Below are 72,089 nucleotides of genomic sequence, written 5' to 3' on the forward strand. Positions count from 1 at the left end.
TAATATTCCCTGTTTGTAAATCTCTGCATTCATTGCAGGAATCTCCTTGTGTTCTGACTGAGAGTGCTTCTCAAACAATCTGAAATATAAAGCTGATAAGTATATATTTTTGGCACTTTTAACTGTTAAAAGTTGTGCAATGTCCTATTTTCTTCTCGATTGATTTAGATACATATTTGAGGGCTTCTGATCTATGCTAAAATTGCAGTTTTTTCCTCCCTTATACCTGCTGTGTTAATTACTGGTCTAACAGCATTTGTGTTTTATCTGATTATTTCAAGGATTGCTAGTTTGAATAATATTCCCTGTTTGTAAATCTCTGCATTCATTGCTGGAATCTCCTTGTGTTCGGACTGAGAATGCTTCTCAAACAATCTGAAATATAAGCTGATAAGTATATTTTTTGGCACTTTTAACTGTTCAAAGTTTTGCACTGCCCTACTTTTTTCTTGACTGATTTAGATATATATTTGATGGCTTCTGATTTGTGCTGAAAATGCTTTTTTTCTCCCACCCTCATTCCTGCCACGTTAAATACTGGTCTAACAGCTTTTGTGTTTTATTTCATTGCTTCAGGGCTTGCTGGTATAAATAATATCCCGATTGCAAATCTCTACATACATTACTGGAATATTCTTGTGTACTGACAGAGTGCTTCTCAAACAATCTGAAATATAAAGCTGATAAGTACATTTCTGGCAGTTTTAACTGTTCAAAGTTCTGCACTGTCCTACTTTTTTCTTGATTGATTTAGATATATATTTGCTGGCTTCTGACTGTGCTGAAATTTGCTTTTTTTCTCCCACCCTTATTCCTGCTGTTTTAAATACAGGTCTAACAGCTTTTAAGTTTTATCTGACTGCTTCAAGGCTTGCTGGTATAAATAATATTCCCTGTTTGTAACTGTCTACATTCATTGCTGGAATCTCCTTGAGTCCTGACTGAGAGTGCCTCTCAAACAATCTGAAAGATAAAGCTGATAAGTATATTTTTGGCACTTTTAACTGTTCAAACGTATGGACTGTCCTAATTTTTTCTTGATTGATTTAAATATATATTTGCTGGCTTCTGATCTGTGCTGAAATTGTTGTTTTTCACCCACCCTTATTCCTGCTGTGTTAAATAATGGTCTAAAAGCCTTTGTGTTTTATCTGATTCCTTCAAGGCTTGCTGGTATAAATAATATTCCCTGTTTGTAAATCTCTGCATTTATTGCTGGAATCTCCTTGTGTTCTGACTGAGTGTGCTTCTCAAACAATCTAAAATATAAAGATGTTAAGTACATTTTTGGGCACTTTTAACTGTTCAAAGTTCTGCACTATCCAACTTTTTCTTGAATGACTTAGATATATATTTGCTGGCTTCTGATCTCTGCTGAAATTGCAGTTTTCTCCCACCCTAATTCCTCCTGTATTAAATACTGGTCTAACAGCTTTTGTGTTTTATCTGATTGCTTCAAGGCTTGCTGGTATAAATAATATTCCCTGGTTGTAAATCTCTACATTCATTGCTGGAATATCCTTGTGTTCTGAGTGTGCCTTTCAAACAATCTGAAATATAAAGCTGATAAGTATATTTTTTGGCATGTTTAACTGTTCAAAGTTCTTCACTGTCCTACTTTTTTCTTGAACGATTTAGATATATATTTGCTGGCTTCTGACTATGCTGAAATTGCTGTTTTTCTCCCACCCTTATTCCTGCTGTGTTAAATACTGGTCTAACAGCTTTTAAGTTTTATGTGATTGCTTCAAGGCTTGCTGGTATAAATAATATTCTCTGTTTGTAAATCTCTACATTCATTGTCGGAATCTCCTTGTGTTCTGACTGAGAGTGCTTCTCAAACAATCTAAAATATAAAGCTGATAAGTATTTTTTTTTGCACTTTTAACTGTTGAAAGTCCTGCATTGTCCTAATTTTTCTTGATTTAGATATATATTTGCTGGCTTCTGATCTGTGCTGAAATTGTTGTTGTTCTCCCTCCCTTATTCCTGCTGTTAAATACTGGTCTAACAGATTTGTGTTTTATCTGATTGCTTCAAACTTGTGGTATAAACAATATTCCTTGTTTGTAAATCTCTGCATTCATTGCTGGAATCTCCCTGTGTTTTGCTGAGAGTGCTTCTCAAAAAATCTGAAATATAAAGCTGATAAGTATATTATTTGGGATTTTAACTGTTCAAAGTTCTGCACTGTCCTAATTTTTTCTTGACTGATATAGATATATATTTGTTGGCTTCTGATCTGTGATGAAATTGCTGATTTCTCCCACCCTTATTCCTGCAGTGTTAAATACTGGTCTAACAGCTTATGTGTTTTATCTGATTGCTTCAAGGCTTGCTGGTATGAATAATATCCCCTGTTTGTAAATCCAAGCATTCATTGCTTGGATCTCCTTGTGTTCTGACTGAGAATGTTTCTCAAACAATCTGAAATATAAAGCTAAGTATATTTTTTGGCACTTTTAACTGTTCAAAGTTCTTCACTATCCTAATTTTTTTGGTTAATTAAGATATATATTTGCTGGCTTATGGTCTGTGCTGAAATTGCTTTTTTTCTCCCATCCTTATTCCTGCTGTGTTAAATACTGGTCTAACAGCTTTTGTGTTTTATTTGATCACTTCAGCGCTTGCTGGTATAAATAATAGTCCCTGTTTGTAAATCTCTGCATTCATTGCTGAAATCTCCTTGTGTTCTGACCGAGAATGCTTCGCAAACAACCTGAAAGATAAAGCTGATAAGTATATTTTTTGGCACTTTTAACTGTTCAAAGTTATGCACTGTCCTAATTTTTGCTTGATTGATTTAGATATATATTTGCTGGCCTCTGATATGTGCTGAAATTGCTGTTTTTCTCCCACCCTTATTCCTGTAGTGTTAAATGATCTAACAGCATTTGTGTTTTATCTGATTGTTTCAAGGCGTGCTGGTATGGTTAATATTTCCTGTTTGTAAATATCTGCATTCATTGCAGGAATCTCCTTGTGTTCTGAACGAAAGTGCTTCTCAAACAATATCAAATATAAAGCTGATAAGTATATTTTTTGACACTTTTAACTATTCAAAGTTCTGCAATTTCCTATTTTTTTTTCTTAATTGATTTAGATATATATTTGCTAGCTTCTGATCTATGCTTAAATTGCAGTTTTTTTTCCACCCTTATTCCTGCTGTGTTAAATACTGGTCTAACAGCCTTCGTGTTTTATCTGATTGCTTCAAGAATTGCTGGTATAAATAATATTTCCTGTTTGTAAATCTCTGCATTCATTGCTGGAATATCCTTGTGTTCTGACTGAGAATGCTTATCAAACAATCTAAAATATAAAGCTGATAAGTACATTTTTTGGCACTTTTAACTATTCAATGTACTGTCCTAATTTTGTCTTGATTGATTTAGATATATATTTGCTGGCTTCTGATCTGTGCTGAAATTGCTGTTTTTCTCCCACCTGTATTCCTGCTGTGTTAAATACTGGTCTAACAGCTTTTATGTTTCATTTGATTGCTTCAGGCTTGCTGGTATAAATAATATTCCCAGTTTGTAAATTTCTGCATTCATTGCTGGAATCTCCTTGTGTTCTGACTGAGAGTGTGTCTGAAACAATCTGAAAGATAAAGCTGATAAGTATATTGTTTGGCCTTTTAACTGTTAAAAGTTATGCTTGGCCCTAATTTTTGCTTAACTGATTTAGATACATATTTGCTAGCTTCTGATCTGTGCTGAAATTGCTGTTATTTTTCCCACCCTTATTCCTGCTGTGTTAAATAATGGTCTAACAGCTTTTGTGTTTTATCTGATTGCTTCAAGGCTTGCTGGTATAAGTCACATTATTTGTTTGTAAATATCTGCATTCATTGCTAGATTCTCCTTGTTTTCTAACTGAGAATGCTTCTCAAACAATCTGAAATATAAAGCTGATAAGTATATTTTTTGGAAATTTCAACTATTCAGAGTTCTGCACTGACCTAATTTTTTCTTGATTGATTTAGATATATATTTGCTGGCTTCTGATCTGTGCTGAAATTGCTGTTTTTCTCCCACAATTATTCCTGCTGTGTTAAATCCTAGTCTAACAGCTTTTGTGTTGCATCTGATTGCTTCAAGGCTTGGTGGCATAAATAATATTCCCTGTTTGTAAATCTCTACATTCATTCCTGGAATCTCCTTGTGTTCTGACTGAGAGTGCTTCTCAATCCATCTGAAATATAAAGCTAACTAATTTTTTTGGTACTTTTAACTGTTCAAAGTTCGGCATTATTCTATTTTTTCTTGATTGATTTAGAGATATATTTGCTGGCTTCTGATCTGTGCTGAAATTGCTGTTTTTTCCTCACCCTTATTCCTCCTGTGTTAAATACTGGCCTAACAGCTTTTGTGTTTTATCTGATTGCTTCAAGGCTTGCCGATATAAATAAAATCCCCTGTTTGTAAATGTCTGCATTCATGGCCGGAATTTCCTTGTGTTCTTACTGAGGTTGCTTTTTAATCAATCTGAAATATAAAGCTGATAAGTACATTTTTTGGCACTTTTAACTGTTCAAAGTTCTGCACTGTACAAATTTTTCTTGATTGATTTAGATTTATATTTGATGGTGTCTGATCTGTGCTGAAATTGCAGTTTTTTCCCACTCTTATTCCTCCTGTGTTAAATGCTGGTCTAACAGCTTTTGTGTTTTATCTGGTTGTTTCAAGGCTTGCTGGTATAAATATTCCCGGTTTGTAAATGTATGCATTCATTGCAGGACTCTCCTTGTGTTCTGACTGATAATGCTTCTCAAACATTCTGAAATATAAAGCTGATAAGTATATTTTTGGCACTATCAACTGTTCAAAGTTCTGCACTGCCCTAATTTTTGATTGACTGATTTAGATATATATTTGCTGGCTTCAGATCTGTGCTGAAATTGCTGTTTTACTCCCACCCTTATTCCTGCTGTGTTAAATACTGGGCTAACAGCTTTTGTGTTTTATCGGATTGCTTCAAGGCTTGCTGGTATAAATAATATCTCCTGTTTGTAAATCTCTGCATTAATTGCTGGAATCTCCTTGTGTTCTGACTGAGAGTGCTTCTCAAACAATCTGAAATGTAAAGCTGATAAGTATATTTTTGGCACTTTTAACTGTTCAAAGTTCTGCACCGTCTTGATTTTTTATTGACTGATTTAGATATATATTTGCTGGCTTCTGATCTGTGCTGAAATTGCTGTTGTTCTCCCACCCTTATTCCTGCTGTGTTAAATACTGGTCTAACAGCTTTTGTGTTTTATCTAATTGCTTCAAAGCTTGCTGGTTATTATTCCCTGTTTGTAAATTTCTGCATTCATTGCAGGAATCTCCTTGTGTTCTGACTGAGAGTGATTCTTAATCAGAAATATAAAGCTGATAAGTATATTTTTTGGCAGTTTTAACTTTTCAAAATTCTGTACTGTCCTAATTTTTTCTTGATTGATTTAGATGTATATTTGCTGATTTCTAATCTGTGCTGAAATTGATGTTTTTCTTCCACCCTTTTTCCTGCTGTGTTAAATACTGGTCAAACAGCTTTTAAGTTTTATCTGATTGCTTTAAGGCTTGCTGGTATAAATAATACTCCCTGTTTGTAAACATCTGCATTCTTTTCTGGAATCTCCTTGTGTTCTGATCGAGAGTGCTTCTCAAACAATCTGAAATATAAAGCTCATAAGTATATTTTTTGGCACTTTTAACTGTTCAAGGTTCTGCAATATCCTAATTTTTTCTTGATTGATTTATATATATATTTGCTGGCTACTCGTCTGCTGAAATTGCTGTTTTACTCCCACCCTTATACCTGTTGTTAAATACTGGTCTAACAGCTTTTAAGTTTTATCTGACTGCTTCAAAGCATGCTAGCATAAATAATATTCCCTGTTTCTAAATCTCTGCATTCATTGCTGGAATCGCCATGTGTTCTGAGCGTGCTTCTCAAACAATCTAAATTATAGCTGATAAGTATTATTATTGGCACTTTTAACTGTTCAAAGTTCTGCACTGTCCTAAATTTTTCTTGATTGATTTAAATATATATCTGCTGGCTTCTAATCTGTGCTGAAATTGCTGTTTTTCTCCCACCCTTATTCCTGCTGTGTTAAATACTGGTCTAACAGCTTTTGTGTTTTATCTGATTGCTTCAAGGCTTGCTGGTATAAATAATATCCCCTGTTTGTAAACCACTGCATTCTTTGATGGAATCTCCTTGTGTTCTGAATGAGAGTGCTTCTCAAACAATCTGAAGAAACTGATAAGTATATTTTGTGGCACTTTTAACTTTTCATTCTGCAATGTCCTAATTTTTGCTTGATTGATTTAGATGTATATTTTCTGGCTTCTGATCTGTGCACAAATTACTTGTTTTCTCCCACCCTTATTCCTGCTGCATTAAATACTGGTCTATCAGTGTTTCCCACCCTCGCTCTTTATTGGTGTCTTGTTTTTACACTCAGTGGCTTTGCAGTTGCTCATCCCTACTGTAAATTTGATCTCGGACACTCCTCCCAGTCTAGTGTCATTAGGTCATTCCACCTAATACAGAGAGAACATCTTCTGCTCCTCCTTTCTCCCTTTCCACTTTACTTTAAAAAATTTGGCTAAAATCTCCTTGTATTCTGACTGACTGTGCTTCTCAGCTGATAGTGTCCTAGCTTGCACTGCACTTGAATTGTTTTTAGTGCTGTTTTAGCTGCTTTTCTGAATAAAAAAAAATCTAAGCTTGTTTCCCATCTTTCCTGTAACTAGTCTAGTCCCGATACAGATTCACCGTATCCAGAACTATTTGTAAGCTTCCAAGCCTTTCTGTGTTGAGGGAAGCCTTCAAGCTTATCTAAGCACCAGGTAGCTTCTCTACCACAAGAGGAGTGGTTTCTGGCCCAGAGATTTTAGTTTATTGGCCGTTTCAGCAGTTTTGTTCCATATCTTTCAAACTTTTTGGTTTAAAAGCTATGTTTGTGCTTATTTCCTGCCTTTCCTGTAACTAGTCTAGTCCTGATACAGATTTGCTGTATCTAGGACTGCTTGTAAGCTTCTGAGTGGTGCCAAAGTCTGCTGTTCAATTTTTCCCTTCAATCTTCTAGTTCTCTCCTCTCCTGCACTTTTACTAGCTTATTAGTCTAGCACTTTACCAGATTTCTTGTAGCAGTTATTGTAGCACACAAAAGTGCTACCAGCACTAAATGTTCTACAAGAAAACAGCTCCCATACTTACTAATGCCCACCCCTCCAGGCATGTCTAAAGGTCAGTTCCCTCTGCTTTCTCCTATCAACCTGATGAACTTGGGTATCCTGAGGCAATGTAGCAACTGCCTCATGTACACTGACAACCCTCTCCTCTTACCTCACAACACTCAGACCTGTGAGAGATGCACTTATATATCCAAATTGGAAGCCACGCACTCCCCAGCCAAGACCAGAATAGCTGGTCAAGAGGAGAATGTCAACACTTGCACCACACCACATGGACAACATAACCCTCCAGAACACACACCAGCACTACTTTCACATAAAAACACAAACCAAACACCCACCTTTGTGGAGGTTCTCAATAAAAACCTACCCAAACAGCAGAGACCTCCAAGGCAGAAATGCACTTCACCACCACAACACAACACTAATCACAAGACATAATTCTCCTAAACAGTGTGCCACTCAACCAAAGCCCCTAAGGCAAAACAGCATGCCCAACACACTAATCATAGGTGACTTGATAGTGAGGCACACTGATGTCCCACTCACTAGGTTAAATAAGGAGAAAGTAACAGTCAGCTGCCTGTCAGGTGCCAAGATCCACCGCATAATGCACGCACTCAGGTCACTCACCAAGTACAAATATGACACCGTCATTGTACATGTGGGCGTGAATGACCTGAGATGTACCTCCTTGGTTTATATGAAGAGAGACATGGAGGAGCTCTCGGATTATGTGTCCCAGGCGGGTATGATCCTAGCCCTGAGCAGCATCCTACCATCACCCAGAATGATACCCCAAAATACAAGCAGAAAATGACTGATTTCAATAATTGGCTACGTTTCTGGTGTCATTCTAAGGGGATCCATTATCTGTCTGCCTGGGATGACATGACTGACAGACCTTGATGCTTTGCCAGACATGGTCTGCATCTGTCAGCCCTGGTCTTCCAGACACTGGCCAAGGCTCTTGCCACCCCTACAGTGCCTTTCTTAGGCAGTGTTCCAAAGACCAAATTCCCACCATAGCAGCTACAAACAAATGCAATCTTAGGGTCATGCTGCTCAATGCTAGAAGTATAAATCTCAAAATGCACTCACTCAAAGCACTCCTTAAAATGGAGAACATCAACATTTGTGCTGTAACAGAGACCTGGTTCAAGGCAGCAGAAAGTACCCCTGCACTACCAGGCTATAACTCATTCCAAACCTTTCAGCCCCAGAACTTGGACCGAAGCTTCAAAGGTGGTGGTGTTTCCATATTCATAAAGGATGCATACGCCTCCAGACTGGTAGCTCAACATAATGCATCTGAGATACTTCAGGTCCAGCTAACAGTGCAAAAGACAGCGGCTCAGGTTGTAGCCTGCTATAGGTCCCCAGCCATGTCCCAAGACTCACACTCCATGTTCGTAAGCACCCTGGAGAATATTAGGGTCCAACCTAACACCCTCATACTGGGCGACTTCAACTACTCCTCCATTAACTGGGAAAGCTACTCATGTACCAATACACTTGCCCGTTTCCTGGAATTCATGAACTCCAATGCCCTGAACCAGCTCATTCTTACCCCGACTAGAGGTAGCAATATCCTTGAGCTGGTCATTACCAACATGGGCGATCGCTGTTCTACACCAATAGTCAACTCCTCCCTGGTTAAATCTGACCACAAACTAATCACCTTGGATATGCACATCCATCCCACCCCCCACAAAGGAAACCACCATGAAAAACTTCTCCAAAACTAACTTTGGGCTCCTAAAAGCAGAGGTGGCTAACTTCATGGCACCCATGCAAATGGAGAATAGTTGCATGACCATCGAATCATACACCAATGTACCATACAAACACATATAAAAATGCATGGATCTCGCCTTACCCAAAAGAACCAAGACGCTCTCCTCCAAAAAAGGAAGTCAATCTGGTGGTTCCCTGCCATAAACAAGCTCGACAACAGAAGGAAGAAACTGATGCAGAATAAGGTGAAGTCCCAAGACTGGAAAAACACCCTTATCAGCCTCAACAAAAATTTGAGATCTCTCATAAAATCCTCCAAAGCTAGCTATGAAAACAGAATTGCAGCAGATAGTAAAGACAACCACAAGGCCTTCTACAGTTATGTTAGGAATCTCCATGGGCAATACCCAGATTTGCTCTGAGCTACTGCACAATGGTACCTCCTATACCGAGCCAACAGATATTGCTAATATACTGGCCGACAGATTCAGTGCCAACTTTACCCCTACCTCCCCCCACAGAGGACCAATCACAATACCAGTAGATTGCCAGGCACCCAGTATTACTGCTGCACAGGTTAAAACAACACTTTCCAAGGCCAAGAAAACAGCTTCTATGGGACCTGACAATATCCCTGGCTGTGCTCTACATGAACTACAGAGTGAACTGGAACCTCACCTGTGTGCCTTGTTTAATCACAACCTCACCTCAGGCTTTGTCCTTACCGAATGGCGCACTGCTACAGTCATCCCTCTCCACAAAGGAGGACCGACTACAGACCCTGGGCACAATCACCCCATTAGCCTGATGAGTCTGATATGCAAAGTTATGGAACACATCATCATGGACCTAATAAACAAGGATATGGAATCTCCAAACTGTGGATCCCACACAGTTTGATTTTGTGAAGGGTAGATTATGCCTGCTGAACTTGGTCTACTTCTTTGAGTCAGTCACCAGAGCTGTGGATGAAGGCAAGGTGGTTCATACAGCCTACCTTTATCTGGCCAAGGCCTTTGATACCATTCCCCACTCAGGAATCACAGAAAAACTCACCAAGCTAGGGATCAACCCCTATATCACTAGGTGGGTTGCAAACTGGCTCACAGATAGAACCCACAGTGTGAAAGTAGCGGACTCCAAGTCAGACTGCTGACCAGACATGACTGGAGTTCCACCCTTTTTCCTGCTGTGTTAAATACTGGTCTATCAGCTTTTGTATTTTATCCGATTGCTTCATGGCTTGTTGGTATGGTTAATATCCCCTGTTTGTAAATCTCTGCATTCATTGCTGAAATCTCTCTGTGTTTTGACTGAGAATGTTTCTCAAACAATGTTTAATATAAAGCTGACAAGGACATTTTTTTGGTAGTTTTAACTGTTCAAAGTTCTGTATTGTCCTACTTTTTTCTTGACTGATTTAGATATATATTTGCTGGCTTTTGATTGTGCTGAACTTGCTGTTTTTCTCCCACCCTTATTCCTGCTGTTTTAAATACTGGCCTAAAAGCTTTCACGTTTTATCTGACTGCTTCAAGGCTTGCTGGTATAAATAATATTCCCTGTTTGTAACTGTCTACATTCATTGCTGGAATCTCCTTGTGTTCTGACTGAGAGTGCTTCTCAAACAATCTGAAAGATAAAGCTGATAAGTATATTTTTTGGCACTTTTAACTGTTCAAACTTATGCACTGTCCTAATTTTTGCTTGATTGATTTATATATATATATTTGCTGGCTTCTGATCTGTGCTGAAATTGCTGTTTTTTACCCACCCTTATTCCTGCTGTGTTAAATAATGGTCTAAAAGCTTTTGTGTTTTATCTGATTGCTTCAAGGCTTGCTAGTATAAATAATATTCTCTGTTTGTAAATTTCTGCATTCATTGCTGGAATCTCCTTGTCTTCTGACAGAAAGTGCTTCTCAAACAATCTGAAATACAAAGCTGATAAATATATTTTTGGCACTTTTAACTGTTCAAACTTCTTCACTATCCTAGTTTTTTCTTGATTGATTTATATATATATTTGCTGGATTCTGATCTGTGCTGAAACTGCTGTTTTTCTCCCACCCGTATTCCTGCTGTGTTAAATTCTGGTCTAACAGCTTTTGTGTTTTATCTGATTGTTTCAAGGCGTGTTGGTATGGTTAATATTTCCTGTTTGTAAATATCTGCATTCATTGCAGGAATCTCCTTGTGTTCTGATCGAAAGTGCTTCTCAAACAATATCAAATAAATAGCTGATAAGTATATTTTTTGGCACTTTTAACTATTCAAAGTTCTGCAATTTCCTATTTTTTTTCTTAATTGATTTAGATATATATTTGCTGGCTTCTGATCTATGCTAAAATTGCAGTTTTTTTTCCACCCTTATTCCTGCTGTGTTAAATACTGGTCTAACGGCCTTCGTGTTTTATCTGACTGCTTCAAGGATTGCTGGTATAAATAATATTCCCTGTTTGTAAATCTCTGCATTAATTGCTGGAATATCCTTGTGTTCTGACTGAGAATGCTTATCAAACAATCTAAAATATAAAGCTGATAAGTACATTTTTTGGCACTTTTAACTATTTAGAGTATTGTCCTAATTTTGTCTTGATTGATTTAGATATATATTTGCTGGCTTCTGATCTGTGCTGAAATTGCTGTCTTTCTCCCACCTGTATTCCTGCTGTGTTAAATACTGGTCTAACAGCTTTTATGTTTCATTTGATTGCTTCAGGCTTGCTGGTATAAATAATATTCCCAGTTTGTAAATTTCTGCATTCATTGCTGGAATCTCCTTGTGTTCTGACTGAGAGTGTGTCTGAAACAATCTGAAAGATAAAGCTGATAAGTATATTGTTTGGCCTTTTAACTGTTAAAAGTTATGCTCGGCCCTAATTTTTGCTTGACTGATTTAGATACATATTTGCTGGCTTCTGATCTGTGCTGAAATTGCTGTTGTTTTTCCCACCCTTATTCCTGTTGTGTTAAATAATGGTCTAACAGCTTTTGTGTTTTATCTGATTGCTTCAAGGCTTACTGGTATAAGTCATATTATTTGTTTGTAAATATCTGCATTCATTGCTAGATTCTCCTTGTTTTCTAACTGAGAATGCTTCTCAAACAATCAGAAATATAAAGCTGATAAGTATATTTTTTGGAAATTTCAACTATTCAGAGTTCTGCACTGACCTATTTTTTTCTTGATTGATTTAGATATATATTTGCTGGCTTCTGATCTGTGCTGAAATTGCTGTTTTTCTCCCACCATTATTCCTGCTGTGTTAAATCCTAGTCTAACAGCTTTTGTGTTTCATCTGATTGCTTCAAGGCTTGGTGGCATAAATAATATTCCCTGTTTGTAAATCTCTACATTCATTGCTGGAATCTCCTTGTGTTCTGACTGAGAGTGCTTCTCAATCCATCTGAAATATAAAGCTAAATAATTTTTTTGGTACTTTTAACTGTTCAAAGTTCGGCATTATCCTATTTTTTCTTGATTGATTTAGAGATATATTTGCTGGCTTCTGATCTGTGCTGAAATTGCTGTTTTTTCCTCACCCTTATTCCTCCTGTGTTAAATACTGGCCTAACAGCTTTTGTGTTTTATCTGATTGCTTCAAGGCTTGCCGATATAAATAAAATCCCCTGTTTGTAAATGTCTGCATTCATTGCCGGAATTTCCTTGTGTTCTTACTGAGGGTGCTTTTCAATCAATCTGAAATATAAAGCTGATAAGTACATTTTTTGGCACTTTTAACTGTTCAAAGTTCTGCACTGTACACATTTTTCTTGATTGATTTAGATTTATGTTTGCTGGCGTCTGATCTGTGCTGAAATTGCAGTTTTTTCCCACTCTTATTCCTCCTGTGTTAAATGCTGGTCTAACAGCTTTTGTGTTTTATCTGGTTGTTTCAAGGCTTGCTGGTATAAATATTCCCGGTTTGTATATGTATGCATTCATTGCAGAACTCCCCTTGTGTTCTGACTGATAATGCTTCTCAAACATTCTGAAATATAAAGCTGATAAGTATATTTTTGGCACTATCAACTGTTCAAAGTTCTGCACTGCCCTAATTTTTGATTGACTGATTTAGATATATATTTGCTGGCTTCAGATCTGTGCTGAAATTGCTGTTTTACTCCCACCCTTATTCCTGCTGTGTTAAATACTGGTCTAACAGCTTTTGTGTTTTATCTGATTGCTTCAAGGCTTGCTGGTATAAATAATATTCCCTGTTTGTAAACCACTGCATTCTTTGATGGAATCTCCTTGTGTTCTGAATGAGAGTGCTTCTCAAACAATCTGAAGAAACTGATAAGTATATTTTGTGGCACTTTTAACTTGTCAAAGTTCTGCAATGTCCTAATTGTTGCTTGATTGATTTAGATGTATATTTTCTGGCTTCTGATCTGTGCTCACATTACTTGTTTTCTCCCACCCTTATTCCTGCTGCATTAAATACTGGTCTATCAGTGTTTCCCACCCTCCCTCTTTATTGGTGTCTTGTTTTTACACTCAGTGGCTTTGCAGTTGCTCATCCCTACTGTAAATTTGATCTCGGACACTCCTCCCAGTCTAGTGTCATTAGGTCATTCCACCTAATACAGAGAGAACATCTTCTGCTCCTCCTTTCTCCCTTTCCACTTTACTTTAAAAAATTTGGCTAAAATCTCCTTGTGTTCTGACTGACTGTGCTTCTCAGCTGATAGTGTCCTAGCTTGCACTGCACTTGAATTGTTTTTAGTGCTGTTTTAGCTGCTTTTCTGAATAAAAAAAAAATCTAAGCTTGTTTCCCATCTTTCCTGTAAGTAGTCTAGTCCCGATACAGATTCACCGTATCCAGAACTATTTGTAAGCTTCCAAGCCTTTCTGTGTTGAGGGAAGCCTTCTAGCTTATCTAAGTACCAGGTAGCTTCTCTACCACAAGAGGAGTGGTTTCTGGCCCAGAGATTTTAGTTTATTGGCAGTCTCAGCAGTTTTGTTCCATATCTTTCAAACTTTTTGGTTTAAAAGCTATGTTTGCGCTTATTTCCTGCCTTTCCTGTAACTAGTCTAGTCCTGATACAGATTTTTATATTATTTATTTATTTTACATTTGTTGACCGGGCTAGTCTGGCTGGATACATGTCCATTTTCAGCAGAGGCCCGAGGAGAAAAGCTCCACTAAATACTAAGTACATTACAAAAAATCACAATTGTTTATAAGTAACAAATTAGAAAATCAAAGCAGTACAAAAGCTCCACTAAATACTAAGTACATTACAAAAAATCTGCTTTATCTAGGACTGCTTGTAAGCTTCTGAGCGGTGCCAAAGTCTGCTGTTCAATTTTTCCCTTCAATCTTCTAGTTCTCTCCTCTCCTGCACTTTTACTAGCTTATTAGTCTAGCACTTTACCAGATTTCTTGTAGCAGTTATTGTAGCACACAAAAGTGCTACCAGCACTAAACGTTCTACAAGAAAACAGCTCCCATACTTATTAATGCCCACCCCTCCAGGCATGTCTAAAGGTCAGTTCCCTCTGCTTTCTCCTATCAACCTGATGAACTTGGGTATCCTGAGGCAATGTAGCAACTGCCTCATGTACACTGACAACCCTCTCCTCTTACCTCACAACACTCAGACCTGTGAGAGATGCACTTATATATCCAAATTGGAAGCCACGCACTCTCCAGCCAAGACCAGAATAGCTGGTCAAGAGGAGAATGTCAACACTTGCACCACACCACATGGACCACATAACCCTCCAGAACACACACCAGCACTACCTTCACATAAAAACACAAACCAAACACCCACCTTTGTGGAGGTTCTTAATAAAAACCTACCCAAACAGCAGAGACCTCCAAGGCAGAAATGCACTTCACCACCACAACACAACACTAATCACAAGACACAATTCTACTAAACAGTGTGCCACTCAACCAAAGCCCCTAAGGCAAAACAGCATGCCGAACACACTAATCATAGGTGACTTGATAGTGAGGCACACTGATGTCCCACTCACTAGGTTAAATAAGGAGAAAGTAACAGTCAGCTGCCTGTCAGGTGCCAAGATCCACCGCATAATGCACGCACTCAGGTCACTAACCAAGTACAAATATGACACCGTCATTGTACATGTGGGTGTGAATGACCTGAGATGTACCTCCTTGGTTTACATGAAGAGAGACACGGAGGAGCTCTCGGATTATGTGCCCCAGGCGGGTATGATCCTAGCCCTGAGCAGCATCCTACCATCACCCAGAATGATACCCCAAAATACAAGCAGAAAATGACTGATTTCAATAATTGGCTACGTTTCTGGTGTCATTCTAAGGGGATCCATTATCTGTCTGCCTGGGATGACATGACTGACAGACCTTGATGCTTTGCCAGACATGGTCTGCATCTCTGTCAGCCCTGGTCTTCCAGACACTGGCCAAGGCTCTTGCCACCCCTACAGTGCCTTTCTTAGGCAGTGTTCCAAAGACCAAATTCCCACCATAACAGCTACAAACAAATGCAATCTTAGGGTCATGCTGCTCAATGCTAGAAGTATAAATCTCAAAATGCACTCACTCAAAGCACTCCTTAAAATGGAGAACATCAACATTTGTGCTGTAACAGAGACCTGGTTCAAGGCAGCAGAAAGCACCCCTGCACTACCAGGCTATAACTCATTCCAAACCTTTCAGCCCCAGAACTTGGACCGAAGCTTCAAAGGTGGTGGTGTTTCTATATTCATAAAGGATGCATACACCTCCAGACTGGTAGCTCAACATAATGCATCTGAGATACTTCAGGTCCAGCTAACAGTGCAAAAGACAGCGGCTCAGGTTGTAGCCTGCTATAGGTCCCCAATTATGTCCCAAGACTCACACTCCATGTTCGTAAGCACCCTGGAGAATATTAGGGTCCAACCTAACACCCTCATACTGGGCGACTTCAACTACTCCTCCATTAACTGGGAAAGCTACTCATGTACCAATACACTTGCCCATTTCCTGGAATTCATGAATTCCAATGCCCTGAACCAGCTCATTCTTACCCCGACTAGAGGTAGCAATATCCTTGAGCTGGTCATTACCAACATGGGCGACCACTGTTCTACACCAATAGTCAACTCCTCCCTGGTTAAATCTGACCACAAACTAATCACCTTGGATATGCACATCCATCCCACCCCCCACAAAGGAAACCACCATGAAAAACTTCTCCAAAACTAACTTTGGGCTCCTAAAAGCAGAGGTGGCTAACTTCATGGCACCCATACAAATGGAGAATAGTTGCATGACCATCGAATCATACACCAATGTACCGTACAAACACATATAAAAATGCATGGATCTCGCCTTACCCAAAAGAACCAAGACGCTCTCCTCCAAAAAAAGGAAGTCAATCTGGTGGTTCCCTGCCATAAACAAGCTCGACAACAGAAGGAAGAAACTGATGCAGAATAAGGTGAAGTCCCAAGACTGGAAAAACTCCCTTATCAGCCTCAACAAAAATTTGAGATCTCTCATAAAATCCTCCAAAGCTAGCTATGAAAACAGAATTGCAGCAGATAGTAAAGACAATCACAAGGCCTTCTATAGTTATGTTAGGAATCTCCATGGGCAATACCCAGATTTGCTCTGAGCTACTGCACAATGGTACCTCCTATACCGAGCCAACAGATATTGCCAATATACTGGCCGACAGATTCAGTGCCAACTTTACCCCTACCTCTCCCCACAGAGGACCAATCACAATACCAGTAGATTGCCAGGCACCCAGTATTACTGCTGCACAGGTTAAAACACTGTCCAAGACCAAGAAAACAGCTTCTATGGGACCTGACAATATCCCTGGCTGTGCTCTACATGAACTACAGAGTGAACTGGAACCTCACCTGTGTGTCTTGTTTAATCACAACCTCACCTCAGGCTTTGCCCTTACCGAATGGCACACTGCTACAGTCATCCCTCTCCACAAAGGAGGAACGACTACAGACCCTGGGCACAATCACCCCATTAGCCTGATGAGTCTGATATGCAAAGTTATGGAACACATCATCATGGACCTAATAAACAAGGATATGGGGAATCTCCAAACTGTGGATCCCACACAGTTTGATTTTGTGAAGGGTAGATTATGCCTGCTGAACTTGGTCTACTTCTTTGAGTCAGTCACCAGAGCTGTGGATGAAGGCAAGGTGGTTCATACAGCCTACCTTTATCTGGCCAAGGCCTTTGATACCATTCCCCACTCAGGAATCATAGAAAAACTCACCAAGCTAGGGATCAATCCCTATATCACTAGGTGGGTTGCAAACTGGCTCACACATAGAACCCACAGTGTGAAAGTAGCGGACTCCAAGTCAGACTGCTGACCACACATGACTGGAGTTCCACCCTTTTTCCTGCTGTGTTAAATACTGGTCTATCAGCTTTTGTGTTTTATCTGATTGCTTCATGGCTTGCTGGTATGGTTAATATCCCCTGTTTGTAAAACTCTGCATTCATTGCTGAAATCTCTCTGTGTTCTGACTGAGAATGTTTCTCAAACAATGTTTAATATAAAGCTGACAAGTACATTTTTTTGGTAGTTTTAACTGTTCAAAGTTCTGTATTGTCCTACTTTTTTCTTGACTGATTTAGATATATATTTGCTGGCTTTTGATTGTGCTGAACTTGCTGTTTTTCTCCCACCTTTATTCCTGCTGTTTTAAATACTGGCCTAAAAGCTTTTAAGTTTTATCTGACTGCTTCAAGGCTTGCTGGTATAAATAATATTCCCTGTTTGTAACTGTCTACATTCATTGCTGGAATCTCCTTGTGTTCTGACTGAGAGTGCTTCTCAAACAATCTGAAAGATAAAGCTGATAAGTATATTTTTTGGCACTTTTAACTGTTCAAACTTATGCACTGTCCTAATTTTTGCTTGATTGATTTATATATATATTTGCTGGCTTCTGATCTTTGCTGAAATTGCTGTTTTTTACCCACCTTTATTCCTGCTGTGTTAAATAATGGTCTAAAAGCTTTTGTGTTTTATCTGATTGCTTCAAGGCTTGCTGGTATAAATAATATTCTCTGTTTCTAAATTTCTGCATTCATTGCTGGAATCTCCTTGTCTTCTGACGGAAAGTGCTTCTCAAACAATCTGAAATACAAAGCTGATAAGTATATTTTTGGCACTTTTAACTGTTCAAAGTTCTTCTCTATCCTAGTTTTTTCTTGATTGATTTATATATATATTTGCTGGATTCTGATCTGTGCTGAAACTGCTGTTTTTCTCCCACCCGTATTCCTGCTGTGTTAAATTCTGGTCTAACAGCTTTTGTGTTTTATCTGATTGTTTCAAGGCATGCTGGTATGGTTAATATTTCCTGTTTGTAAATATCTGCATTCATTGCAGGAATCTCCTTGTGTTCTGATCGAAAGTGCTTCTCAAACAATATCAAATATAAAGCTGATAAGTATATTTTTTGGCACTTTTAACTATTCAAAGTTCTGCAATTTCCTATTTTTTTTCTTAATTGATTTAGATATATATTTGCTGGCTTTTGATCTATGCTAAAATTGCAGATTTTTTTCCACCCTTATTCCTGCTCTGTTAAATACTGGTCTAACAGCCTTCGTGTTTTATCTGATTGCTTCAAGGATTGCTGGTATAAATAATATTCCCTGTTTGTAAATCTCTGCATTCATTGCTGGAATATCCTTGTGTTCTGACTGAGAATGCTTATCAAACAATCTAAAATATAAAGCTGATAAGTACATTTTTTGGCACTTTTAACTATTCAAAGTACTGTCCTAATTTTGTCTTGATTGATTTAGATATATATTTGCTGGCTTCTGATCTGTGCTGAAATTGCTGTTTTTCTCCCACCTGTATTCCTGCTGTGTTAAATACTGGTCTAACAGCTTTTATGTTTCATTTGATTGCTTCAGGCTTGCTGGTATAAATAATATTCCCAGTTTGTAAATTTCTGCATTCATTGCTGGAATCTCCTTGTGTTCTGACTGAGAGTGTGTCTGAAACAATCTGAAAGATAAAGCTGATAAGTATATTGTTTGGCCTTTAACTGTTAAAAGTTATGCTCGGCCCTAATATTTGCTTGACTGATTTAGATACATATTTGCTAGCTTCTGATCTGTGCTGAAATTGCTGTTGTTTTTCCCACCCTTATTCCTGCTGTGTTAAATAATGGTCTAACAGCTTTTGTGTTTTATCTGATTGCTTCAAGGCTTACTGGTATAAGTCATGTTATTTGTTTGTAAATATCTGCATTCATTGCTAGATTCTCCTTGTTTTCTAACTGAGAATGCTTCTCAAACAATCTGAAATATAAAGCTGATAAGTATATTTTTTGGAAATTTCAACTATTCAGAGTTCTGCACTGACCTAATTTTTTCTTGATTGATTTAGATATATATTTGCTGGCTTCTGATCTGTGCTGAAATTGCTGTTTTTCTCCCACCATTATTCCTGCTGTGTTAAATCCTAGTCTAACAGCTTTTGTGTTTCATCTGATTGCTTCAAGGCTTGGTGGCATAAATAATATTCCCTGTTTGTAAATCTTTACATTCATTGCTGGAATCTCCTTGTGTTCTGACTGAGAGTGCTTCTCAATCCATCTGAAATATAAAGCTAAATAATTTTTTTGGTACTTTTAACTGTTCAAAGTTCGGCATTATCCTATTTTTTCTTGATTGATTTAGAGATATATTTGCTGGCTTCTGATCTGTGCTGAAATTGCTGTTTTTTCCTCAACCTTATTCCTCCTGTGTTAAATACTGGCCTAACAGCTTTTGTGTTTTATCTGATTGCTTCAAGGCTTGCCGATATAAATAAAATCCCCTGTTTGTAAATGTCTGCATTCATTGCCAGAATTTCCTTGTGTTCTTACTGAGGGTGCTTTTCAATCAATCTGAAATATAAAGCTGATAAGTACATTTTTTGGCACTTTTAACTGTTCAAAGTTCTGCACTGTACAAATTTTTCTTGATTGATTTAGATTTATATTTGCTGGCGTCTGATCTGTGCTGAAATTGCAGTTTTTTCCCACTCTTATTCCTCCTGTGTTAAATGCTGGTCTAACAGCTTTTGTGTTTTATCTGGTTGTTTCAAGGCTTGCTGGTATAAATATTCCCGGTTTGTAAATGTATGCATTCATTGCAGTACTCCCTTTGTGTTCTGACTGATAATGCTTCTCAAACATTCTGAAATATAAAGCTGATAAGTATATTTTTGGCACTATCAACTGTTCAAAGTTCTGCACTGCCCTAATTTTTGATTGACTGATTTAGATATATATTTGCTGGCTTCAGATCTGTGCTGAAATTGCTGTTTTACTCCCACCCTTATTCCTGCTGTGTTAAATACTGGTCTAACAGCTTTTGTGTTTTATCTGATTGCTTCAAGGCTTGCTGGTATAAATAATATTCCCTGTTTGTAAACTACTGCATTCTTTGATGGAATCTCCTTGTGTTCTGAATGAGAGTGCTTCTCAAACAATCTGAAGAAACTGATAAGTATATTTTGTGGCACTTTTAACTTATCAAAGTTCTGCAATGTCCTAATTTTTGTTTGATTGATTTAGATGTATATTTTCTGGCTTCTGATCTGTGCTCAAATTACTTGTTTTCTCCCACCCTTATTCCTGCTGCATTAAATACTGGTCTATCAGTGTTTCCCACCCTCCCTCTTTATTGGTGTCTTGTTTTTACACTCAGTGGCTTTGCAGTTGCTCATCCCTACTGTAAATTTGATCTCGGACACTCCTCCCAGTCTAGTGTCATTAGGTCATTCCACCTAATACAGAGAGAACATCTTCTGCTCCTCCTTTCTCCCTTTCCACTTCACTTTAAAAAAATTTGGCTAAAATCTCCTTGTGTTCTGACTGACTGTGCTTCTCAGCTGATAGTGTGCTAGCTTGCACTGCACTTGAATTGTTTTTAGTGCTGTTTTAGCTGCTTTTCTGAATAAAAAAAAATCTAAGCTTGTTTCCCATCTTTCCTGTAACTAGTCTAGTCCCGATACAGATTCACCGTATCCAGAACTATTTGTAAGCTTCCAAGCCTTTCTGTGTTGAGGGAAGCCTTCTAGCTTATCAGTGGGACTGGTAAGCACCAGGTAGCTTCTCTACCACAAGAGGAGTGGTTTCTGGCCCAGAGATTTTAGTTTATTGGCCGTTTCAGCAGTTTTGTTCCATATCTTTCAAACTTTTTGGTTTAAAAGCTATGTTTGTGCTTATTTCCTGCCTTTCCTGTAACTAGTCTAGTCCTGATACAGATTTGCTGCATCTAGGACTGCTTGTAAGCTTCTGAGCAGTGCCAAAGTCTGCTGTTCAATTTTTCCCTTCAATCTTCTAGTTCTCTCCTCTCCTGCACTTTTACTAGCTTATTAGTCTAGCACTTTACCAGATTTCTTGTAGCAGTTATTGTAGCACACAAAAGTGCTACCAGCACTAAACGTTCTACAAGAAAGCAGCTCCCATACTTATTAATGCCCACCCCTCCAGGCATGTCTAAAGGTCAGTTCCCTCTGCTTTCTCCTATCAACCTGATGAACTTGGGTATCCTGAGGCAATGTAGCAACTGCCTCATGTACACTGACAACCCTCTCCTCTTACCTCACAACACTCAGGCCTGTGAGCGATGCACTTATATATCCAAATTGGAAGCCACGCACTCTCCAGCCAAGACCAGAATAGCTGGTCAAGAGGAGAATGTCAACACTTGCACCACACCACATGGACCACATAACCCTCCAGAACACACACCAGCACTACCTTCACATAAAAACACAAACCAAACACCCACCTTTGTGGAGGTTCTCAATAAAAACCTACCCAAACAGCAAAGACCTCCAAGGCAGAAATGCACTTCACCACCACAACACAACACTAATCACAAGACACAATTCTCCTAATCAGTGTGCCACTCAACCAAAGCCCCTAAGGCAAAACAGCATGCCCAACACACTAATCATAGGTGACTTGATAGTGAGGCACACTGATGTCCCACTCACTAGGTTGAATAAGGAGAAAGTAACAGTCAGCTGCATGCACTCAGGTCACTCACCAAGTACAAATATGACACCGTCATTGTACATGTGGGCATGAATGACCTGAGATGTACCTCCTTGGTTTACATGAAGAGAGACATGGAGGAGCTCTTGGATTATGTGTCCCAGGCGGGTATGATCCTAGCTCTGAGCAGCATCCTACCATCACCCAGAATGATACCCCAAAATACAAGCAGAAAATGACTGATTTCAATAATTGGCTACGTTTCTGGTGTCATTCTAAGGGGATCCATTATCTGTCTGCCTGGTATGACATGACTGACAGACCTTGATGCTTTGCCAGAGATGGTCTGCATCTGTCAGCCCTGGGCTTCCAGACACTGGCCAAGGCTCTTGCCACCCCTACAGTGCCTTTCTTAGGCAGTGTTCCAAAGACCAAATTCCCACCATAACAGCTACAAACAAATGCAATCTTAGGGTCATGCTGCTCAATGCAAGAAGTATAAATCTCAAAATGCACTCACTCAAAGCACTCCTTAAAATGGAGAACATCAACATTTGTGCTGTAACAGAGACCTGGTTCAAGGCAGCAGAAAGCACCCCTGTACTACCAGGCTATAACTCATTCCAAACCTTTCAGCCCCAGAACTTGGACCGAAGCTTCAAAGGTGGTGGTGTTTCCATATTTATAAAGGATGCATACACCTCCAAACTGGTAGCTCAACATAATGCATCTGAGATACTTCAGGTCCAGCTAACAGTGCAAAAGACAGCAGCTCAGGTTGTAGCCTGCTATAGGTCCCCAACCATGTCCCAAGACTCACACTCCATGTTCCTAAGCACCCTGGAAATATTAGGGTCCAACCTAACACCCTCATACTGGGCGACTTCAACTACTCCTCCATTAACTGGGAAAGCTACTCATGTACCAATACACCTGCCCGTTTCCTGGAATTCATGAATTCCAATGCCCTGAACCAGCTCATTCTTACCCCGACTAGAGGTAGCAATATCCTTGAGCTGGTCATTACCAACATGGGCGACCGCTGTTCTACACAAATAGTCAACTCCTCCCTGGTTAAATCTGACCACAAACTAATCACCTTGGACATGCACATCCATCCCACCCCCCACAAAGGAAACCACCATGAAAAACTTCTCCAAAACTAACTTTGGGCTCCTAAAAGCAGAGGTGGCTAACTTCATGGCACCCATGCAAATGGAGAATAGTTGCATGACCATCGAATCATACACCAATGTACCGTACAAACACATATAAAAATGCATGGATCTCGCCTTACCCAAAAGAACCAAGACGCTCTCCTCCAAAAAAGGAAGTCAATCTGGTGGTTCCCTGCCATAAACAAGCTCGACAACAGAAGGAAGAAACTGATGCAGAATAAGGTGAAGTCCCAAGACTGGAAAAGCTCCCTTATCAGCCTCAACAAAAATTTGAGATCTCTCATAAAATCCTCCAAAGCTAGCTATGAAAACAGAATTGCAGCAGATAGTAAAGACAACCACAAGGCCTTCTATAGTTATGTTAGGAATCTCCATGGGCAATACCCAGATTTGCTCTGAGCTACTGCACAATGGTACCTCCTATACCGAGCCAACAGATATTGCCAATATACTGGCCGACAGATTCAGTGCCAACTTTACCCCTACCTCCCCCCACAGAGGACCAATCACAATACCAGTAGATTGCCAGGCACCCAGTATTACTGCTGCACAGGTTAAAACAACACTGTCCAAGGCCAAGAAAACAGCTTCTATGGGACCTGACAATATCCCTGGCTGTGCTCTACATGAACTACAGAGTGAACTGGAACCTCACCTGTGTGCCTTGTTTAATCACAACCTCACCTCAGGCTTTGTCCTTACCGAATGGCGCACTGCTATAGTCATCCCTCTCCACAAAGGAGGACCGACTACAGACCCTGGGCACAATCACCCCATTAGCCTGATGAGTCTGATATGCAAAGTTATGGAACACATCATCATGGACCTAATAAACAAGGATATGGGGAATCTCCAAACTGTGGATCCCACACAGTTTGATTTTGTGAAGGGTAGATTATGCCTGCTGAACTTGGTCTACTTCTTTGAGTCAGTCACCAGAGCTGTGGATGAAGGCAAGGTGGTTCATACAGCCTACCTTTATCTGGCCAAGGCCTTTGATACCATTCCCCACTCAGGAATCATAGAAAAACTCACCAAGCTAGGGATCAACCCCTATATCACTAGGTGGGTTGCAAACTGGCTCACAGATAGAACCCACAGTGTGAAAGTAGCGGACTCCAAGTCAGACTGCTGACCAGACATGACTGGAGTTCCACCCTTTTTCCTGCTGTGTTAAATACTGGTCTATCAGCTTTTGTGTTTTATCTGATTGCTTCATGGCTTGTTGGTATGGTTAATATCCCCTGTTTGTAAATCTCTGCATTCATTGCTGAAATCTCTCTGTGTTTTGACTGAGAATGTTTCTCAAACAATGTTTAATATAAAGCTGACAAGGACATTTTTTTTGGTAGTTTTAACTGTTCAAAGTTCTGTATTGTCCTACTTTTTTCTTGACTGATTTAGATATATATTTGCTGGCTTTTGATTGTGCTGAACTTGCTGTTTTTCTCCCACCCTTATTCCTGCTGTTTTAAATACTGGCCTAAAAGCTTTCACGTTTTATCTGACTGCTTCAAGGCTTGCTGGTATAAATAATATTCCCTGTTTGTAACTGTCTACATTCATTGCTGGAATCTCCTTGTGTTCTGACTGAGAGTGCTTCTCAAACAATCTGAAAGATAAAGCTGATAAGTATATTTTTTGGCACTTTTAACTGTTCAAACTTATGCACTGTCCTAATTTTTGCTTGATTGATTTATATATATATATATATTTGCTGGCTTCTGATCTGTGCTGAAATTGCTGTTTTTTACCCACCCTTATTCCTGCTGTGTTAAATAATGGTCTAAAAGCTTTTGTGTTTTATCTGATTGCTTCAAGGCTTGCTAGTATAAATAATATTCTCTGTTTCTAAATTTCTGCATTCATTGCTGGAATCTCCTTGTCTTCTGACAGAAAGTGCTTCTCAAACAATCTGAAATACAAAGCTGATAAATATATTTTTGGCACTTTTAACTGTTCAAACTTCTTCACTATCCTAGTTTTTTCTTGATTGATTTATATATATATTTGCTGGATTCTGATCTGTGCTGAAACTGCTGTTTTTCTCCCACCCGTATTCCTGCTGTGTTAAATTCTGGTCTAACAGCTTTTGTGTTTTATCTGATTGTTTCAAGGCGTGTTGGTATGGTTAATATTTCCTGTTTGTAAATATCTGCATTCATTGCAGGAATATCCTTGTGTTCTGATCGAAAGTGCTTCTCAAACAATATCAAATATATAGCTGATAAGTATATTTTTTGGCACTTTTAACTATTCAAAGTTCTGCAATTTCCTATTTTTTTTCTTAATTGATTTAGATATATATTTGCTGGCTTCTGATCTATGCTAAAATTTCAGTTTTTTTTCCACCCTTATTCCTGCTGTGTTAAATACTGGTCTAACGGCCTTCGTGTTTTATCTGACTGCTTCAAGGATTGCTGGTATAAATAATATTCCCTGTTTGTAAATCTCTGCATTAATTGCTGGAATATCCTTGTGTTCTGACTGAGAATGCTTATCAAACAATCTAAAATATAAAGCTGATAAGTACATTTTTTGGCACTTTTAACTATTCAAAGTATTGTCCTAATTTTGTCTTGATTGATTTAGATATATATTTGCTGGTTTCTGATCTGTGCTGAAATTGCTGTTTTTCTCCCACCTGTATTCCTGCTGTGTTAAATACTGGTCTAACAGCTTTTATGTTTCATTTGATTGCTTCAGGCTTGCTGGTATAAATAATATTCCCAGTTTGTAAATTTCTGCATTCATTGCTGGAATCTCCTTGTGTTCTGACTGAGAGTGTGTCTGAAACAATCTGAAAGATAAAGCTGATAAGTATATTGTTTGGCCTTTTAACTGTTAAAAGTTATGCTCAGCCCTAATTTTTGCTTGACTGATTTAGATACATATTTGCTGGCTTCTGATCTGTGCTGAAATTGCTGTTGTTTTTCCCACCCTTATTCCTGTTGTGTTAAATAATGGTCTAACAGCTTTTGTGTTTTATCTGATTGCTTCAAGGCTTACTGGTATAAGTCATATTATTTGTTTGTAAATATCTGCATTCATTGCTAGATTCTCCTTGTTTTCTAACTGAGAATGCTTCTCAAACAATCTGAAATATAAAGCTGATAAGTATATTTTTTGGAAATTTCAACTATTCAGAGTTCTGCACTGACCTAATTTTTTCTTGATTGATTTAGATATATATTTCCTGGCTTGTGATCTGTGCTGAAATTGCTGTTTTTCTCCCACCATTATTCCTGCTGTGTTTAATCCTAGTCTAACAGCTTTTGTGTTTCATCTGATTGCTTCAAGGCTTGGTGGCATAAATAATATTCCCTGTTTGTAAATCTCTACATTCATTGCTGGAATCTCCTTGTGTTCTGACTGAGAGTGCTTCTCAATCCATCTGAAATATAAAGCTAAATAATTTTTTTGGTACTTTTAACTGTTCAAAGTTTGGCATTATCCTATTTTTTCTTGATTGATTTAGAGATATATTTGCTGGCTTCTGATCTGTGCTGAAATTGCTGTTTTTTCCTCACCCTTATTCCTCCTGTGTTAAATACTGGCCTAACAGCTTTTGTGTTTTATCTGATTGCTTCAAGGCTTGCCGATATAAATAAAATCCCCTGTTTGTAAATGTCTGCATTTATTGCCAGAATTTCCTTGTGTTCTTACTGAGGGTGCTTTTCAATCAATCTGAAATATAAAGCTGATAAGTACATTTTTTGGCACTTTTAACTGTTCAAAGTTCTGCACTGTACAAATTTTTCTTGATTGATTTAGATTTATATTTGCTGGCGTCTGATCTGTGCTGAAATTGCAGTTTTTTCCCACTCTTATTCCTCCTGTGTTAAATGCTGGTCTAACAGCTTTTGTGTTTTATCTGTTTGTTTCAAGGCTTGCTGGTATAAATATTCCCGGTTTGTAAATGTATGCATTCATTGCAGAACTCCCCTTGTGTTCTGACTGATAATGCTTCTCAAACATTCTGAAATATAAAGCTGATAAGTATATTTTTGGCACTATCAACTGTTCAAAGCTCTGCACTGCGATAATTTTTGATTGACTGATTTAGATATATATTTGCTGGCTTCAGATCTGTTCTGAAATTGCTGTTTTACTCCCACCCTTATTCCTGCTGTGTTAAATACTGGTCTAACAGCTTTTGTGTTTTATCTGATTGCTTCAAGGCTTGCTGGTATAAATAATATTCCCTGTTTTAAACCACTGCATTCTTTGATGGAATCTCCTTGTGTTCTGAATGAGAGTGCTTCTCAAACAATCTGAAGAAACTGATAAGTATATTTTGTGGCACTTTTAACTTGTCAAAGTTCTGCAATGTCCTAATTGTTGCTTGATTGATTTAGATGTATATTTTCTGGCTTCTGATCTGTGCTCACATTACTTGTTTTCTCCCACCCTTATTCCTGCTGCATTAAATACTGGTCTATCAGTGTTTCCCACCCTCCCTCTTTATTGGTGTCTTGTTTTTACACTCAGTGGCTTTGCAGTTGCTCATCCCTACTGTAAATTTGATCTCGGACACTCCTCCCAGTCTAGTGTCATTAGGTCATTCCAACTAATACAGAGAGAACATCTTCTGCTCCTCCTTTCTCCCTTTCCACTTTACTTTAAAAAATTTGGCTAAAATCTCCTTGTGTTCTGACTGACTGTGCTTCTCAGCTGATAGTGTCCTAGCTTGCACTGCACTTGAATTGTTTTTAGTGCTGTTTTAGCTGCTTTTCTGAATAAAAAAAAATCTAAGCTTGTTTCCCATCTTTCCTGTAACTAGTCTAGTCCCGATACAGATTCACTGTATCCAGAACTATTTGTAAGCTTCCAAGCCTTTCTGTGTTGAGGGAAGCCTTCTAGCTTATCTAAGTACCAGGTAGCTTCTCTACCACAAGAGGAGTGGTTTCTGGCCCAGAGATTTTAGTTTATTGGCCGTCTCAGCAGTTTTGTTCCATATCTTTCAAACTTTTTGGTTTAAAAGCTATATTTGTGCTTATTTCCTGCCTTTCCTGTAACTAGTCTAGTCCTGATACAGATTTGCTGTATCTAGGACTGCTTGTAAGCTTCTGAGCGGTGCCAAAGTCTGCTGTTCAATTTTTCCCTTCAATCTTCTAGTTCTCCCCTCTCCTGCACTTTTACTAGCTTATTAGTCTAGCACTTTACCAGATTTCTTGTAGCAGTTATTGTAGCACACATAAGTGCTACCAGCACTAAACGTTCTACAAGAAAACAGCTCCCATACTTATTAATGCCCACCCCTCCAGGCATGTCTAAAGGTCAGTTCCCTCTGCTTTCTCCTATCAACCTGATGAACTTGGGTATCCTGAGGCAATGTAGCAACTGCCTCATGTACACTGACAACCCCCTCCTCTTACCTCACAACACTCAGACCTGTGAGAGATGCACTTATATATCCAAATTGGAAGCCACGCACTCTCCAGCCAAGACCAGAATAGCTGGTCAAGAGGAGAATGTCAACACTTGCACCACACCACATGGACCACATAACCCTCCAGAACACACACCTGCACTACCTTCACATAAAAACACAAACCAAACACCCACCTTTGTGGAGGTTCTCAATAAAAACCTACCCAAACAGCAGAGACCTCCAAGGCAGAAATGCACTTCACCACCACAACACAACACTAATCACAAGACACAATTCTCCTAAACAGTGTGCCACTCAACCAAAGCCCCTAAGGCAAAACAGCGTGCCCAACACACTAATCATAGGTGACTTGATAGTGAGGCACACTGATGTCCCACTCACTAGGTTAAATAAGGAGAAAGTAACAGTCAGCTGCCTGTCAGGTGCCAAGATCCACCGCATAATGCACGCACTCAGGTCACTCACCAAGTACAAATATGACACCGTCATTGTACATGTGGGCGTGAATGACCTGAGATGTACCTCCTTGGTTTACATGAAGAGAGACATGGAGGAGCTCTCGGATTATGTGTCCCAGGCGGGTATGATCCTAGCCCTGAGCAGCATCCTATCATCACCCAGAATGATACCCCAAAATACAAGCAGAAAATGACTGATTTCAATAATTGGCTACGTTTCTGGTGTCATTCTAAGGGGATCCATTATCTGTCTGCCTGGGATGACATGACTGACAGACCTTGATGCTTTGCCAGACATGGTCTGCATCTGTCAGCCCTGGTCTTCCAGACACTGGCCAAGGCTCTTGCCACCCCTACAGTGCCTTTCTTAGGCAGTGTTCCAAAGACCAAATTCCCACCATAACAGCTACAAACAAATGCAATCTTAGGGTCATGCTGCTCAATGCTAGAAGTATAAATCTCAAAATGCACTCACTCAAAGCACTCCTTAAAATGGAGAACATCAACATTTGTGCTGTAACAGAGACCTGGTTCAAGGCAGCAGAAAGCACCCCTGCACTACCAGGCTATAACTCATTCCAAACCTTTCAGCCCCAGAACTTGGACCGAAGCTTCAAAGGTGGTGGTGTTTCCATATTCATAAAGGATGCATACACCTCCAGACTGGTAGCTCAACATAATGCATCTGAGATACTTCAGGTCCAGTTAACAGTGCAAAAGACAGCGGCTCAGGTTGTAGCCTGCTATAGGTCCCCAACCATGTCCCAAGACTCACACTCCATGTTCCTAAGCACCCTGGAGAATATTAGGGTCCAACCTAACACCCTCATACTGGGTGACTTCAACTACTCCTCCATTAACTGGGAAAGCTACTCATGTACCAATACACTTGCCCGTTTCCTGGAATTCATGAATTCCAATGCCCTGAACCAGCTCATTCTTACCCCGACTAGAGGTAGCAATATCCTTGAGCTGGTCATTACCAACATGGGTGACCACTGTTCTACACTAATAGTCAACTCCTCCCTGGTTAAATCTGACCACAAACTAATCACCTTGGATATGCACATCCATCCCACCCCCCACAAAGGAAATCACCATGAAAAACTTCTCCAAAACTAACTTTGGGCTCCTAAAAACAGAGGTGGCTAACTTCATGGCACCCATGCAAATGGAGAATAGTTGCATGACCATCGAATCATACACCAATGTACCGTACAAACACATATAAAAATGCATGGATCTCGCCTTACCCAAAAGAACCAAGATGCTCTCCTCCAAAAAAAGGAAGTCAATCTGGTGGTTCCCTGCCATAAACAAGCTCGACAACAGAAGGAAGAAACTGATGCAGAATAAGGTGAAGTCCCAAGACTAGAAAAACTCCCTTATCAGCCTCAACAAAAATTTGAGATCTCTCATAAAATCCTCCAAAGCTAGCTATGAAAACAGAATTGCAGCAGATAGTAAAGACAATCACAAGGCCTTCTATAGTTATGTTAGGAATCTCCATGGGCAATACCCAGATTTGCTCTGAGCTACTGCACAATGGTACCTCCTATACCGAGCCAACAGATATTGCCAATATACTGGCCGACAGATTCAGTGCCAACTTTACCCCTACCTCCCCCCACAGAGGACCAATCACAATACCAGTAGATTGCCAGGCACCCAGTATTACTGCTGCACAGGTTAAAACACTGTCCAAGACCAAGAAAACAGCTTCTATGGGACCTGACAATATCCCTGACTGTGCTCTACATGAACTACAGAGTGAACTGGAACCTCACCTGTGTGCCTTGTTTAATCACAACCTCACCTCAGGCTTTGCCCTTACCGAATGGCACACTGCTACAGTCATCCCTCTCCACAAAGGAGGACCGACTACAGACCCTGGGCACAATCACCCCATTAGCCTGATGAGTCTGATATGCAAAGTTATGGAACACATCATCATGGACCTAATAAACAAGGATATGGGGAATCTCCAAACTGTGGATCCCACACAGTTTGATTTTGTGAAGGGTAGATTATGCCTGCTGAACTTGGTCTACTTCTTTGAGTCAGTCACCAGAGCTGTGGATGAAGGCAAGGTGGTTCATACAGCCTACCTTTATCTGGCCAAGGCCTTTGATACCATTCCCCACTCAGGAATCATAGAAAAACTCACCAAGCTAGGGATCAACCCCTATATCACTAGGTGGGTTGCAAACTGTCTCACAGATAGAACCCACAGTGTGAAAGTAGCGGACTCCAAGTCAGACTGCTGACCAGACATGACTGGAGTTCCACAGGGTTCAGTCCTGGGTCCTCTCCTGTTTAGTATCTACTTCTCTGAAGTCCAGGCCAACATGAAGGGTCTCTGGCTGACAAAGTTCGCAGATGATTGCAAGCTGGGAGCTATTATTAACTCCCCAAGTGATGTTGACATCTTACAGAAAGGCCTCACTGAGACCAACAACTGGTGTCAGAACCATGGCCTTAAGCTCAATGCCAAAAAATGTGTTGCCATCCCCTTTGGGAAAAACCCAGTTTCCATGAATTATCACATAGATGGTAGTCCACTGAACACAGAAGGTGTTATAAGAGATCTGAGAACACAGGTTGACAGCAACCTTTCTTTTGACCACCATATTGTGGTCAGAAAGTTCTTCTATGTGGCACATCTCATTACTAAGGGTTTTGCATCCAGGAAGAAAGAGGTCATTGTCTCCCTCTACTCTTCTCTCATTAGTTCAATCATCAAGTACAATGCCCCATTTGGCATGCACCTTATTAGACATCTGCAACAACTGGAGAGGCTGCAAAAGTACCTCACAAAGGGGATCCTAAGCCTTAAAAATGTGTCCTATATGACAAACTCCAACTATTCCCTGTCTCATATTGCCTACTTAGAGGCGATCTCTGCTTGACATACAAAGCCATGTCTGACCCAGCTCTGTTAGAAATGCTACATCTAAAGAAATCCCAATCTCCACAATCAACAGAACATGCTGGAGGGACAGGTTCATAACCCAGAGACTGCCCATGCTATGGAATAGACTTCCCATACATGTCAAGCAGAGCACCTCACTGACCTTATTCAAGAAAATTCTTGAGGAGTGGATGAGAAATAGAAAATTCACCCTGGGGATCACTCCAGTGGCTCTACTCGAGAGAGGCACTAAGGTTGGGTGGCACAATGCCAGGGTAATCCTATGGGCTAGGCTTGTAAAGGCTCCAGGGCCATTAGCCTAGTACATAGCTATGAACCTATAAAGAAGTTTACCCTTTGTATAGACCATTTTGAAATTATACATTTACAATTTGAGCATCATTCTTTGTAGTCTTTCTGGAGTAGAATGCATACACTTCTTTAAAATAGGACCTAGTGTTTGATGGTCAGTTTCTATCTGGATAGCTCGGCCATAAATATAATCATGGAACTTCAAACATGTGAACACAATTGCAAAAAGTTCCTTCTCAATTTGAGCATACTGCATCGCAGTTTGGGCAAGAGTTCTAGAAACACAGGCAACAGGTCTGCCCTCTTAAAGAATAACTGTGCCAAGACCAAACTTTGCAGCATCACAGAAAAGAACTACTGGTTTGTGGACATCATAGTACCTTAATGTAGGCGGGTTAGCAATTTGCTGTTTGAGGTTATCAAATGCTCTCTGGTGTTGTTCTACCATGAATATGCAACATTTTTGCATGCCAGCTCTCTTAAAGGCACCGATAACTCACTAAAGTCAGGGATAAATTTGCCCAAATAGTTAACAATACCAAGAAAATGTTGTAAAGTTTGGACATTGTCTGGACCTGGCATCTCAAGAATGGCTGCCTGCCCAGAATGATCTGGTTGCAAGCCTGTACTGGTAAACAAATGTCCTACATAAGTAATTTCTGGTAGTCTGAATTTGTACTTCAGAGGATTGAGCTTTAAATTCACTTCAAGCTCTCTCTCCAGAACTTTCCTGAGGTTTCTGTCATGATCTACTTCACCATTACTTCCAACCAGTAAATCAACTATTACTGCACACAGGTAGCCTGAAAGAAATTTGCTCCAAAAGACTTCACTGGCAGAATTTATTCCAAAAGTCATCCTAAGGAATCTGAATCTACCACATGGAGTACTGAATGTAGTCAGTAGTGAAGATTTGTGATCAAGCCTTACTTGCCAAAATGAACTCTTTGCATCTAAGACAGAAAAAACAGCGGCATTTGGCATGAGGGTTGCGATCTCCTTGACTGTACGCATAGACTGATGAGGTCTTTTTAATGTCTTGTTCAAGTCTCTTGGGTCAATGCATACTCTGATTTCATCTGAAATTTCCTTATGAGCAGCTACCATGGAAGATACCCACTCAGTTGGTTCTGTGACAGGACAAATCACACCTTGCTGCACCATTTTGTCTAACTGGACCTTGACTTTGTCCTGCATAATAACTGGAACTCTCCTTGCTGGTCTGACCACAGGACTGATCTCTGGGCCTGCTTTCATGGAGTACACAACTTGAAGTTTACCTAGCCCATCAGCATACTCTGAAAAAATAGTGCCACTGAAGCTGGAACGGAGACACGTGCTTACATGATGGACTTCTTTGGTAAAGGAAAGCAGTTTCATTTCCATAATGTCTCTGAGACCTAATAATGACTATACAGATCTTCTGACTACATAAAATTGTAAGCTGTAACTCTTCCCAGCCAAATAGCATGAAAGCACTACTGAGCCTTCGGTTTGAATCTTTTCACCTCCATAAGCAACAAGCTTCGCACAACTGACCAAATTAAGTTGCTCACTAGCCTTCACTTTAGCAAATGTTTCTGCTGACATTACATTACACTTTTGTCTACTTTGAGCTCCATGGGTTTACTATTGATCAGGGCAGTACAAAATACTTCATTCTTTGCCAATAAATCTACTGCATTAACCTTTTCACCAATCACTGATGCACCATCTACATAGAAAGTAGGGGTTGCAGCTCTCTATATGATCAACTTGCTTTTTTGAGTGACCTTTCTTAATAACTGAATGAGGCTTGCTTGATTTACAAAACTTTTGGAAGTGGTTCCATTTTTTTACACTTGTGGCATTGCTGACCAATTGCTACGCACTTCTCTCTCTTAGACTCATGACTGGCACCGCAGTTACAACAGTTAACAATAAGACTTGACTTGGGTTTTGCTGACTCACCCTTAGACTGTACTAAGGATGCCCTTTTTTACTGAGGTAGTCTTGGAACTTGCTAGAAAGTTATGGGTCCTTCCTGCCACACCCACAGGGGTTGAGCTGCCATGTGCTTAGGCCTGTTTCCACTTGCCACATGTTGTATACTGTGTACATTTGCTCTAAAGGCTGCTGAAACCATGCTCTTATCACTTGCAAGCATATTTGTGTGCCTTTCTGTGAACTCATGGATTTGATATATCTCCATGGCTTTGCTTAACGTTAAATCACTGTCATGAAGCAAAATCTTTCTCACTGCAGCACTATTAGCACCACACACAAGCCTATCCTTTATTAACTCATCTTTCAAGTCACCAAATCTGCACATTTTAGCTTTATTTCTCAAGTTAGTGATATAAGCTTCAAAAGTTTCACCTGGCTTTTCGTCTCTTGTATAAAATAAGTGCCTCTCTAATGTAACATTTGTCTGGGGGTTGCACATTTCTCTAAATTTACATTTTAAGCACTTGGGGTCCTCTCTTGATTCAGCCGGTACCAGAATATGGCAGTTTCCCTATCTCCTGCATATACTGCTGGTGCATACACAAATGAATGCTCTCTTTCAATAGCCTCTGACCCAGATAAGTTGAGCAAAATTAATGCAATTTTACATACATCTTGGTCAGAAAAGCTGATTCCATGAAAATATTGTATTCCTGCTCAAATACTCTCCAATTCTCTACTATATTATGATCAAATACAAGTAGACTAGGTCTGCGCAATGCCTCTGCCATATCAACACACAGTTGTGAAGGTGCCTGAAATTATGTATGAACATACACACACAAATATATATGCCAGAACTTTATGCCAGTACTTGTAATTATGCCCAATAACGCAAAATCCTTGAAATAGCTGCACTTTGCCAAATAAGTCTGTGTAGCACAAGAACACTCTGAAATCACTGTACTTTGTGAAACCACTCATTATCAGTGTAATAAATACTTCAAAATGACTATACATTGCTAATAAAGTGTAAACAGCAGAAGAAGCTCAGAGTAAGAAGCACTTCAAGATGAATGCACTTTGTAAATAAATTCTACACAGCACAGAAACCTTTCAAAATGGCTGTACTTTTGCAAAATAACCCTGCACAGTGTAAGAAACACTTTGAAATAGCGGCTTTCTGTGAATAAATGCACACAGCACAAGAAATTTTTTGAAATGTCTGTACTTTGCAATATAACGGTACTTCACATACAGCAAACTCTTTGAAATAATTGCACCGTAATAAAGCAGACACTCTGCAAACACTTTGCACACACTGAGATACTTTGAACAACTCTAGTTATGCTTTGAATGGCTTCAGTCAATGCAAAATAGTAGCTTGTGCCCAAACACTGTCTTTTACTAAAAAAATGCAGTTGCCTTGCTCTTTAAGCTTATTTTTGCCCTTTTATTGCACTCGTTATGCCTTTTTAATATCTTATCATGCTCATTATACTTTTCTTGTGCCTGTTTTACTTTAAACATGCTTGTTATACAAACTAATGATAATTCTGAGCCCCATATGAATATTTTTGCTAGTTTTATCAAATATTGGAGTTTAGAACATTTTATTTAATTAATAATGAGTTTTGTGCCTTTTGTTTGATTAATAATATGTTTTGTGCTACTCATTTAATTAATAATACATTATGTGCTTTTTCATTTTCTTTGCCAGATAAATCATTTGTGCAGTTTTCTTTACCTTAAGTTCATTTTTGGCCCATTTTTGTTTGTCTGAGCTCAGTTTCCCTCAACCAGCTTGATCTGCCTTCGCCTCATGACTTGAAGTTGCTGTCTTAATCTCAGTTCGGATACCATGTTTCTAGTCTGGTCAGGATAAAACAAACGGACATTCATGGGTTCAGTTCAAGCAGCTTTATTACACACAAACACATCTGAAATGAGGCTTTGTAACTTAAACTTATAAACAGACTGACTACTACACTCATACATGTTAACACTCTGGCTATTGTCTCAAAATGGCACTGCTGCCTGCACGTGTTCACTATTTATATGCACATGCTACATCTGGAAATGCTTCTTAAAGGTAAATACACATGTTCTTATCTACACCAATAATGCACCAACCCCAAGTTACCTCAGATCTTGTTTGCTGACTTTCACCAGAAAGGAAAGGTTTAATATGCATAAGTATAGGAGATGTACGATTGCATATGCTCAATACAGAAATAAACTATATCTGGAGCTCAATATCAAGGACAATGATGTCCTTCTAAGAGCTCATTGTTCCAGAAGCTTGTGAACAGAAAGGATGGGGTTGGTGGGCAGGAGCTGAAGAAAAATGAAAATGGACAACACAGATGGAACGCCATGGTAATAACTTCTTTATCTGAGGTTGTCAATTTTCATTCTATCATCAACTGATCGGACAGAGTCCTCAACTACCTATAATCCTGGGGGGGACTCTAAGGAAGAATATTCCTGAGCACAGATGAACCAAATGATGCTCTACCCATGGAGACCAGATCCAACTTGTAATCAGTAATAAATGTATGGGGAGTAGCCCAAGTTGTTGCTCACATATGTCATCCATGGAAGCTCTGGAAAGAAAAACTGAAGAAGTTGCCATGGACATAGTTGAATGAGCTCATACCTGTTGTAGTAAGGTAATCCAATTTGCTAAAGACAAATGAAATACAATCAGCAATATGGCTAAAGGTATCTGTGTGACTAGTTTGCCAATTTCAATTCTGCAAAGGAAACAAACTGGTCTGTTTTCCTGATGTCTTGTTCTATGCTCCAATAAATGTAACGTATTCACCTTTGTTTACAAATTTAGGGAAGAATAATGGCAAATTAATGTATTGATTGATATTATATTCTGCCAATACCTTCATTAAGGAAGGAGGCACCAGTTTGTAATGTCACTCTATCCTTCTGAAAGATGAAGTATGATGGTTTTAAAGACAAGGCTTGAATCTCTGAAATTCTTCTAGCAGAAGTAATGGTGACTAGAAAAATAGTTTTCCAGATAAGAAACTTAATGTTACATTTAGCTGCTGGTTCAAAGGGGGACTGTATTAGACCTTGCAGTACCAGACTGAGATCCCATGGGGATTAGAGTCCTTAAACGGAGGTCTCAAAAGTAGAGTGCCTTGCAAGAAAGCTCTGCACAATTTGTGAGAGGCTACTGAAGAACCTGCAAATCCAATATGAAAATGTGATACTGTTGCTAACTGAACTTTAATGGTTGAGGAACTAGCTCCTTCTTTAAACTGTAAGGCTAAAAACTGGAATATATTATGCACAGGAGCTGAAAAATGGCTCAACATGATTTTATTGCGCCCAGTAAACAAATCTTTTCCATTTACTTGTATAAAGTTTTCTTGTTGAAGGTTTATGGGAAGATAAAAGAATATGTCAGACAGGGAAGACAGCATCAGTTGTCTGACTATTAATGGAACTGGAGAAACTATGCCAACAGCCTGAGATTTGAAATGTTGGGATGGATCATGCCCATTGTGTGAGACAGGAGGTCTGGAGTTGGATCCAGGATCTATGGGTGATGAAGAGAGGTCAAAGGAAAGGAAACCAAATCTGTTGAGGTCAGTATGGTGCAATCAGGATTGACTTTGCTCTTCAACCTGACAACTTTCTGTAGAAATTTTCAAATTAATGGGATTGGTTGGTAAGCATAAAGTAGACTGGGGGACCAATTGTGAAGTACAGCATCCCTCAGTGATCCCCCCTGTGGGGGGATTAGAGCAAGGTTGCTGCTGCATTTGCTGTTTAGGAGAGAAGCAAAAAGATCACAGAAAGGCTGACTCCATTGATGAAAAATAATTTTCATGTTCCTATTGAGAGACCACTCGTGAGGTAGAAGAATGCACCTGCTCAGTTTGACTCCTATCACACTGGACCTCCCCAGAATGTGTGTTGTATGAGAAAGTGTTTGGATGAGATCATCCACTGCCACACACTGAACGCTTCTCGACACATGGGGTATGATCTGGTCTCTCCTTGTTTGTTGATGTACCAAACTGCTGACATGTTGTCCACTTATTATCCCCAAAGGGAGAGCATCTTGGAAGCTGCAATGCTAAAAGCACTGTTCTCTTCTCTAGGACACTGATATGCAAGTTGGATTCTTTGGACTGTTTTCCCCAGAAAATGCCCCCTCCACCCCAACTAGGAAGCATCTGTGGTAACTATGGCCTTGGGTTGAGGGGGGAATGAATGGCCTTGTAAAACCTAATCTGACCGAATACACCACCTGAGAGATCTCTTGCATATTTGGGCGATTTGTATCAGAGTTGACAGGGGTTGGCAATGTTCCAACCACTGTGTTGCTAACATCCATTAGAGAATTCTCGTGTAAAATCTGGCTAAAGGTACTAGTGTTATCACTGCTGACACTGATCCTAGAGGTTGAAGGACCAAGCGGGCTGAAATCTTGGTACTGCAGATTATTTTGCTGACTTGTGATCTTATAGTTTGAACCCTTGAGGGAGGTAATGAAGCTATCATTGACTTTGTGTTGAAAATTGCTCCTATGAATTCCAAATTTGGGGTTGCTTCCAGCTGGGACTTGTTAAAGTTTATAGTTATTCCCAGATGAGAATAAGTCTGAAAAACATAATCTCTTGCCCATATCAACTGATGCCTGGACGGGGAGGTAATGAACCAGTTATTTAGATATGGAAACACTTAGAATCCCTGCAGTCCCAAGTGGGCTGCTACTACTGCTACACATTCGGTGAACACCCTGTGGGCTGTGGTCAGACCAAAGGACAGAAAGTACAGTTGTGTACACTTACCATAAATGTAGATGTTAGAGTGCATTCACTGTTGCAATCATCACACTTGGGGTTATCTACCTGCAGGTAGCCCTCAGTCGGCCCAAATACCAGAGTCTTGGCATTTCTGCATCGGATGCTATTGTTTCTTCCATTACGTCAGGTTGTCAGGGGTATAAAACAAGCAGCCAACGTCATTACATCAGTTTTTCTTGCCCCAAATGTCAGGAGCCCCCAAATAGGGAGCTGGTATATGGTGGGGAACACCACCAGTAAAAAGCAAATACCAATGCCATTAGGAATGGCCATAGAGAGGACAGTTAGAAAAATAGATAAAGCCAGGGGGCTGGAGGGAGGGAAATCAGCACTGCAACAGTGAATACACTTGAACATCTACATTTATGATGTGTTTACAACTGTACTATGTTCTTCATGTTTCACTGTTGCAGTCATCACACTTGGGTTGATTCCCAAAGCTGAGTAAGGGTGGAGGCAGTCAAGAAGTGTTAGGGCTGGCTAGTAGGCCTTGCAAGACTGCTGTAGCAAATCCAGCCCTGGATTTAGAAAAGATAGGTAAATGGTAATGCTTGGTGAATGTGTGTACAGAACTCCAGGTTGCAGCTTCCAGAATGTCCCTGGTAGGGACTCCCCTGTGAAATGCTGTAGAGGTGGAAGTAGCCCTAGTGGAATGTGGTCTGATCCCCTGTGGGGTAGGTTTTCCATGGTGCTTGCAGCAGAAATGGATGCAGTGTGCTATCCATTTGGAAATGGTTTGTTTTGAAATGGCCTTACCCTCTGCCCCTGTAGCAAAGCTGACTAGCAGCTGGTCAGATTTTCTGAAAGGCTTAGTCCTGTCAAGGTAGAACCTGAACTTTCTGTGCACATCCAAGGAGTGCAGGATCCTTTCCCCTTTATTCTGAGGCTTAGGGAAGAAGGTTGTCAAATGGATGGATTGGTTTAGAGCCACACTGGACACCAACTTAGGCATAAAGGACGGGTTAGTCCTGAGGGAAACCCTGTCAGCATGAAAAATAATGAATGGTTCCACAGCCATTAGAGCCTGTAACTCAGACACTCTTCTTGCTGAAGTTATGGCTAAAAGCAAGGCTGTTTTCCAAGAGAGGAATTTTAACTCTGCTTTTCCTGTACAAAGTTAAGGTCCCAGGCAGGGGTGGGTGCTCTCCTAGGGGGCCTTAAGTTGTTAGCCCCTCTCAGGAACTGTTTGATGAGAGGATGAGAAGAAAGAGGAGGCTCAGTATTATAATGAGCTGAGATGGCAGAGGCATGAATCTTAATGGAGGAGAAGGATAGGCCTCTGTGGAGTAGCTCTGCTAGGTAATCCAGGATTAGAGGTAAGGAGGGCACTGCTGTGTCCTTCCTTTGAGACTGATTCCAAGAACGATATCTTTTCCACTTTTCAGCATAGGATTTCCTAGTGCTAGGCTTTCTGGCTTCAAGAATGACATCCAGCACCTGTTTGCTGAGGGTTGCTGGTGGGGTATTCAAGGGATAAACCAGGCTGCAAGATTTAGGGTTTGCAATTGTGGATGCAAAATCTGTCCCACCTGCTGAGAGCAGGGCAGGAGTCTAGTGAAGGTGCCAGGGTGGCACTATCAGGCTGTGTAAGAGTGGGTACCAGTGCTGGCATGGCCAGTCTGGGGCAATAAGAATTGCCCTTGGCCTGTCCTGTTTTATCTTGAGTAGTACTTTTGAGAGAAGGAATTGAGAGGTTTTCCCATTGAAAGGATAGGGCATCCACCTTCCAGGCCCTGCTGTAAGGGTTCCTAGTGCAGTATTTGCTCAACTGGTGATTCTCAGGGGAGGCAAAGAGGTCCACCTCTGGTGTCCCCCAACTCTTGGTCAGAAGGTTGAAGGTGTTGGGCTCCAATTTCCACTCGTGTGGGTCTAGGAGATTTCTGCTTAAGTCATCTTCTAGTGAATTTTATTTGCCTGGCAGGAATTGAGCTTGTAGATGCACTTGGTTGCTCGAGGCCGTGTTCCACAGGGCCATGGCTAACCTGCAGAGTGAGTAAGAATGGGTTCCCCCTGCTTGTTTATGTACTACATAACTGTGGTGTTGTCTGTTTTTATAAGCAGTTGTCCTGGAAGGATTAGGGATTTGAAGACTGGCAGAGCATTTTATACATCTAGCATCTCTTTTATGATTGATGTGCAGGAGAATCTGGCCTGAGCTCCAGTGGCCCTGAATGCATTTGCCTGCCATGTGAGCCCCCCATGCATAGTCTGATACGTCTGTCAAGGTAAAAAAGAAAAAACAGCCAAAAACACTTGGCCACAGGAAAAGGATCCACAAATGATTTCCACTCAGTAGTAGTAAAACACTTCTTTAATAAAATTCCACCTCCAAATGATAAAAGCACAATGAGAACACAGTAGAGTTAAGCGCTTTCACCCAGTCCAAATACCAGGCTTCCTCAGAACTCTTAATGTAATTAATCCCCTTAAATAGCTTGAATTACAACATGTGACAGCCCTTCCCCACCAAACAATTTTTTAAACACATACAACCCTGTTTTGTTCAGGTAAGACCTAGTCCACTGATTTAAAAACATTAAAAATCAATAAATAATGAAAAATGACAACAACCACAAAGTACGAATGAATACATGTGTGTATGTACATAAAATATGTAATTTCTACACCAAGAAACAATCAATGCTCATAATAGTTGCAGTTCACATTACAAATCATAATCTGGCAGCTCTTAATTTTAAAACACTGCCGATGTTAATATTGTCGTTTAGTCCCAGGGATTTACCAGCATCTAATTTGAGTTGCCAAAGCAACTCCCTGTATTCCAATTTGGATTCCCAACTACCACCCTGGGGGTCTATGCAAACCTTCTCCAATACAAAAAACTTTATGTCCATGTTTTTACAAATTTGGGAATGTTTATAAAAGGCATTTGTTTCCTTCCCTCTACTGACTTCATACATATGTTTGTAAACCCTCCTATTTAAATGCCTTTCTGTTTTTCCTACATAAAAACTTGAACATTGCATACACATGCCCAAATAAACTACCCCCTTAGTCTTACAATTAAAATATTGGGAGGATTGAATGTTGAATTTCCTAGACGGAACATACAAAGAGCCCTGATTAAGCATATAATAACATTGATGACAAGCCCCACATTTGTAAGTGCCTTTCTTCATCCTGGCCTGTCCACTTAACTTTCCTACCCCTCTCTCCATACATTCCTTGAGATTCATATCTCTAAAGTGGGGCTGAATAGCAAAAAAATCAGAAATTTCTTCATTCACCTTTAAGACAGGCCAGTATTTACTAATAATCCTTTCTACTTCGGACGAAGTCCCCGAAAAAGTATGAACAGAGGCACCTTCCTTGGTAACAGTTTTTGAAGAACATTTGTCCAACTCACAAGTTCCACACCCTAATAAAGGGAAAAAAATTTATTTCTACTCTCAATAACTTCCTTAACTATGTTTCCAATAAACTTTTCAGGATAACTCCTCTCTAAAAAGAGCATCGTAATAAAATCCACTTCTTTCAAAAAATTCCTCCCTCGTGCTTGTCATTCTTGAAGCCCTAATCATCTGGCCCTTCACTATTCCCCTTTTTTGATAAAAAGGATGTCCACTGTCAAAATGCAAATATGTATTTGAAAATGTCTTTTTCCTGAAAATTTTTGACTGAAAACAATTGTTCTCATAATCTTTATACAGTGTGACATCCAAATAGTCCAAACTGTCTTCCCTCATGTTCATAGTGAAATTCAAAAATTCCGTGGATTCGTTAATATAATTAAAAAATTCTTCTAATTTTTCTTTTGACCCTTTCCACAACAAACAGATGTCATCTAAAAATCTAGTGTACTTAATGATGTGGTTTGTCCACTCAGTTTGTAATATGAATTTTCGTTCCCAAAAATATAATACACAATTGGCATATTTTATAAACATTCCCAAATTTGTAAAAACATGGACATAAAGTTTTTTGTATTGGAGCAGGTTTGCATAGACCCCCGGGGTGGTAGTTGGGAATCCAAATTGGAATACAAGGAGTTGCTTTGGCAACTCAAATTAGATGCTGGTAAATCCCTGGGACTAAACGACAATATTAACATCGGCAGTGTTTTAAAATTAAGAGCTGCCAGATTATGATTTGTAATGTGAACTGCAACTATTATGAGCATTGATTGTTTCTTGGTGTAGAAATTACATATTTTATGTACATACACACATGTATTCATTTGTACTTTGTGGTTGTTAAGCCATTTTTCATTATTTATTGATTTTTAATGTTTTTAAATCAGTGGACCAGGTCTTACCTGTACAAAACAGGGTTGTATGTGTTTAAAAATTTGTTTGGTGGGGAAGGGCTGTCACATGTTGTAATTCAAGCTATTTAAGGGGATTGATTACATTGTTAAAAGTTCTAAGGAAGCCTGGTATTTGGACTGGGTGAAAGCGCTTAACTCTACTGTGTTCTCATTGTGCTTTTATCATTTGGAGGTGGAATTTTATTAAAGAAGTGTTTTACTACTACTGAGTGGAGATCGTTTGTGGATCCTTTTCCTGTGGCCAAGTGTTTTTGGCTGATGCGTCTGTCGCCAGGGTTTGGGCGGTGAGGGGTTGAGTGAAAAGCAGTCCCTTGTTGTGGTTGCATGCTTCTGCCCACCAAAGGAACTCTGCCCTTAGACAAGGTATGATAGGACTGACTGTTTCCAGGTCCTGAGAATGTTGGCACCAAAGACTTTTTAAGTACCACTGAAGTTTCCTCATATGCAGACTTACATATCGAATTAGTAGAATACATGAGGCCATGAACCCTAGGGCTTGCAGTATTTTTTGTGCAGAAAGCTGGGTTCTGCTGGCCATTTGCTTGAAGTAGTTTGTCAGATAGACCTGTTTTTCTGAAGTGAGAAATGCCATCTGGGAAGTTGTGTCCAAGCTTGCTCCCAGGAATACAATCTTTTGACTGGGTACCAGTTGTGATTTATTTTCGTTGATGGTGTACCACAATGAAGTGAGAAGGCTTTTTACAAATGCCAGGTGCTGAAGCAACAATTCCTGACTGTCCGCCTGAATCAGGCAGTCATCCAAGTATGGGAAAATTTGGATATTTTTCTAACTGCAGTATGCAATGGCTGGAGCCAGGCACATTGTGAATACTCTGGACGCAGTAGATAAGCCAAAGGGAAGTGCAGAGAACTGATAGTGCATAGAGTCTGCCCTAAAATGTAGATATTTCCTGCATGACTCTCTTATGGGGAGGTGCAGATGAGCTTCTTTTAAGTCTAGAGTAACTAACCAGGCATCCTTGGCTAGCATGGGAAGAAGCTGTTGCAGGGTAAGCATCTTGAATTTTGGGATCACCAGGAAGGTGTTGAGAATTGAAAGATCCAGGATTGGGCACCAACAGCCCTCTTTTCTGGGCACCAGGAAAAGCCTGGAGTAGAAGCCCTGACCCTTTTATTGTACTGGAACAGGTTGAATAGCTCTGGTACCGAGCAGGGAATGTACTTGCTTTTGAGCCTCTGCCCACTGGTTTGGAGGAAGGTCTGGAAACCCTCTTGGGGTTGGTAGTGAATGGAAGTAGAATTTGTACCCCTGGGATACAATGTTTAAGACCCATTGGTCCTGAGTAATGGGCATCCAGTTTTTTGCATGAAGGGCAAGTTTTCCTCCTAGGGGGCACAAGTAGTTGGGCAGGGCTGGGAAGGATAATTGAAGTCATTATGAACTTTTTCCATAAGGGGGCTGCTTACCACTCCCTGTTTTTGGGGTGGGGGCACTCCATTGTTTAGATCTCTGTATACCCTGAGACTGAAGTCTGGGTGGCCTGTTTCCCCTGGGTCTGGTCTGGGAAGGCCTGGAAGGGGCTGGAAAGGACCAGTTTTTAGAAGGCCAATGCCTACTGAATCTAGGTGGTTGCACTTGTAAGAATTCTTTGACAGTTTGCATAGACTTAGGTTTTTCTTCCATCTTTTTAAGAACAACTTCTGCTTTGGTGCCAAACAGTCCTTATTTAAAGGAGCATCTAGTATTTTGGATTTGACATGATCTGGCAAGGTTTGTTCCTTCAGCCAAGCATGCCTTCTCAGTACAGACCCAGTGACTGCAGCCCTGCAAGATGCTTCTAGGGCATCAAAACCACACTGCAAGGTATGCTTACTAACTTGGTTTGCAGAATGTATTGACTCTTGTAAATCTTTATTTTCTGCATAATCTGGAAATACCATTTTTTGTTTAATTAGTTCCATAATATGTTGCTGATACTTCAACATGTGAAACTGGCAATTCAATGCCCTGATGGTGAGAGTTGCAGAGGTATATACCTTCTTACCCCATCTGTCTAAAGCTCTGGAATCCCTGTCATGAAGGAGTAGGATTGTTGGCTGTAGTAGCCTTAATACCTTTAGTTCCCTGGGAAATGGTCTCTGGATCCGCAGTAGGATTCTTAAAGAGAAATTTGTGGGAATCAGGTACTCTGTTGTATCTGTCAGGTTTCCTAGGGGCCGGGGATAATGTATCTGGAGTAAGACTGGATTCCATAAAGACATCATCTACAACATCCAGGACAGAGGGTATAGCTAGAGGTCTGTGCTAAGGCAACTCTAAAAATTCTTTGAGTCTCTTTTTGGACTAAGGGTAGTCTTGGCATTCCCAGTGGAAATGCTCTCTTAAAGTATGCAAGGTTTCACCAAATGAAAAATCCTCAGGCGGGGAGGCAGAGGGAATGGATTCCTCTGCATCTGAATCCTCATAGGCTAAGGGCATGTCCTGATAATCAAAAGGGTCACAGAGTCATCGGACTCTTGGTCTGTAGAATCAGAAGGAAACTAAATTCTTTGTTTCTTAGCAGGGGAAGGTTGGCTTCCCCTAATTAGGGTAATAAGGTCTTCAGCCATTCTAAGCATTTGTTTTTGTGGCATGGGAGCTTGAGTATGCGCTTTGGTTGTCGATTTTCTAGGTATAGCACATACTCTGGGCCTAAGAAACTCAGTTGTTTTAGCTAAAAACGAAGTCATCAGTTTGATTCAAACATCAGTAGGATGGAATAAACCCTCAGAAGCCAGTGTTTGCACATCGGCTCCAGACCCATCCAAGGTAGAGACATCCGCAGGTTCCATAGTCGAAGAAGCATCTCATGGCATACCGGACTCCAAATGGGTCTCAGCAGAGGGCTGCGGGTCCATAGAAGTGGGCATCAGGGGCTGCAAAGGCACCTCATAGAAGCGGGCATCAGGGGCTGCAAAGACTCCTCACTGAGTACTGGTGGACTGGCAACTAGCTTAATGGGAGTGTCGTCAGCAGTTTTGGACCTATGCTGTCTGCCTCTGTCTTTATCTTTACATTTTTTCAGAAGGTCGGTAGTCGGATGGCTTATTGAAGCCATTTTGGAATGCAGAGAACGAGAGTGAGAGAATTTAGTGGCAAAGATAGCCCGATGGTGAATGGTTCATGCGTTAAACAAGGCACAAAACTGACAGCGAGGGATGTCGTGGTCTGGGCCTAAACAGGTGACACAGTAAGAATGAAAATCTCTGAGAGGTATTTGCTTTCCACAGGCAAGACAATTGTTAACTTTTTCTGTCATCGGTTAGAGTAAGAAAAAAGGATCCCCAATGGGGTACTTAGCTTTAGAAGACTTCAGGATTACAAACTGGAAAACGAAAATTTCAGGTAGCGGCCGACCGGCACTTGCAAACTGCTTCTGCTTCGGGCTCCTCCTCGGCAAGAAAGACTAATGTAATGGCATTAGCTGCCTGTTTTATACACCTGACGACCTGACGTTATGGAAGAAATGACAGCATCTGACGCAGAAATACTAAGACTCTGGTATTCGGGCCGACTGAGGGCTACCTGCAGGCAGATAACCCCAAGTGTGATGACTGCAACAGTGAAACATTTAGAACATCTCTGAACTGGTAATGAGTGGATCCTAGCCAGAAGGTAAGTACCTTCTGAATCATCTGTTCATCTTTATGTGATAGTACCCATCCTGAAGGTCTATCGAGTACATCCAGTTGTCTTTGCCCATAAACGAGGGAATAGACTGAACCATGACCATCCAAAACTTGGTGTATCGAACTGACTTGCTCAAGTTGCTGAGATCCAAAATTGGTCTCCAGTCCCCTGTTTTATTTGGCACTAAGAAGAACCTTGAGTAAGTTACAGATTCTATCTGGTCTGGTGTAACCTCTTGGATTACTTTCTGTTCTAGAAGCTTTTTTATTAAAATTGCTGCTTCTTCCCTCTGATTGGGTGGAACATCGGGGATTTTCCTTGAGATTGGAGGTGGAAGGGAAAAGGGTATTATATAGCCTCTGGAAACAATCCTCAGCACCCAAGTATCTTTTATGTTTAGCCAGGCTCTCTGATGCAGGGGTAATCAACCACCAACTGCCTCCTGAGGTAGACAATCAGGTCTCCTTTCAAGAATGCTGGTAGGGTCTATCCAGGAAAGAGTCTCTGGACCCCTGGTTATGAGGGCTTCCTCTGCCATAGAGGCAGCATTGACCATTGGAGTCCCTCCCACCTCTGCCTCTGGGTGAACTCTCTTCGTGTGTCCTGGAAAGGACCCTGGGATTTCCTGAACCACATCTTTTGATGACCACACTGATTCCTTGAAAATGATCTCAGAGGGGGTTGAAGAATGTACACCCACTGCAGATAGGGTCTTTCCATCTTTCTCACACCTGGCTAATGTGTCCTTCACTTTGGGGTCAAAGATGTGCCATCAAAAGGAGCATTGACAAAGACTTGAAGGGCTCCGCAAAATCACACAAGTGCATCCAGGCATATCTCCTGATGGAAATGCCAGAACCCACTGCCCTTGAAGTTCCTTCAGCGACATACAAAATGAGCCTCATGGATGAATTTGAAATAGATTGCAGGGTAGCCAACTGAAAAGTCACATAAGATTGGACATCTGCAAAAACAGATCCTGTGAGGGTACTGGAGAATTCTTTAATCAAATCCCTCTTCTGTAGCCTTGTAAAATGTGCCAAATAATTCAGTGATCTTAACATGCTTTCCAAACCTGTCCATTGCCCTAGACTCCCTGTTTAAGGGGATGAACAATGGAACTCTCGTCAGTAAGTTACTTTTTGGTGGCTGCTGCCATGACCATAGCACCAACAGGCACCCTTTACCCCAAAACTGCTTATCCAAAGGTGGTGCCACAATCCTGTCTGGTCTCCTGGGTATGGGCTCAACTGTGTCAGGTTCCTTCCCTGCCTGCTGACAGGCCAATTCAATAAGCTCATTGGCAGTTGGAACAACCCAGGAGGTAGACGGGCCAGTATCAAAAGCTTCCAGGAATAGTGACTCCTCAGATGAAGGATAGCTAAGTCTCCAGCCACCCCTCTGTTTTATGATCTCAAGGATATCTGCATATAAGACATCTTCAGGAGGTGACCGTGTGGACCTTTCATCTTCATTGAAGTCTGTATCCTCCATGAATAACTTTTGAGGAGAGTCCATGTGCTTCCTTTTGCACTTCTTTCAATGGACCTCCTCAGTGGGATGCTCCAGGAAGGTATTGGAAAAAACTAATACCCTACTGGAAAGCCTGGGGTTCTTGGACTGGCTGTCCCTTTAGTAAAGAGTGATGAGGCTACAGCTGTAGAGGCATCAAGGTAGAAGGTTGAAGATCCAAGTGGGTTGGATCCATACATTCTGCTGGGGCAGAAAAAACTCTATTCATAGCCTCAAAGGCAGACCACTCTGGAGAAAGAGAAGACTTCAGATTCAAAAAGACAAGTTTTTGGATTGCTGTTCTCCCCTGCTCCAAAAGCAATCTCCCTGAGGTGGAAGCCAGAGCAGAGTTATCCAATGTCGAGGCTCCAAGATGCAGAGATGGCTCCGATAACTTCAGAGTAGACTCCAACACCTCGGATCTGACAGGGAAGCTTTGGCTCTGAGAGCCCTCTGTGTCTGACTGAACCTGAGCACTGAGTAAATTTTGGATATGAAGATATTGCCATCTTCAGATCCGAGCCAGATGGAGCTGGAAGGCTTGGATCCAGGGACTCAAACAAATGAAGGAATCAGACGAGGAACTTGTAGCAGCGGTGTAGTCAAAGAGACCTCCTGAACTGAAGGGCTAGGAGCTGATAAGACACCCGTTTGACTCTGCACTGAAAGGATCTTCCACACCACTCTTTCCACATTTTCCTCTGTCAAACTTCTGGAAGAATGAGTGTTAGTAATAGAGGGGGACCTGGGTTGATGATGCTCTAAAAAGGGTGGGGGCACCCTTGAAGGCACCGGATCTATGGACAGAAAGTATCTTGCCTGGAGTAGCTATATAAGGTTAACACACTTTTTAAACCCAGTGGGGCCTTTTTCTGCCATAATATCAAACTATATAGGAAGAAAGAACAGGATTTTTTTTTGGAAGGAAAAAAGGGAGAAGGAAAAGCTACCAGCAATGGTAAGAGCTACACTAAGTGTAGAAATTACTAACTATAGTAATTTAAGAAGTACACTAAGTACAAAAGGTAAAGATAAGAAAAAAGAAGTTATGTACTCACCATAACGGTCCATCTGAGTAGTTGTACTTCATTTGTCTTCAACCTGTGGGTTACGGATCCGTATCAGATCCAAGCCAGCAACTTTTGCTAGAATCAGCTCCGAGCTCCAAACTCCTCACCTTACCCATAATACACATCCACTGCCTTCCATCCCCAGATCGAGTTTGCTGAATCTTATACTGAGAACCCGACCTGAAAAATTTACTTGTGACCTATACTACAGCCCATAGGCTGATCATATGCCAAGGTCCGGGGGAAGGAGGGAGGGACGGTTGAAGACAAATGAAGTACAACTACTCAAATGGAATGTTATGGTGAGTACATAACTTCTTTATCTGAAGTAGTTTAATTGATTTGGTCTTCAACCTGTGGGACAGAGTCCCCAACTACTAAACTCCTGGGAGGCCCCCATGGAAGGATATTACAACGCACCACGGAACCAAAGGATGCTCTCCTTCTGGAAGTCAAATCCAATTTGTAATGAGAAATAAACGTATGAGATGAGGACCAAGTAGCTGCAGAACAAATATCATCCAAAGACCCTCTAGACCAAAAGGCCGCAGATGTAGCCATGGACCTCGTGGAATGAGCTTTCACCTGACCTGGAGGAGACATGCCACTGTCCTTATAGACCTGCAGGATGCATGAAGAAATCCATCTAGCTATAGTGACCTTGGAGATAGGTTCCCCAAAAAGGGTTTATAGAAGGATATAAATGATCAGATTTACAGAATTTTTTTGTCCTGTGTAAATAGAATCGTAACTGTCTATGAACATCCAACATGTGTAGTTTGTATTCCATCTTGTTAGTAAAATTAGGAAAAAACACAGGCAAATTGATGGCCTGATTGATATTGACTGGTGATGCCACCTTAGGAAGAAAGGATGGACTGGTTTGATGGACAAGGCCTGTAATTCTGAAACCCTTTTTGCAGAGGTGACAGCCACCAGAAAGGCTGTTTTCCAAGATAAAAATTTCAGATCTGCAGTTGTGGCAGGCTCGAAAGGCGGAGTGACCAAAGCTTGAAGAACCATAGTAAGGTCCCATGGGGGAACAGGATCTTTGACCGGGGGGGGCGTAACAAAAAGGTGTCTTTGATAAAGGCTTTACACAGTCTGGAAGAGGCTAAAGAGGCAGACTTTTTGCCCACATGAAAATGAGAGATGGCAGCCAACTGAACTTTGACAGTAGAAGAACTAGCTCCGTGTTGAAAAATATCAGCTAGAAAATCAAGAATGGTGGAAATAGGAGCCGTGAAAGGGTCTAAACTCCTTTGAGAGGCCCAGAAGGAAAAACGTTTCCACTTGCTGCGATAAACCTTCCTGGTTGAAGACTTATGAGCAGCCACCAAAATAGATCTAACTGAGGAGGATAGGTTCAGGAGTCCTAGAAATCATGGGAACTGAAGCTGCCAAGCTGTGAGCTTCAGGCTGTCCAGATTCAGATGAGGCACCCCCAAAGGCTGTGAAATTAAATCCTGAATGGGATTGAGGAGCCAGAAGATGAGACCAAAGGAAGGGAAACTGTACCTGGCGATGATTGAACAGGGCAAGGAGGATCACTTTGCTCCCCTGTCGATGAGCTTTTTGTAGAAACCTCAGAATGAGAGGTACTGGTGGGTAAGCATACAGAAAACAGGGAGGCTAAGCATGAACTAGAGTGTCTCTGGGGGACTCCCCCAGCAGGGGATTCAGAGCAAAAAACATGCTGCACTTCGTATTGAAAGGAGATGCAAAGAGATCACAGCAAGGTTGACCCCACTCGCTGAAGATCTGTTCCGCTACCAACAGATTCAGAAACCACTTGTAAGGCATCAGAATGATCTGACTTAGCCTGTCCACTAGGATGTTGGACTATCCTGGAATGTGCGTTGCGATGAGAAAGCGACTGGTGGAGATCCCTCATTCCCACACACTGTCATGGCCTCGCGACAAAGGGGAGAAATTCTGGTCCCTCCCTGTTTGTTGATATACCAGACCACTGACATGTTGTCTGACTGAATAGCAATCATCCCCAGAAGAAGAAAGGCATGAAGGGCCTGCAACGCTATAAGGACCACCCTCATCTCCAGGACATTTATATGCAAGCTGGTCTCTATGGGGGACCACAGACCTTCGACTGTGCTGCCCGAACAATGCCCCCCCACCCAAGTTGGGAGGCATCTGTGGTCACTGTGCTTTGGGCAGGGGCTGGAGCAAAGGGTTATCCCTCCAAAATGTCTGGAGAGCTCATCCACCATATGAGGGATGACCAAAAGATTCGACTGAGTTGAATTGGATATGTCAATGGCAGTTCCAACAGGGACCATTGTACAGCTAGAGTCCACTGTAGAATTCTCATGTGTAACTGAGCACACAGGAGAAGAGTTATGGTCGCCGCCATTGAGCCTAGGGCCCTCAACACCGATTCCACTGTTGGAAGATGAGAACGGTAGATCAGGGAGACATGCATCCTCAGGTTTTGAACTCTCTCTACGAGGTCAGGAATATTTTGCACTGAAGAGTATCTATCCTGGCACCAATGTAGTCTATCATCTGTACAGGATCTAGGAGAGATTTGGATGCATTGATTGTGATCCCCAAATGCAAGGCAAGAGTCAGGAAATAATCCCTGGTTTGGGAAAGTAGACACCTGGTGGGAGCAGAGAGAGTCAATTGTCCAGGAACAGATAGACCTGTATCCCCTGAAGTCTCAGGTGAGCCGTTACCACCCCCATCACTTTGGTAAAGACCCTGGGGGCTGTGGTGAGACCAAAGGGTAGGACTCGAAATTGGTAATGATTGACTCCTAGCCGGAAGTGGAGGAACCTTCTGGAGCTTCTGTGCATTTTTATGTGATAGCAAGCATCCTGGAGGTCTAACGAGTACATCCAGTTTCTCTCTTGCAGGCACTGCACGATGGACTGTAATGTGACCATCCAGAACTTCTCTTTGGCAATTGACAGGTTCAGGGTAGAGAGGTCCAGAATGGGCCTTAAGTCCCCTGTTTTCTTTGGCACCAAAAAGAACCTGGAGTAGAAGCCCTATTAGGACTGATCTGGGGGATGGTTTTGATGGCTCATTTTTCTAGCAGCTTGGTAATTTCCTGTACTGCTGCCTCCCTTTGTGTGGGTGGTACATCCAGGAGGTTTCTGGGAGATTTGGGGGAACCCATGAAGGCAATAGGATATCCTCTGGATATGATTTGAAGCACCCAGCGGTCCATTGTTATGGACTCCCATGCAGTAGGGTGCAAGGACAATCATCCCCGACTGCCTCCAGAGTAGAGCAGTCGGGCAACCCCCTCAGGGTTGCTGCCTGGGTCTGTCCGAGAAAGGTTCTCAAGACCCAAAGTTCTGCGGACCCCCTCTGCCTCTGGGCCAGCATCCATTCTGTCCCCCTCTGCCTCTGGGGGGAAGAAGAGCCCTGAGTGTCCCAGGAATACTGTGACTTCCGGAACCACATCTTCTTTTGGTTCAGGGAAAAGGACCTTTGAGAGTTAGAGAAGCAGATCCCGATGACATACAGTGTCTTCCCGTCCTTCTCACTCTGAACTAATATCTCCTTGACAGTCTTACCAAAGAGTGTAGAGCCATCATAAGGGACATTGGCAAAAGATGCCTTGAAGGGTTCAGAAAAATGACATAACCTGAGCCAGGCGTTATGCCTCATGGACACACCGGACCTAGCTGCTCCTTCCATAGCATGGCAGAGTCGTCGCATGGACGTGTTAGATACTGCTTTTAAAGTGGCCATCTTCACGGAGAATGAAGCCTTGTCCTCCTGTGACATAGACTGGGGGGAGACTTCTCCAGCTCCTTTACCAGGTCGCTTTGGAGTCTGGTGACATGGGCCAAGTAGTTCAGCACCCTAATAAAAAAGGTAGCTGAAGCGTACACCCGCTTCCCTAGGCGGTCCATCATCCATGACTCTTGGTCAGGAGGACGGACTGAGGAACTCTCCTGAACAAGTTCCTTCTTAGTGGCTGCTGCTACCACCATGATGTCTACGGGGGAGCCCAAGCTGGCCTATCTATGGGGGGTTTAGGATCTTGTAAGGTAATTTTGGTATAGGTTCCATGGTGTCTGGTTCCTTCTATGCCTGCGAGGTGACTAGATCCACCATAGGATTTGCGGGAGGGGACACCCAGGAAGTAGATGGGCCCATGCTGAAAGCCTCCAGGAACACAGACTCATCAGAAGAAGGTTGGGGGTAGACCAACCTCCCTGCTGGCACACAATCTCCATGATGTCTCCAAAGGAGACATCCTCGGGAGGTGACCTTGGGGAACCCTCTCCAGCATCAAAGTCCGTGTCCTCAGTGAGAGACTCGGGGGGAGTCCAAGTGCCTCCTCTTGCACGTATGCTTGCGAGGCACATCTCAGGTGGCTCTCAAGCCATTTGTTCCTCAGGGGAACCATCTGGGGCTCTTCGAGCAAGGGCTGTCCCTCTGGTAAAATAGGGACCATAGACAGAGCTGAGGGGGACTGGGAGGAGTCTGAGGGGGTGGTCAGGGGTCTCGATCTGATGGAGAGAACCCTTTCTACCACGTTGAATGCCAAAGAAGAGTGAACCTCCTGAGAAACCAATAAGGAGGCCGGTCTCCCTGGCTCCGATGAGCAAATTAGAGCCAGGCCCGAGGTGGACAGAGCTCTGAGGGAGGGAACCTGGTCTGACAAAGTCAGAGCCGATGAAAAAGGTTCCACTCCCTCAGATCCAACACCCAAGCTCCAGCTCTCCAAGAGAGGCTCAGATCCAAAACACTCCAGGCAACTGTCAGCATCAAGGAAGCAGATAAGGTTGGCACTGACCCCCTGACCAAAGCCAATCTCAGATCCGAGTACTCCGAACTCAAAGGTCGGATCGGAGAAGAAGATATGGGTTGAAAAAAAGGAAGCGAGCACCCCATCCTGAGGGAGGGGGGCTGGCAAGACCCCCATCTGGATCTGTGTATGGATAAATCGCCTCATCATCTTATCCAGATCCATGTCTGACAAGGAGCAGGTGGACCGTGACGAGGCCACGGACTCCGACCTGGCGGGTCGGGGCACCAAGGCCTGAGAGGCTGGACATGCCTCCTCCAGCTCCAGGGAGAACCTCGGAGATCAGAGCCAAGGGGAGTCACGGATCTGTGGTGTCTTGGTCGGAGAAGCGAGGTCCGGAGACCTCTTCCTCTTTTCCCTTATCTTCGAATCTCTCCCTCTCTCTACCCCTTTTCTGCTCCACTACCACAGGCTTTGGTACAGGAGGCTGAGTCCCAGCCTGGGAGGGAGGAGAAGCCAGAGGAAGAGAGGAGGGAGAAGCAGCCACAGCAACCACTGTGACCGAAGCCGGAGACGAGGAAACAGAGTCTGAAGAGGAAGAAGACCTTTGAGGGCCAACTTGGCCTTCTTATCCTTTAGGGCGCATGGGGTTGATGCCCGCACAAATACTACAGTCCACACTCAAGCACAAAACACACAGAGTGTGGCCATCCGCTGGAGATAACTTATGGCCACACTCTGTGCAGCGCTTGAAAACAAGCTTTTCAGCCATCCTAAATATTAGAAAGACAACCTTAGAAAAAAGACAGGCAAGTTCTTTCTAATTAAACACACACACCCACTCATCTACAAAAAACACTGAGGGGGGAGGGGAAGCTACCACCTACACCATAGAACAAACTAACTAACCTAAAAACACTAACACGACGCACCAAGTGAGGGGAGGAGAAAGGGGACCTATACTAACACTAACTGAGAGAAATTTAGAAAAATTATTTACTCACAAAGGTTTTAAACTCACTGACTAGTTGGAGCTTAGAAGACAATGCTGAAGCAATTTGTGGCAAACGAAATCTGGGGATGGAAGGCAGTGGAGGTGTGTTATGGGTAAGGGGAGGAGTTTGGAGCTCGGAGCTGATGCTAGCAAAAGTTGCCGGCTCAGATCTGATATGGATCCATAACCCACAGGTTGAAGACCAAAGAAGTAAACTACTTCAGATACAAATTTTACCAACTATGGTAACAAGAAATAGGATGCTGTATGAAGGTAAGGGACAAGTAATACATAAATATTTGAAAATATTAGACAATATAGGAAGACAGAAGATAATCACTTATTTCAAAAAATCTTTTGAGCAAGGTCAACCATGTCTTTCTCTGAAAGCAGCAAACGAGAGCTGAGGTAACTTGGGGATGGTGCATTATGGGTTAGGAAGAAGCTTGAGAGTTCTTGGTAACCATGAGCTTTAGAAACAGCTGAGTCAGATCTGAGGATTGAATTCAAACCCATCAGTTGAGGAAGAATGAAAGTTGACAACATCAGATCAAATTCTTTAAAAGTAATTATTTCAGAGTTCAAGCTGGTGTTTTTACAAGTTCTAAGGAAGCTTGTCATCCATTTTTGCTAGGTGATACAGTTATAGACTGGGTGTTCCAGAAAAAGACAGCACTAACTTCCAGACAGAAAGGGCCTTATATGGTAGTTTTAAACAGCCTAACATCTGCAAGGTGTAAAGACCTACCATATTGGCTCCATGAGAGCCAACTGAAGAAGACAAGTGATTGTAACTTCTGACGAAGACACTCCATATTCCAAAGATATCTTCCCAGAAGAGCAGTGACTGAGGAAACATCAACTTCAGAGACACTTGACTGTAATCACATTCATTCTCTAGAAATATCCTGAGATGTGCATCAAGAACTGAATCTGTAAATCCATGAAAAAGACTGCATTCCATTTGACCACTAAGTGCAACCATCTCACTAGCTGTTCTCCCTATTTTTTCTTCCCATTTTTCTCTTTGCCATTAACAAACTCTACAACAGAAGGAAGAAACTGTTGCAGAAAAACGTGAAGTTCCAAGACTGGAATAACTCCCTTATTAGCCTCAACAAAAAGTTGAGATCCTTCATCAAAACCTCTAAAGCTAGCAATGAAGGTAGAATTGCAGCAGACACTTAAAAACAACCACAAAGCCTTCTACAGTTATATCAAGAATCTCCATGGCAATACCCAGATTTGCTCTGAGTTACTGCACAATGGTACCTTCAACAGATATTGCCTACATACTGGCCGACAGATTCAGTGACAACTTTACCCCCCCAAAGGACCAATCAGAATACTGGAAGAATGCCAGGCACCCAGCATTACTGCAGCACAGGTTAAAGTGCATTGTCCAAGGCCAAGAATACAGCTTCCATGGGACCCAACAATATCCCTGGCTGTGTTCTGCATGAACTACAAAGTGAACTGGCACCACACCTGTGTTGCCCTGTTCAATCACAGCCTCACCTCAGGTTTTGTCCCTACAGAATGGCGCACTGCTACAGTCATCCCTCTCCATAAAGGGGGAGTGACTACAGACAGTGGGAATTATCGCCCCATTAGCCTGAAGAGTCTTATATGTAAGGCTATGGAGCACATCACCATGGACCTAATTAACAAGGATATAGGGAATCTCCAAACTCTGGATCCCATGCAATTTGGGTTTGTGAAGGGTAGATTATGCCTGCTCAACCTAGTTGACTTCTTTGAGTCAGTCACCAGAGCTGTGGATGAGGGCAAGGTAGTTCATACAGCCTACCTCGATCTGTCCAAGGCCTTTGATACCATTCCCCACTCAGAAATTATTGACAGACTCACCAAATTAGGCATCAACCCCTATATTACTAGGTGGGTTGCAGATTGGCTCACAGATAAAACCCACATTGTGAAAGTAGCAGACTCCAAGTCAGACTGCCGACCAGTCACAAGTGGAGTCTCAAAGGGATCGGTCCTAGATCCTCTCCTGTTTGGCATCTACTTCTCAGATGTCCAGGCCAACACAGAGGGACTCTAGCTGAGCAAGTTCATCGATGATTGCAAGCTGGGAGCCATTATTAACTCCCCAAGTGATGTAGACATCCTACAGAAAGGCCTGGACTAAACTACTACTGTTCAATTAAAAGTGCACTGGAACTTAGAAAATTGCCACATTGTTTACATGACTAATTGTATTTTATTTTATTATTTTTTTCTACAAATTGGTTTTAAATACCATTTTAAATCATTTGAAATTTAAGTGTATATTTTGTTCCCATCATACATGCATTTTATCTTTTTTCCACTTTATTCATAATGATGGTAATAACAATACTAATTATACAATTATATAGGTTTTTAGGGTTCTTGTACACAGACCTGAAGAAGTCTAGAAGGACGAAAGCGATCTTTGTTAACAATAGGTTATGAAAACAGAAACTGATTTTTACATGCAAAATGTATATGTATATATTTATATATAATTTTTGATCGCAAAATGAACTAAGGTTGATATATTTCCAGCCATGTAGTATATTGCCTTGGATAAAATCACAGACTTAATAATCTACTTAATAATTTGGTTAAATAAGATGTACCATTAAAGTACATTAGGGCTATATATTATTATGACAGCTACTAGGTAGGGCAGGACCAGCTCAAATGTCACACTGATGGGGGAAGGGATGTGAATTTAACATGTGTACCAATAACACTTTGTTTTACAGCACAATAAACCACTCCCATGCCTGATAAAAAGTATATATATATTTAGAAAGCTTGTGAGGAAATTATTACTCTATTTTTGTTTTACTTCGATCGCTTGTCTGTGTACTTAATAAAGGATTTTCGACTGTAAACAGACGGCCTGCCTTGCTTGGATTACTTTCAAATACTTAGTAATGCTGTAGAATTATATATTTTCTATTATTACTTTTTGACTTGAGTTTACTTCTACTACTATTGTCTGATCTGATTAATATACAGTGATTAACTAGAAATATATGGACTGAAAATCTTCCACACAGAGAAGTTTCTTACACTGTTTTGTTTTTAGACCCACTACACTTTAGTGGGTTGTTTTGAGACTTCGGGGATACCACGGAGATTACTTTTTTTTTTTTTTTTTTAATATATATAAAACATACATGCAGCAAAATAAACTTTACCTTCATCTACAAGCAAATACACCACATAGGTTGTATAGATCAGAGAAGTAAAGATAAGTTCCAGCAGAAATAAGGGGGGTGGCGGGTGGGTAACCTGGACTGCAACAGTGAATACACTCAAACATCTACATTTATGGTAAGTGTACACAACTGTACTATGTTCTTCGTGTTTCACTGTTGCAGTCATTACATTTGGGTTGAGTCCCAAAGCTATGGTTGGGGGGCTGGAGCTAAACAATATTAGGAACGGCTATGAGGCCCTGCAGAAGTGCAGTGGCAAAGCCTGCTCTGGATTTAGAGTAAAGTGGCAGATTGTAATGCTTTGTAAAGATGTGCACTGAACTCCAAGTAGCAGCCTCTAAAATGTCTTTGGTTGGTACTCCCCTGAGAAAGGCTGCCGAAGTGGCTGCCGCTCTGGTTGAATGTGGCCTAATGCCCTTAGGCACTGGCTTGCCATGCTGAGAGTAGCAGAAATGAATGCAGTGACCTATCCACTTTGAAATAGTCTGCTTGGAGATGGTCTTTCCTTGTAATCCTGCAGCATATGCCACTAGTAATTGTTCTGTCTTTCTGAAAAATTTAGTTTTGTCCAAATAGAATCTAAGTTCTCTGTGTACGTCCAAAGAATGCAGAATTTTCTCCCCCTTGTTCTGTGGATTTGGATAAAAAGTTGGCAAATGAATAGTTTGGTTAAGGGCTACACTGGATACCACCTTAGGCATAAATGTAGGGTTTGTCCTCAGAGAGACCCTGTCTAGATAAAAAATGATAAAAGGTTCCACAGCCATGAGAGCCTGTAGTTCTGACACTCATCTTGCAGAAGTTATTGCTAGGAGCAGAGCTGTTTTCCAAGAAAAAAACTTTATATCCGCAGTAGCAGCTGGCTCAAAAGGAGGTAGGGTGAGTTTTTCCAATACATAATTGAGGTCCCATGCAGGCATTGGCGGTCTCCTTGGAGGCCTTACATTTTTGGCTCCTCTGAGGTACTGCCTTAATAAAGGATGTGAAAAGAGTGGTGGCTCTGTATTGTAATGAGCCGAAATGGCAGAGGCATGAATTTTAATTGATGAAAAAGATAGGCCTTTGTCCAGCATCTCAGTTAAGTAGTGCAAAATCTGAGGAATATTTGGTACAGCTGTGTCAGTTCCTTGAGCTTGGTTCCAAGCACAAAATCTCTTTCATTTTCCAGCATAGGATTTTCTAGTACTAGGCCTTCTGGCTTCCAAAATGACATCCATTACAGCTTTACGGAGAGGTGTGCTTTGTATGGCTACATTATCCGCCATGCTGCCAGGTTTAGAGTCTTGAGTTGGCTGTGCAGAATCTGATTGTTTTGTTGGGACAGTAGGTGAGGTATTTGAGGTAAGACCTAGGCTGGGCATTGAGACAAGTTCCTTAAGATTGGATACCAGTACTGGCGGGGCCAGTCTGGGGTAATCAGAATCATTTTTGTTTTTTCCTGTCTCACCTTTAGGAGTACCTTGGGGAGGAGAGGCAGTGGAGGAAAGGCATATACTGATAGGTTTTTCCAGTTGAAAGATAAGGCGTCCACTTTCCATGCATGTCTGTGACAAGTCCTTGTGCAGAATCTTTTTAGTTGATAGTTGTGAGGGGAGACAAATAGATCTATGTCCGGGCGTCCCCATTTCTTTGTTATCATGCTGTAGTCTTGTGGATCCAGGTGCCACTCATGGGGATCCATGAGGTTTCTGCTTAGTTCGTCTGCCAGAGTATTGTCCTTTCCTGGCAGGAATTGTGCCCACTGATGAACTTGGTAAGTCAATGCTGTGTCCCATAAAGTAATGGCTAGTCTGCAAAAGAGGGTATTAATGCGTACCCCCCTGCTTGTTTACATACCACATGACCATGGTATTGTCTCTGTCTTTATCAGTAGTTGTCCCAGATGAATTAGGTCCTTGAAGGCTGTCAGGGCATTTTGAACAGCTAGCATCTCTTTTTGATTTATATGTAGATGCATTTGACTTGAGGACCAGGTGCCCTGAATGCCTCTTCCTGCCATGTGGGCCCCCCAGGCATAATCTGATGCACCGTTGTTAGGTTCTGCCTGGCTGGGGGAAGTGAGAATGGCTGTCCCTTGTTTTGGTGACAAGCCTTTACCCACCATCGAAACTTCTGTTGCAGGCAGGGAATGAGAGTAATCATTGTTTCCAGGCTGTGGCAATGTTGTGTCCAGACACTTTTTAGGTACCATTGAAGTTTTCTCATATGCAGTCTTGCATATGGAATTAGTAGGATACAGAATGCCATGAACCCCAAAGCCGCAGAATTTTTATTGCAGATAACTGGGCCTTTGTTTCCATTTCCTTGAAATAGGTAGTCAGTTGCCTTTGTTTGTCTGGCGTGAGATAAGCCATCTGGGCAGTTGTATTTAAGCTTGCACCCAGGAATATTATCTCTTGAGAGGGTACTAGTTTTGATTTCTTTTCGTTGACTGTGTACCCTAGGCATGGTAAAAGTCTTTTCACAAATGCCAGATGCTGTAGTAGGATGTCCTTGTTCTCTGCTTGAATGAGGCAGTTGTCCAAGTAAGGATATATTTGCATTCCTCTTTGTCTGCAGAAAGCAACTACTGATGCCAGGCACTTTGTGAAGACCCTGGGCGCAGTAGATAAGTCAAAGGGCAGTGCAGAGAATTGGTAATGCTTTGAACCAGCCTTGAATCTGAGGTATCTTCTGCATGATTGTCTGATTGGGACATGCAGGTATGCCTCTTTTAGGTCTAAAGTGACCAGCCAAGCCTTTCTGCCCAGCATGGGCAGAAGCTGCTGTAAGGTCAACATCTTGAATTTTGGTATATCCAGGAAAGTGTTTAGAATAGATAGGTCCAGTATTGGTCTCCATGTTTTGTCCTTTCTGGGCACCAAGAACAGTCTTGAGCAAAATCCTTGTCCCTGCTCTTGCTGTGGCACTTGTTGAATAGCCCCCATGTCCATGAGGGATGAGACTTGTTTTTGAGCCTCTGCCCATTGATTTTTTTGGCAGGTCTGGCCTTCCATGTGCCCTTGGCAGGGTATGGAAGTGAAACTAGTAGCCTTGTGACACTATGTTTAGAACCCATTTGTCATGGGTTATAATGTGCCAATTTTGAGAAAAAAATGTGCTAATTTCCCCCCTAAGGGTGCTGCCAGTAGATATGTGCTTGGTGCTGGCAGGGCAAAGTCATTGGGACTGCTTCCTGTATGGCTGTGATTTGTCTTCTCCACTTTTGAAGGTAGAAGCTCCCCATTGCTTAGACCTGTACGAACCATGCAGCTGAGATCTGCCCCTTTGAGGTCTGTCTGACACTGGAAAGGACCAATTCTTTGTAGGCTAGTGTCTGCTAAACCTAAATGGCTGTACTTGTAAAAAATCTTTAACCATTTGCATAGATTTAGCTTTGTCCTCCATTTTCTTTAACACCTCTTCTGCCTTAACACCAAACAAGGTATCACGCTGTAATGGTGCATCTAATAATTTAGCTTTGACATGATCAGGCAGATTTTGTTCCTTTAACCAAGCGTGCCTCCTAATTACAGAACCAGTAACAGCGGCCCTGCAGGAGGCCTCCAGAGAATCAAAACCACATTGCAAAGTATGCTTTCCAACTTGTTCAGCTGCATGCAATAAATCCTGTATTTCTTTGTTATCTGCACATTCAGAATTTACCAACATTTTCTGTTTAAGCAGTGTCATGACATACTGCTGATATTTGAGCATATGAAATTGGCAGTTTAAAGCCCTTATAGCCAAGGTAGCAGATGTGTAAATCTTTTTTCCCCATCTATCCAATGCCCTAGATTCTCTGTCAGAGGGGGTAGGGTTTTTTTGCAGTGGAAGACTTAACCCCTTTGGGACCCTGAGAAATAGTTTCTGGGTCTGCAGCAGGGTTTTTGAAAAGGAATTTATGGGAGTCAGGAAACCCTGTAGTATCTGTCAGGCTTAACCGGAGCTGGAGGTAAGGAGTCAGGGGTCAGACTAGACTCCGAAAACACATCATCTATAATATCTAACACAGGTGGAATAGCTAGAGGCCTGTGTTGAAGCAGTAGAAAGAAGTCCCTGAGCCTCTTCTTAGATTCTGAAAAATCTTGGCTCTCCCAGTGGAAATGCTCCCTCATGGTATGCAAGGATTCCCCAAAGGAATAGTCCTCAGGAGGAGAAGCTGAAGGAATAGATTCTTCAGCATCAGAATCCTCATAGGGGGAAGAGAACATTCCTGATCAGAAGAAGAATCAGAGGAAATGGAAACCTGATCTGAAGATTCATAGTCTGTCTCTTGCCTAGGCCTCTTATCAGGAGGGGGATGGGAACCCCTGATCAAGGTAATTAAGTCTTCGGCCATTTTGAGCATCTATTTTTTGGGCATGGAGGCCTGTCCATGTGGCTGGTGAACTTGTTTCTTAGCTTTTAAAGGTGCTTTAGTCTTTGCCTTTGAAGCTGAACTCGGTTTAATGTATAATTGTTTAGGTCTGAATACACCCTCAGAAGCCGATGCCTGCTCAGCGGCTCTGGACCCATCTGAGGGAATAGTCTCCGAGGCTCCAATACCTTGAGTTTCAAGCGGCCTGACCGACTCTACGTGAGTGTCGGTAACAGCCTGTGACTCTAAAGTAGCAGGCATCAGGGGCTGCGAAAGCGCCTCACTGAGAACCGACGAACCGACGACTGGGTTAGGAGAAGCTTTGTCGGTTTTGGACCTCAGTCGCCTGTCTTTTTCTTTTTCTTTGCACTTTTTGTGAACTCCGGTAGTTGGATGGCTATCCGACGACATTGTATAATTAAATTTGTGCCCAAAATAGCTTAGTGCAAAATCGTACCAACGCTTAATAGTGCGTTGGTTAAATCTGGCACAAAACTGACAACTAGAAATGTCGTGGTCAGGGCCTAGGCAAGGAATACAGTAAGAATGAAAGTCCTTATGAGGTATTTGCTTCCCACAAGAAATACAATTATTAACATTTTCTGACATCGGTCTGGAGCAAGAAAAAAGTTTCCCCAACGGGGTACTTAGCTTTTAATGAAGACTTCGGATCTGAAATTCGAGAATGAAAATCTCAGGAGTTGGCCGACCGGCACTTGCGAACTGCTTCTGCTTCGGGCACCGCACGGCAAGAAAGACTGAAGAAAATGGCATCAGCTGCATCTTTTATACCCTTGATGACCTGACGTCAGGGAAGGGGCGACAGCAACCAATGCAGGATCCAAGACTTTGGAATTCAGGCAGACTGAGGGCAACCTGCCAGCAGGATTACCCAAATGTAACGACTGCAACAGTGAAACACGAAGAACATCTGGATGAAGTCCCAGATCCAATGGGGTTGGGACTAGCAGTGCACCCTTCTGAATCTGCTCTGTGACCAGCTGTCTCACCATCCTCACCACAACATCTGCTTCAGTAAGGCATTGGGAGGAACACTAAGACACAATAGAGACAGAGTTAGAATGTCTCTCCAGGAAAAGAGAAGGTAGTCAGGATGGAGCCAGGTCAATGGATGGGGAGTAAGATGTCTGAGGCAGACATATCAGACCCAAAGATTTCAAACCCAATGTAGAATTTTTTTCTTCGGCTCCATTGAGTTTTCTTCAGATTTGAGACCTTTAATCCAGCAAGTGAGGTCGGATCTGATGATCTCAGGACCTTTTTCTTTGGCTCTGAGGAGGATAGAACCTCGGCCAATCTGGGCCTCTTGGAATGATCCCTATGCTTAGAAGTCAAAGGCTGATTGCTCTAACATCTGCGAGAAAGAAGAGGGCAACAGACCTTTTAATATTAATTGTTCCTTCTTTCTCTGAGGGCCCAAGGATTGAAAGCTCCACGTATCTCACATTCCTCGTTTAGGTATTCTGGGCCCAATCAATAGAGGCACAAAGAATGCCCATCTGAAAAGGGCATTTTGTGCCCCCACTTTGTACATTTTTGAATCCTTTATCTGCCATACTCCTTAAAACAGAGAGATAGAAGGAAACAGACACACACAGAACAGAATAAAGACATACAGTATAGATAAAAGGCAGGGGAAGAAAATTAGGAATGAGGATTTTTTTTAAAGAGTAAGGAAACTGGAAAGACCACAAGGGTAGAGTCAGAAACAAAAATAACAACAATGGGGAAAGAATTGAAGAAAACAATTTTAAGAAAAAGTTCACTTAGCTTATAAAAAGAAAACTTGAACTCAAGAGCTCTACTGGAACCACATCTGAATGCGAAAGAGGCAAACAAGATCTGAGGTGTCAGGGCAGCAGTGCATTGTAGGTACGGGAGAACTCGAGAGCTTGAAGGATTCCACGAGCTGTAGTAAAAGCCAAGTCAGATCAGAGTCCCATTCATTGAAGATAACTGAAAATTGACATCAGGTCGTGTATTTTCTTCCCATACCTATCCATATCCCTACTTTCCTTATTAGGCAAGGCATTTGCCTAATTCAACTGAAATCAAAGAAGGGGTCCAAGAAAGGATTCTTACACAAACATTTATGTAAATCCAAGACTTTACTAAACTTAAAAAAAAAAAAGTACAGTTGACTGTGATTCAGGTTTTAAGGACGCAGACAAGGTGTCTTGTAAAGCTTCCCACACAGCAGGAATTGCTGAAGGCTTTGGTACATCCAAGTTCAGTAGGTTGTAGTACTTCTTTTGCACTTCAGAGACTTGCTTACCTTTTCAGGGAAGTGCCATATTATTTTTAAAATACTGTCACCAAAGGACAATTCTTCTAAAGGACAGTCAGGAGAAAGTGTGTTTTATCCTCTGACTTGCATCCAGTAGAAGAATGGATCTGAGAACAATAAGCTAAATATTCCATATCCAAATAAGAAGAGTCATCTTCTGAAGAAATGTCCCTCTCTCTTCTGGGAAGTAAAAGATGGTGTGAAAATAAATGCAGAGACATAAGAGCTTTGAAAAGCCTTTGAGAAAAATTACACCACTCCACTATGGATCAGGAAGAGGAGGAGTAACAGGTGGGAATGTATGCCTGGTCTTCTGCTTTTGTTTTGTTTTTTTTTCTATTAATGTATGCGTGTGCCCATGTCTTAAGTGATAATTTTTAATCCAACAAACCACTCTGACTCCAATAACTATAGCCCAAACGTATTTTATTCACAAGATATAAAAATTAAATAAAAGGTCATGTGCTTTCGTGTTATCACTTCTTCAGAACAAATTCATCACAACTACTCAGCCTTATATAATAACATAATTAACACTTAATTAGGTACAATACAATCCTTTAAAGTGACCATACAAAAAATCCATATAAGATCCCTAAAAATAATAATTATTAAAACAGTGTGCAACATAACAGCGATGATTTAAAAAAACAGGAAATAAGAATTAATTTTAAATAAACAGGTTAATACTATTTAGATATAACCTGAAAATTCACAGTTTTAATGCCCTATATTTTAATTCATGTTTAATACTGACATGCTCATTCAAACCTGGGGTTTCACTGGCATTAAGTCTTAGTTGCCATTTAACTTCAGCCCTCAATAATTTATTATTCCAGTCTCCACCCCTGAAATCATGTCCTACCACTTCCAATATCCCAAACTTAAAACAATGACAAGGTTAGTTGTGATGAATTTGTTCTGAAGAAGTGATAACACGAAAGCGCTTGACCTTTTATTTAATTTTTATATCTTGTGAATAAAATACGTTTGGGCTATAGTTATTGGAGTCGGAGTGGTTTGTTGGATTAATAGTTGTGTTTGTGCCACTCTTCACCCTTGGTTTTTACTGTCGTTATTTTGGGTGATTGACTGCCTACTAAGCCCTGTTCCAGTTATGGATGAGCATGATCTCTCGCCGGTTTTTGAGGAGGAGCTCGATTCTTTGCCGTTCCTGTGTGGGCAACAAGTGGAAACAAACAATGACAATCTTTTTGCTTTGATTTTGAATCTTACTAATAAGGTTTCTGAACTTCAGGAGACAGTTAATAAAATACAAAAATCTAATAGTCCTACTGCTACTGAAAAGAGTGGAAATCCACCGGGGACAGATACAGATGGTGCACTTCCTGTTTTACGAAGCCAGAGTCAGCAACAGCGTCTGCGGAGCGCCGAAAATCAAGTATTGCCTTCTACAAGTGTGGGACAAACTGTTTTTAGATCTAATAATCCTGCAGCAAATGGAATACATGATTGGCTGAGAGATTGGTCGAAAAAGGAATGCGGTTTTATTCCCTTCTACAGCCGAAAATGGTGTGACGAGCATGGACAACAGGTTAGTGACATTAGAAATAAAAATGTACAAGGTTCGTGCCTTGCAGTGTGACAATGCCTATTTGAAGGAAAGTATGGCTAATGGGAGGGTTCCTAAGGGTCTTCGTGCCTTTAGGTTCCCGAATGGAATTAAGAAAGGCCAGGAGGAATGTGATGAACTTTTGAAAATGTTTGATAGGCATGGTCTTGAACTGATGGATTTTATTTTAAAGATAAATAACAAAATAATTAATGAATTGTTTAGAGACATTGATGAAATTAACAATTTGATTTTGAATGATTTTAATTTTAACCAGTACTCTTTTAGGTACAGTATTATTTTTGATAAAGTTGAAAATGAAGTGTGCAATAATATAGACAGAAAAAAGAAGAAATTATTGAGATGAATATGATTATAAACATGGGTTGGTGTACCCTTTACCTAAAGCATATTTAGACACTGCTATGGAAAGTAATAATGCTTCTACACCTAAGGTTTGTTTAAATCAAAATGCTAACAACAAACATAATAGTAATGTTAATACTTATGACACTGAATTTCCATCATTAAGGAGGTCAGAGAGGATTTTTAATAAAAATCAAGGTAGATTAGATAAACCAGATTTTTTAGGGGACAGGGGGGAAGGGAGATTTCGATACAATTATCGAAACCCATCAAATCGACAAACGAACAGTTACGAATAGTAGAAGGGATAGGTGTGAATAACTTGTCCGAAGATATTATTTCTGATGATGGACTTGTATTTTTCTATAAAGGTTTTAAAATTTATAACTATGCTGGATTAGAATTGAGTAAGGGACTATTTCATTTATTAATGAGAGGGTTAAAATTTGTACCATCTGCTAGGGAAGATGTTAGTAAAACTTTAATAAAACTTAAAATATTTGTTAGAAAATTGAATCTTAAGTTGTTAAATAGAGACAAAAATGAAAGATGTAGTCCCAGAAAAAAGAATATGATTAAGAAAAAAAGTTGTTATAACCCCCCTTTATTACCTATTTTAAGTTCTTTTGAAAGTGTATGCTCCCAGGAGATTTACAGATCCCTTAATGAACAAAAAAGGAGAGTGTTTAATTTGTCTAATGATGAAAAGAGGTCGTTAGAGGAAATAAGATGTGATGATAAAGTTAGGTATATGAAGCCTGATAAAGGAGGGGGTATGGTAATAGCTAATAACGTTGATTATCATAATAAAATTTTTTGTATGTTAAATGATGAATCTAAGTATGAAATGGTTTCAAGGAATGAGATAAATTTGGCCCATAGGAAGATTAAATTAATACTGGAGGATTAATTGTTTCAGGGGGTTATTAATGAGGAAGTATTTAACTTTTTGAAAGTGGAACATCCTACTATTCCGCTTGCTTTTGGTATTCCTAAAACTCATAAAGATTTGGTTGATCCACCATATCGACTTATTATTCCAGGTTTTAATAGTGTTTTGTACCCGTTGGGAGTTTTTATTGCTCGAGTAGTTAAAAGTGCTATAACACCAGTGAGACATATTTTAATAGATTCTTGGGATTTTTTAAAAAGAGTGAATAATTAATTTTATAATGATGATATTTGTTTTTCTACTGTGGACGTAGTGGACTTATATACGTCCATTCCCCATGATATAGGTCTTGAGATGTTCCAAGAGGTGTTAGTTTCAGAGAGCAATTTAACTAGTAGTATGATCAATTTTATTCTAGAATTGATGGAGTTGGTTTTGAAATATAATTTTTTTACTTTTGGGGGAGAGTTTTTAGACAAGTTGGGGGTGTTGCGATGGGCAACAGTTGTGCCCCGATATTTGCCAATCTTGTGATGTATAGATGGGAATCTATGTTTTTATTTAATTCACCTTTTAAGGACTATTGGCATTTATATTTAAGATTTTTAGATGACGTGTTTATTTTATGGAAAGGTGAAGGGTTACACGAGAAGTTGATGGACTTCTTGAATAAAATATGTGACTATTTTAAATTTACTGGTTGCACAAATAGTGAAAGTATTAATTTTTTGGATGTTATGGTATTTAAGGATATTAATTCAAAAAGTTTTCAGTCTTGTTTGTATAGAAAGCCCACATTTTCTAATGATTAATTTAGAATTTACCAGTAGCCACCCTATTTATGTTAAAAGAAATATAGTAAAGGGAGAAATGGTTAGGGTTCTAAGAATGTGTTCCAATATAGAACTCGTAAAAAGAGAAACTCAACTACTCTTAGAAATGTTTTTAGCTAGAGGTTATCCATATCCTTTTGTCTCCCAGATTCGAGAAGAGGTTATGGAACAGTGGGGTGTTAGATACAAACCCCTATTAGGTATGGATGAGGAAACATCATTTAATAAGTTACAAAAGGTTAATAATTTCTCACAAGCTATGGTGTTAACTTACGGTGAAACTTCAGGTGAAGTTCAGAGAATTATTAAAAATAACTGGGCTATGTTTAAGGGGAATAAAGATTTATTAACAACTATAGGTAAAAAACCTTTATTTACGTACAAGATGAATAATAATTTAAAATATTTATTAGAAAATAATTATTCTAATAATAATAATATGTTGAAAGGTACATCCAAATGTGGGGCTTGCGATTATTGCAAGTTTATTATTGATGTCCCTAAAATTATTGTGGGCCCTTATAATAGAGAGATTATTTTTATGGGTGGGTCTTTTAACACCATGGGGGTGGTGTACCTAGCTCTTTGTTCAGAGTGTGGACAATTTTATATAGGGAAAACTGAGAGGAAATTGAGCAGAAGGATATATGAGCATTGTTATAGTATTAAGAGAAAAGATGAAAAAAATGCATTATACAAACATATTAAAATGTTCCCTTGTCATTGTTTTAAGTTTGGGATACTGGAAGTGGTAGGACATGATTTTAGGGGGTGGAGACTGGAGTAATAAATTATTGAGGGCCGAAGTTAAATGGCAACTAAGACTTAATGCCAGTGAAACCCCAGGTTTGAATGAGCATGTCAGTATTAAACATTAATTAAAATATAGGGCATTAAAACTCTGAATTTTCATGTTATATCGAAATAGTATTAATCTGTTTATTTAAAATTAATTCTTATTTCCTGTTTTTTTTAAATCATCGCTGTTATGTTGCACACTGCTTTAATAATTATCATTTTTAGGGATCTTATATGGATTTTTTGTATGGTCACTTTAAAGGATTGTATTGTAGTTAATTATGTTATTATATAAGGCTGAGTAGTTGTGATGAATTTGTTCTGAAGAAGTGATAACACGAAAGCGCTTGACCTTTTATTTAATTTTTATATCTGGTGAATAAAATACGTTTGGGCTATAGTTATTGGAGTCGGAGTGGTTTGCTGGATTAATAGTTGTGTTTTTGCCACTCTTCACCCTTGGTTTTTAAGTGATAATTTAATAAAGGTGTTAAAAAAAAAGAAATACAGACATGTTCAGCTCTGATCAAACAACTGAAAGAAGCTTCCTGAAGTTTTGGCTTCGTAATTTTTTTTAAACTCAAGCTGCTGAGGGCTGTCTTAGAGAGATGACTCTGAGGCCATTCTACCTTGTGCTGGTTGCTTAAAGCTTTAATTATCCAGGTAGGTCTTTAGAGATACTAGATGACTTCTAGTTTTAGGGGCAAAAGACTTGCAAAACAGAGCACTCCATAAAGTTATGTTCTGGATCTAGACAGAATAAACACTTAGTGTGACTCCTCACAGGGGATATATTGAGCACAATCACATTTCCCTCTCTTAGTTTACATGAGACAGGATTCAAAAAATAAGTGAAACAGCCAAATTCTCCAATGGGAATACTTACCTGACCAGAATGAATGGAAGACGGCACAGACTATATGGCTAACAGACAGTATTGAGAGTCTTTCATCAACTGCTGGTAGCAAGAAAGTTCTGATAAATTTTATGCCTGTATGCCTCTTACATACTAGCATGCACTTTCATGAACAGGTTGTAGGTTGGATGCACTGTGACAGAGGAAAGCTTTTAAGCCTTGCTCTACTGGCTGGATGTATGGTGTCTTTAACAGGATACTGTCCACTAGTAAAGCAGTACTGCAACAGTGATCTAATGAAGGACATACACATGGCATCCATCATCTTTACAGCAAGTGGTATCTGGATGATTCCAAGCTGCAGAGGCATCATACATCAGTACAGCTTAACCTTCTTCCTTCTGATTGTCCTTAAATGTTTCTGTTTAAGGAGGATGCAAATAACAGTTTAAGAAGAACTTAGGAGTAGGATGGTTTCTCCAAAAAAGGTCATTTTGGGGAGGAGCAGCTCTCTGTCATTGTTTAATTCTGGAATAACTTCTGGGTCTGTTAAGTATTTTTCCAAAGGCAAAAAGGACCATCAAACATTCCTACTTCCAGGCTGGACAACACAAAGATTTGACAAAGAAATGGACTAAGCTTATAAAGGGGTGCCCGTGCTGGAGAAGGGCCAAGCCTACCTGAAGGATGATACCAAATTCAACCTAAGTTCTCCAAGGATGGGATCCAATATAAAGAAAAGAGGCCTCACTATTCATCAGACAACTGACACAGATGGCCTAATCTACCAGCACTGGTGGGGCGGCCTCTTCTCTACTCACCCTGGGCCACTAAGAACTCAAGGAGCTGGCAGCAGGCATGGGGGAATTTTCATTCTAGAGTTTAGTTACACACTGTCAGTTAACTCAAGGAATCATTCCAGTTAAGCTATGGCTGCTTGACCAATGGATGTTAGGTAAGTTCACAATATCCTGCACCCCAACAAGGCAGCTCTTTGGATATACCACTTCAGTCTCCTGTATATCACAGAAGTGGAAGGAAGGTGTCTGTCCTATATATATTTGCCTTTTTAATAGTACTGAAACATCAGCATGGATTATGTGAAAGAACTTCCTGATATTACCTTTGCTGAACACCCTAACACCATCTTGTATACTGTAATGCAGACATGAAACTTCTCCTTCCTGAATCTCCAACAGGATGGACAGAAATTATGGCACATATGACAACAAAGCTTTATATTGTGCTTTTCTCCTGACAACAGGGACATTCTGCAGGTGTGTTTTAGCTTGTGATCTGGTGACCACAGCAACTCTACCGGTATTTGTTATTTTTTTATGTAATGACCATAGGAATTTTCAGAGAGAAACATTAAAACTATACAGTAAAGAATTCACAGGTGCAAAGACTAGTCTTGTTTTCCTAAGAGAGATTCCAGTGTCTACCTCCTGAGGTGGACATTCAAGAGCTTAAAACTCTCTATTTTCTGCCTTATTAAAAAACAATATGGGGAAGGCTGTATTCTCCCACATGACTGAGCAATTTCCAGGATGCTTCACACCCAGATCATCATCTGGATGAAAAAGTACCATATTCTCAGCATCAGGAGAGTTAAACATCACTGTAGAAGCAAACAGTAATCTGTATGTAGCTTGCCCTTTAAACATATTTAACATTCTTCCACTTTTCCATTCCTTTTCAACCATTACCATTTTCCCTGTCTCACAAGTTCCTGAATGCTGCTGT

Source organism: Protopterus annectens, chromosome 8.part0 (assembly GCF_019279795.1).
Source record: "Protopterus annectens isolate FY-2018-M chromosome 8.part0, PAN1.0, whole genome shotgun sequence".
NCBI classification, from domain to species: Eukaryota; Metazoa; Chordata; order Ceratodontiformes; family Protopteridae; genus Protopterus; species Protopterus annectens.